This window comes from Genypterus blacodes, unplaced genomic scaffold (genome assembly GCF_046128005.1).
Source record: "Genypterus blacodes isolate CSIRO-AG114 ecotype Tasmania unplaced genomic scaffold, CSIRO-AGI_Gbla_v1 ptg000139l_1, whole genome shotgun sequence".
In the NCBI taxonomy this organism is placed as follows: Eukaryota; Metazoa; Chordata; class Actinopteri; order Ophidiiformes; family Ophidiidae; genus Genypterus; species Genypterus blacodes.
Genome location: NW_027466941.1, coordinates 524,927 through 595,449, shown reverse-complemented (window position 1 = coordinate 595,449; position 70,523 = coordinate 524,927). Strand labels below are relative to the sequence as shown.

The following is a 70,523-nucleotide window of genomic DNA, read 5'->3' as shown; positions in this document are numbered from 1 at the left end:
TGTGCGCGTGTGCATGTGCGTGTGCATGCGCGTGTGCATGCGCGTGTGCGTGCGTGTGTGCGTGCGTGTGTGCGTGTGTGTGTGTGTGAGCACTTTAAAGTTAGGGTGCTCCATTACTGTCATACCTTTTTTTTAGCAGACTGATGGAAAAGCCTCATATCACTCTACCTGTCTCCTCTGCATGCTAATGTGTACACTAACACACACACACGCACACACACACACACACACACACACACACACACACACACACACACACACACACACACACAATCACCCTAAGGTATTCGGTGTCATCAAATATAAAATTACCTTGTCTTTGACCTTGATTAATGTTTTAAATTTACAAGCTCTCTCTCTCTCTCTCTCAGTCTCTCTCTCTCTCTCTCTCTCTCTCTCTCTCTCTTTCCTCTCTATCTCCCTCTGTCTTTCTCTCTCTCTCTTTCCCCTCTGCTCTATCTCTCTCCATCTCTATTTCTCTCTCCTCTCTCTTCTCTCTCTCTTACCCACAGTCTCAAACATCCCTATATGTTCTTCAGTAAGCTTATAGGCTGGCTGTGTAAATTCTGCTCTGTTTGCTTTGTCATGTGCTAATGTGCAACTGAGAACATTTGAAACCATTAGGGTCAATGCAAACTATGACCATTATTAATCTTATTAGTTACATCTGTTCTATTACTGCCCTGACAGATATTTGGATTGAACACTTCAGACATGGTGATCAAATCCAGACAGGTTTTTTTCCTTGTGACCCGTTTGTCCTCATTATCTCTTTTTTCTCAGTCGTTGCATTCTGCTGCATTATTATTATTATTATCATCATCACAAGAGTCGCCCTCCTTTATTTGTCTCAGTCCTTTGTCCCCCCCGTCTGTCTCAGTCACTTTCTGAAATCCTTCAGAACTCCAAACTGAAAGGCATCACCGATCCAACCTCGCGTTCTGCTGTGTGAAATGAACGGAAGTGCTCATTAAATGATAGTTGCGCGAAACACTTACATCTCATCCCCGAGTGTCGCGCCGCATTATAAATGTGTCGAGCTCCAAAGCAGAAAATGTGGCGTGTACTCAAATGAAAATCTGAAGTATTTTCACGCTCTATTAACTTTTCAGTATACTGCATGTACGTGATTGCCATTTGATAGAATATTATAGGAGACTACTTTACTCCTAAACCACCAGATTTATTTGGCAGGTTTTTTACAAGTCGGTGGTGTCGTCTCCTCCTTTGCCGCTATGCTGGGACTCTGCTCTGCTGTTTCATGGTCATTTCATGAACTTTTGCCACACACACACACACACACACACACACACACACACACACACACACACACACACACACACACACACACACACACACACACACACACACCTTTGAGGGAACTTTCACTTTATACTATTGTGGAATAAAGGAGGCAAAAGTTCAAGGAGTCTAACCTGATGTTTAGTTTGTTTACCTTTGAGGTTTGTATGCAAAAGCAACAAACTTGTGCGATTTGTTTGAATGAATTCTGCAGAGAAAATTACAGGGGAAAACAAATAACCATCTAAAAGTCAAGATGCCAAGAGTCTGATGTGCAGTTTAACCTGTACAGTATTTATTTATAGTGTAATAATACACATCAAAGCCTTTAGAAATAGCTTTGGCGTTTTTGAAATGACATCTTCTGTGAAACCCGTTTGGAAATTTCGCCGATATATCTCAGGAACCATGGACAGCTCAATGGCACAGCACTGCAGAATACAGATGTACAGATCGCTGTGGCATACTGATTGGTGTGTATGTGTGTGTGTGTGTGTGTGTCTGAGAGAGTGAGTGTGTGCAAGTGTATTGCTTCAGCTTGACTGATCGGGTGGTCGCCATGGTAAAAGACAGGCTGAATAGAAAACAGGACGTACAGTCAATGAGTTCAGTGATATCGATGAAGTCAAGGCCCCCCCTCCCCACACACACATACACACACATACCCACATATACACACATACTGCATACAGTAGAGAGATCACCGTATTGATCGGCTATACTCTCCCACACCTGCAGCAGACGGTTTGATTCCCTCCTCCTGTTCCATACGTGTGTCAGGGAGAAGCCATCATTTAAAGGTCAATTACGCCTAAATCAGCGACTCCACGGGGAGACATTATGTAAACTTTGCATAAATATATACGTGTGCAGTCTAATTAATTTCAAGGACATTACTGAGTGGAGAGACGTTGCTCCATTCCACATGCAAGGAATTATTTATAAGCTGCTGTGTCAGAGCACTGCTGTCTCTCCTGTAGCCAGTCTCTACATGGATGGTGTATCTCATAATGTGTATTGGCGCTGTGTGGTTGTGTGTGTGTGGTTGTGGTTGTGTGTGTCTATGTGGGTTGGAAGTGTAGTTGCTCTGCAGTGGTATTAATTCACAAGCTCCATCATAATGTAGTGCACCGACACAGACACAGATGAGATGAGATGATGATGGATTCAGACTGAGGAGAACTGATCCACAAAACCGGGATGTGAGGTTTGTGTACAAATCAGATCATTACGACTGAATGCATGAGGATATGCCTGGTTTAGTTCAGTTAAGAGGGTGTGATGATGCTCTTGCAGTGTGTGAGTTAAGGTGTGTGTGTGTGTGCGTGTCTGTGTCTGTGTCTGTGTGTGGGCGTTTGACTGTTTAGCTGGTAGAACATAATAGATTGGGATCGAAACATTTCTCCCTTTTAAGAAGAGACTGCAGATTTAAAATATCTGACACTGCAGAGAGAGGGAGGGAGTGTGAGAGAGAGAGGGACAGAGCGAGAGAGCGGGAGTGTGAGAGAGAGAAAGGGAGGGAAGGAGGTTTGGAGGAAGGGAGAGAGAGAGAAAGAGAGGGAGTGTGAGAGAGAGAGATATTTCCCCTTCACGACTTTCTTAAGTAATAACCGCATTTGAAAAAGTATTTCCATGTTGTTTTTTAAAGATAAGGGCATTTAAATACATAAATGAAATATTCTTAGTATCTGAGTCATGTGACTGTGTCCAGTGTGTTGGTTTGTTCTTGGACGTGTCTGTGCAGACAGATTGTGAAGAGGGCCTGAGGCTTATTGTGATGCTTTGGACTCTCATTGGATCCAGCAATTAAGGCGCTCTGAGTTACAGTTGATCAATACTGTTTTGTTTTGTGCATAAAGTGTGTGTGTTTGCATAAAGGAGTGTAGTGTTTGTGGGCTCCCCTGCAGTCTGTAGGGTAAACGTTCCACTTTCTGTGGCAGAGCAGATCCATCACTCCATCGTCATGGCTACAGGGTCACCTAGTCGACAGTGCTCTTAGCGCCATCACTGTCATCCCGCGTTCTCCCGGAAAGCTGGCTGCTGCTTTGATTGATGGACAGCAGCAGCCAATCCCTGAGTTGTTGGCATCCGGCAGATTGATGAACACCGTAGTTCATTTTTGGCAAGGACACACATAACAATTTTTGTTTGCTAAATGGACTGGACCATGTGTTTTCTGGGCTCAGTGAATGATGTTTTATGGATCAAATGAAAAAGCTGAGATGTGTGAGAGGCTCATTTGGGATTCTGCTTGAACACTTTGCCTCATGTTTGTTATTCATGATACACTTTTATATTTTTTATGTGTGTCTCTACACAGCAAAGGTCAGCCCGCCCGGTCCAATCTCACAGAAGAGCTACCATACCAGAAATAGATGAAAAAATGATTGCTGGCAGTGATAGACAGGCGTCAGAACACACAGCACAGCCGGGTCAGAGTTCCCGTGCTCAACCCTGTCCACCGCTGAAGGCACCAACAATGGGAGTGTCAGAACTGGACCAAGGAGCAATGGGAGAAGGCGGCCTGGGCTGCGGAATTAAGTTTTCCTTTGCGTCACGTGGAAGGCCAGGTGTGTGTGCGTGGTTTACCTGGAGAAGCCATGACATCAGGATACTTTGACACAGACCACCTACCTAAACATTGACGCAGTTCTACGCAATATGAGGCAGGTGGGTTTAATGTTGTGTGACTGATCTGAGTTTACCTCACACTCACACACAGTTAGGTCTTATACTGTTTTTAAGTGTTGCAACCTATGATAAGAGTGCACCCCCAAAACATTACGATGACATCATCAATTGGTAATATAAGTTGTATTTTATACATTCATGAGTCAAAACAAGTTTCCAAAGTTGATGATTATTATTTAATGTCATGATAAACTTTCAAATAGGTAAATATATAACATAAATACGTCCCATGAGGTCATTTTATTGTCCATAATGACCTTCCCATGATGTCATTTCAAGAGTTTATGAGCGTTCTCTCTAAGCTCAAGTATCAAATTAATGTCATTAGTATGTAAACGTAACTAACTTGATGGAAAAGAAAAGGCAAACAGTTATTGACAGAGCGAAAGCATCCAACGTATCCATACAGCAGCAACCACCAAAGGTTAGTTTATTATAAAATAATTCTTTTAGAGGTGCAAGTATCAGACATGTGTGAATCTTTTTTTTTTTGCACAGGTATTTATTATTCATCAATTTTTGTCTTCCACCTTAAATGCTCATAAAGTACTTCTGTGGCCCAAACGGTGCGACATGACTTGAGCAGGGCCGATATAGGAAGGGTCGGTATAGCAGCAGGAGACCAAGACACAAAGTGTGACACATGTCCACCAGAGGGGGGCGCTATAATAAAGCCAACATTGCACATTAAAAAAAAACCCAACATATTTGATTTTTGTTCTCCACCTAGGATACTGTCAGAAATAAAGGCTCCCAGCCCATGCAGGAGATAATGGAAGATGCCATGAAGGTTCTGAAGAAACGGCAGCAGGCTGTGATCTCACCTGGCAGAAAGACTGTCCCGGAAGCATCTGCCACTGAGAAGCTTCCCAAATGTCCTCAAAAGGTTGGTCTCCCATCCATTCCAAAGATCCTGAAGAAAACCCCCCAGCCAGCAACTTCCCCTGAGAAGGCTCCCAAAGTTGCTGGGATAGTCAGCCTACCACCACTTCAGAAGATGGTGAGGAAAACCACCGAGCCAGAGCCTGACGATGAGAAGATCCCCAAATGTTGCTTCAGCCAGCAGCCAGATGGAACCCAGGTCAGTCAACAACCAAACACCAAGAACAAGCAGAAGGGGATCAAATTCAAACGAATTCCACAGGATCATATACGTAAGTTCTTCTTTGTTTGTTGTTTAATCGATGCAGAATGTTTGTTTGAGGCCTTTTTTCTGTTGACGAACATACGCTTGTCCCCGAACAGTTTTCTTGCAGCAGTGGGGTCAATATCTGACAGATTTTGAGAAGGAGGAAATCACACAGTATACTGAGGTCTGGTTCTTTGGGAACAAGACATGCAAGAAAATTCACGGATCCACTGATGTTTCTTTCAACAATGGATACGATTCAAATTTGGGATACTTTAACATTGTAAGTAGCGACCCATTACTGAGTACTGATTGGTTGCCACTGTTGTCCTACACATGATAACTTGACAATGAATGTAGGGTTAATTTAGTGTTCTCGCTATGCTGACTGAATTGAGTCAACTCATAAATATATATTGCTTTAACGTGGGCAGGTCAGATGGAAAGTATACCTTTCTTCACAGTGTGTAATATATGTATGTCTAGGAAGAGAAACTAGACGGTCTGAGATTTGCTGTAACATATTATTGAAAAATGAAATGTCTTACTACTGTTTTGCCACAGTTGTAAAGTTAAAATGAATGTCGCAGTGCATTTTAACTCCTGTGGAAAACTTTTCTTCCCCAGGTTCTCCGGGACCATTTGGCGTACCGTTATGAAGTACTGAAGGAGCTCGGGAGACACACGGGTGGTACGGTCCTTAAATGCAGGGACCACAAAACTAAGGAGAAGGTCGCCATCAAGGTTATTCGAAACGTGAAAAGGTAAAACACAACCTAAAACCAACTTATATCACACTCATGTAAAGCAAATAGCAGAATCAATAGCTTCATGTATTCATGGATTTAATTCTTTATAAGTCAGTTTGAAGTGCACACACTCGCTTCTCTCTCTCTCTCTTGGTTTTCAGGTCCATTGAAGAAGCTCAGTGTGAGCTTGAAATGTTAGAGCTTCTGCAAAGGATCGACCCCTCGGACCAAGCAAACATCGTCCACATGAAAGATTCATTCATGTTCCGTAATCACATCTGCATCATATTTGAGCTGTTTGAGTAAGTTCAGAAAATATGGTTTCTTTTGGTCGATGGCTTGAGTTAGTTTGTTGAGATTTTTCTGTACTCAAGACGTCGGAATTTAGAAGGCATTCCTCACATTTATTCTTCTAGGAAAAACTTTGAGATGGTTATAGGCTGCCGTCCGTCTTGTAAGTTAAGCATGGAGGAGACCAGACACTACGCCATCGACCTCCTGAAGTGCCTCCTGCTGCTCAGAGGGGCAGGCATCGTCCATGGTGACCTAAAACCAGTAAGTACCCTGACTGGACTCAAAAGCCTGTATCAATTCTGTATGGGATGCAGGGGAAGTAGACATTTTATGGTAGCTGGTGAGATTTCATGGCCAAGTAATATATAATGCGCCTGCAAAAATAATACCCTTGATAGTATAGCGTCAGTTTTAAAAGCACCAACAGTGATTGATGTGTATGTTTCTGTTTCAGGGCAACATGTTACTCTCCAGAAAAAGTCATACTAAGCATGCCAAGGTGATTGACTTTGGAGGGAGCTACATGGTGTCCCCTAATTGTGAGTCTCTCGTAAAGTTTTTCAGTGCAGATCGTTAAAATTTTAAGATCAATTATATGACTGTTTAAACCCTCACTTCTTTCCTCCACAGGTTCTCCCAAAGTGGTGACGTATGCGTATGCGGCTCCTGAGGTCCTGCTGGATGAGCCCTGTGACGCGTCCACAGACATGTGGAGCCTGGGCTGCATCCTGATCGAGATGTTCACTGGAGGTTTGATCTTTGGTGAAAATGACAATAACACATTTAAGGAAATAATGAAGGTAACTAACTTTTAAAGTGTTTTATCTTTTCGATTGGCTTAAATGTTTATGAGCCTAGAATGAACATTTACGTGTTTGTGTGTGTATGACAGGTACTGCATTTCTCAGTGAAAGACCTCATTCAGTTATATCCTCGTCAGGAAAGATACTTTGGTGAGCAAAACATTTAAATATTTTTACCGATGATGTCATTTCAACATTTCACCATGAAGTACTGTAATGTTGTCATGTGTATGGCGAGTTATTTGGAAGAACCTATCATGTTTCATCACAATTTCACAATTGAATCACAACTATTGCGATATGAAATGTAAATAGTAACACATTAATGTCCCATAATATAAAAAAAAAGGAATCACAATGTTTTGAGAAATGTATATATATGTGCTCTCTTACTTGTCTATAGGTTATCGTTGTGAAGAGCCTGAAGTTGAGCCCGAAAGCCAATCTTGGAATCCTGCTGACTTCTTGGAGACTAAAGATGTAAATTTTCTCCACTTCATTCAGCGCTGCCTTGAGTACGTCCACTTAAAAGAAATCACATTTCATTAATATGAATTGTGTCAAGTACAACCTTTTATCCACAAACACACTAGGTAACCTGATGATCCATCTCTCTTTTCTTATTTAGGTTTGACCCCAAGAAGCGCATGACCCCAAAGGAAGCTCTTAGGCATCCATGGATAAAGAAACAAAGAAAAATACGAGCAGCTTAGAGGGATATTGGTTATCAATGTGTAGTTGTGCAGTCAATGAAGGCCGTCAGCACAGTGGCTGCAGTCTGCATCTTCTACCTTGGGTGATCCAGGTTCCTTCCACAAAACAATAGAGAAAAAAAAGTGATCTAAGCTATTTTACTACATAAGTTCCCCTGCGTCTCAGGTGTGTCCTCTGTCACAGAGCAGGTGGCAGCACGGGCAATGTGAGACAAAGCCCCCTCTTCACTGTGTGGCTATTGGCTCCAAACCACGACTCCCACCTGAGCGGGGCAGAAACATGGCCATCCAGCTGTAAAACAATGAGATGACAGGTTCATGTTAACAAGAGGCTGCAAAAACACTCATATCACATTTTATATCCAGACAAGCAATATTCCACTAAACTGGAAATGTTCGATGAATGCAACACTTTTTGCTTTGCTGGCTCATATTTGATACATGGTTTCCAACAGTGTTTGTGGATCTAATGTAACAACACAACACAACAGTGTGAAAAGTCTCTACATGTTTGTTCGTGCATAAAGTGTGTGTGTTTGCATAAAGAAGTGTAGTGTTTGTGGGCTCCCCTGCAGTCTGTAGGGTAAACGTTCCACTTTTTGTGGCAGCGCAGATCCATCACTCCATCGTCATGGCTACAGGGTCACCTAGTGGACAGTGCTCTTAGCGCCATCACTGTCATCCCGCGTTCTCCCGGACAGCTGGCTGCTGCTTTGATTGATGGACAGCAGCGGCCAATCCCTGAGTTGTTGGCATCCGGCAGATTGATGAACACCGTACTTCATTTTTGGCAAGGACACACATAACAATTTTTGTTTGCTAAATGGACTGGGCCATGTGTTCTCTGGGCTCAGTGAATGATGTTTTATGGATCAAATGAAAAAGCTGAGACACATGTTGAGGCTCATTTGGGATTCTGCTTGAACACTTTACCTCATGTCTGTTATTCATGATTCAGTTTTATTTGCTGTCTATTTATATATATATAGATATATAGAGAGAGACAGAGACAGAGAGAGAGTGTGTACGTGTGTGTATGTGTTGGTGAAGTTGGGAACATAGAGTCAAAATTAAAATTATAAATACAGAATTAAACCTCTTTCAACACATTAGCGCCATCTGGTGATTATTTGTTCATTTAGATCCGTCGCATTTGTGTACAAGAACGTTTACATTCAAATTGAGATCGCCGGCTAGAACAGATGTGAGTACGGCATTTTAAGTCTGTATGAGTCTGTATTCTAGTATTGTACATTTTGTTCAGCATTTGACTTTAGCCGTCTTATCTAGGAATCCTAGACGAGGCTCTGCCTGCCTGTGCTTGCCTCCAATTATTATTGCTGTGATGTAATTTATTGGAATATTGGTTTGTTATAATTGATTGATCAAAGGAATCATGCAAAATGACTATCCTCTCGGTGTAATCTCGCCCAAAGTCTGTGCTCATAAAGAGCCACTCAGACGGTTAATGCATCATTTTTATGAGGTCAGCCAGTCGCCAGAGAATTCTAGACAGTAAAAACTTGACAGCTTTTGTGGAAAACTCTCAGCAAAGTTATTGTGGCTTTACAGAACAATGATCCTCCTTGTAAAATCTGCAACAGAAAAAGCTCACGGTCACATTGGAGTAGTGGATTCAACATTGCTGAATCATGTGTTAGGAATGGAATGCAGATCGATACATGCATGGAGGAGGTTTGTTGAGTATCTTTGAGTATTGACATGCAGAATGTGTCATTGTTTATGTCATAGCAACCCAGAATCAGACAATCCAAGGACGCCAAACTCAAGAAAAACCTCTGCAATTACCCGATGAAAACAAATGCAGTGTTAACATCAAACATGAGTACTCAGACAATGTGACAAGAATCTGAACTAGCATTTGATAAGAAAGAACCCAGAATAGAGACAAACTCTAATGATGCAACACCTTGTAGTTTGAAAGACTTTGTGTATGTTTATGCGTTGTTAGACAGCTTCATTATTATACACTACAGGTGAAATCATGCCCACAAACAGTGTTTCCATTAAGCGCCTCAAATAATGTTTTGCAAGGAATGTTAATTAAACTATAAGGAGAAAATGGAGACGCGTCTTTGCTCTGCCCACGGCGTCTCGCTGCGTCGTTATGATTCAGTTAATTACATTTTCGCATAGAGCAAACCTGTCTCTCCATCCTGGCCCTGTTAACCTCTATACGTTCTCTGCGCTGTATGTTGTCTTGAATGGCAGACGGCTGATAAGCAGGATGCAGCTGCTTATTAGCTGTTTGGCCTCCAGTCGGAATGTCACTGCCAGCTTTCTAGGCTATGTTATGTTTTTAATGCATTTATTTCAGACATTTGTCTTTGAATGGAACGCTTGTGTGTATGTGTGTGAGTTGTGAATCTACTGAATAATTTCTCCCTCATAAAGCTCCATTATTATTCCACCTTTCATGTTTTCACAGTCTCTACCTGCTGAATGAGTTTGTCTTAGGTGTGGTGAACTTGGAAGCTAATCTTCTCATATTCTCCAAATTTGAAGTGTGTTTGGAATCTCAGACCACAATGAGGTGAGCTGGAAACTCTAAGGTGATCAATATAGATAGTATTAACTGAGGGTCTGGTGTGATTTAACTCCAGCATCTGTGGTTGTTAGTCCATTACCTCTGGGTCACACATTCATTTCACTCAAACGTAAAGATCAAATCCTAAATCCAAAAGCATTTCTGGTTTCCGCTCCATGAATCCTTCCATCGCAATGTTAATTCTGTCAAACCTTGTGCTTTAATAGTCTGCCAATGAGAAAAGATGAAGAAAAAGTACATATTCACATGAAACTAGTGTCCGTAGATGAGCTCCTTTTCCTGAAATGTGTGGAATTTGGGATGGCTCTTCAGCTTTAGTCGCCCATTCTTATCACAGGGAAGCGTACGATTCAGTCGATTGCCCCGGCAGACCAAGACCTCACAGCCCAGCCGTCGCCATCTTCTTCTGACATCCATTCTACTCCATTCGCATACGGGCAGTTAGTTTATTGAAAACATCCATCACTGGTGCCTGCTGGTGCCTGAGGAGGCCGGATACGGCTGAGGGGAGCATCGATTTCCCCTCCCTGCTCACAAAGTCCTTAAATTTCTTTTAATTGCAGCGGGACCTCTGATTGTTTTGGTGTGGTTGATATATCCATGCTTGTGTGAGTGTGTTGATGTTTGACAGGAGGATGAGACGGGATAGAGACTGGAATCAATGCCATTTAAGGACTCGTCTAATGTTTCTTCTTTCCCCCCTCAATCGGCGTCACTGCTTTGGGGCCATTTTTTAATTTCATGCTTTACATATTTTACCGCTGTTCTCATTACCCACTGCAGAGAGAGAGAGAGGGAGAGAGAGAGAGAGAGAGAGAGAGAGAGAGAGAGAGAGAGAAGGGGAAAACAGTAGGAAAGGCCTGGGGAGAGAAGAGAAAGTCTGAGGAAACAATGTGAACAATTTGACTGTCGTGTAGTCAATTAGATGTGGTGGTGGTGTGTGTGTGTGTGTGTGTGTGCAAGTGTGCAAGTGTGTAAGACCTTTAGGAGGATTTACATGGGAAATGGAACATCCAGTATTCTGAGCATTCTTGTCACTTTGGCTGCAGTATTTTCTTTGTATTGTTTGTTTTTCTAAGGTGAATTACTTCATTTGTGTGTGTGTTTCCAGTCGGCCCGGCTTCTTTCAGATAAATGGAGGTTTCACATTATACCGTACATTATTCAAATTGATACTGCTTCTTTTTTTAAACAAAGTGGAACGCTTCTATAAATTGCACAAGCATTTGTCATATTGCCTGAGAATCCTGGAGATAAGGGCTCATTATTCACTGCAGCTCTTTGTGTTAAACATCTCCGAGTTCAACCAAAACAAATCTGCATTTACCGCCCTGAGTCGCTGTGGTAACGGAGATACAGGACAAGAGTGTGAGCGGCGTGATGATTTCACATTAATCCTGAAGTGCTGAATTTTGACAGATTTTCATCAGATCGCTCGGAGCGCCGACTTTAGATGTGTGTCAACATCCAGTGAGTCATCCTCAGAGGAGGAAGAATGTTATAAGACTTGATAACTCTAGACTCGGCGCTGGGTCGTGTCCTTCTGAGCTGTAAATGCTTTATGATCCGTTTGACGCCTCGGTAATCAGTGTTTCAGGCTTTCCGTGACTTTCATTTTGTCTTTCCTCGTGTCCTCCGGCAGTCGCTAGGAAGTTGAAACGGAGGTTTGAGGAGTTACTGATCCTAGTGACAGTGTGAGCAAATAGGCAACATCAGGGTTTGGTTGATTACTAATGAGTTTAACTGAGTCCATTCATACTGTGCAATCAGTTTGGATTATTACTATTTTTGAAACAAGACTTATTTGGTTACCGGCTCATTTGGCCTTGGTGGAGGTATGTGCTCTAACGGCGCCCCCTTCAGTTGGGTCTGTAGCAGTGAGCATTTGCTGAGATCTCTCTTCATGAAGGAGCAAAGTTCTTTTCCCTGGCCAGATAAATTCACAGTATCAGTCTTGTGTCAGTGGTCAGTTCAGACTTCTCTTCTTCCTCTTCATCTTCATCATTTCTCTCTTGTGCTCTTCATATCCGAGCACAATGAAATGAAAATAACCAACTCTTTTTGTGGTTGTTGTTGTTGTTATGTAATTATGAGCTCATACTGGCTTATTGATCCTGAAATGCACCGCAGGCCTCAGCAAACGACGCCCAGAGGAAATGAAATATCGGTTAGCTCAGCATTTACTGCAAATATAATTTCCTGGCCCATCAGAAAAGACAACAAAAGTAGAAAATACAGTGGATTTTTTTTGTTTGTTCTCCGCAGTATTTTTGTAGTGACGCTCTGCTGTGGCCTGGAATAAAAAAACATTCAGGAAGAATGCAGGAATAAGCAGGAGGCACCTCGTCCACACTAAAACTGCACGTGGCGTCTGCTTAAAGAAGGAGACGGATCGAGGAAATGTCAGAATGAGCTGCTGAGTTTTTCCAGGAACGCCTAAAAAAAGAAGGAAACGCTATATTTTCACACCCTAGAGAGGCAAAGGAAAGATCAGAGCTTCCAGAGGAGGACGCAGGAAGTGCGAGAGCTGGGAAGCCGTTAGCAACAGCAGCAGCAGTAGCAGAAGCAGAAGCAGCAATAGCAGCAGCAGCAGCAGGCTCCATTCATCATCATCTATAGCTTATGGCTGCACGTATACTGAGATCAAGCTGTTTCACCAGCACCAGCTTTATGTTTTGTGGGCTTGTTTACTCATTTATTTCTTAGGTGACCTGGTTGTACCTGTGCCAGAGCCAGACTGCACAGTAAACATTACAGATGTGTCAAATAAATCTATACTTTGTTAAAGAGATGACAACTTTAGACCCTTGGTCATTGTGTTTACCTTTAACCTACATAATACATATGTGACTTCGATCCATCTAACCAACCAAATCCATTGTTGTCACATATCCAAACCGCAATCCTCCTAATAGCCCCCCTTCCCTCCCCTCCCCTCCCCCTCCCTATCCATCTATATCCCAGGTCACCCCGTCCAACTGATGCAGCAGCTGTTGCCAGAATGCAAAGGATGCATATCACCTGGGCGACGTGTCATCCGTGCCATCTGGACGGTGCAGATCTAGAGCCCCGATTCAGGCTGGCTGGACCGGGTACACGATGACTTTTAGGAGCATTATCAAATTGCTTTAAATACAATTACCGTCACTCAGAAGTCGGCGTCCGTGCCAATCTGGAATTATGTTCCATGATTCCGTGGGGCATGGCTGAGAGAGGGAGAGAGAGAGAGAGAGAGAGAGAGAGAGAGAGAGAGAGAGAGAGAGAGAGAGAGAGAGAGAGAGAGAGATCTGATTACATCCTTCACAGTCAACTTAAGAGTTTAAAAATCATTTTGACTCGATGCTAATCTACATGATTCCTTCAATCATACAGTGCCTGTCTGGTTTAAAGCTCCAGCCTGCCGACTCCGCCACAGGGAGATGCACATTAGCCTCTCATTTGTCGGGGAAATCTCACTCCTTCACCGCCCAGAGAGGGATGAAATACACCCCCACCCCCACCCCTCACACCCCCCTGCTAAAGCATTTTATTCCCCTTATAGATTGACTCTGCTATTTATTAGTTGTGAGATGGAAACCAGAAAGGGGTAATAAAATGAAAATGATCACACACGACAGATTTATCTCCTTGTAATCATTTTGAAGGGGTTGAATGACATTGGGGGCAGAGGCACGGTGGGCGAAATAGCCACTTAATGCTTTTGAGATGAGCACGCTCAAATATTAATGGGGGTCCCGGGGGAAAAAAAAGGTCATTTCTCAGACTGAGGTGGCATAATAAGAAGGTTAGTGGCAACCGAGATGGTCGTAACATCCAATAGTTGAAAACGGAGGAGATTTCTCTCTGCTCAGCTTCAATGGATGTAGTCATGATGGGAAAAGTCTCCAACCAAACTCGATCTGATCTTTGCGCGTGTCTTATCTTGAAGGTTTGTCATTTAAGCCAATCAGGTGCACTGATCTGACTGAGAGGAGACACACACACAGTGGAGGAATGGGAGCAAGAAAGAAGCTAATTAGGCTTAATTATCTGGTGTCAGGCAGAGGAGGAAGAAGCAGCAGCTCAAAGCAGAAGGACTGAGCAGCGAGCTGTGAAACGGAGCAAGCTGGAGACTGACCGAGCTGTTTTCTCCGGCTCTCAGCGGGGGGGCAGGAGCTCGCTTTTTCACCACAGCTTCACACTCGCTGAGCCATTTTGATGAGCCAGGGGGGCCTTTCACTGCGGGTAATGATTTGGATCCAGCTGTGGGTGATGAAGCAGTTTCTCTGCCCAACGACATGCCAGGATGTGTCGTCAAGAGCGAAAAAAAACACACACGCACACACAAAAACACACACAAACAAACAGGGTTTCTATTTCACAAGTGTCTCCCGAGCCAAGTGTCACATTGCCAGACTGAACCCCCTGGTTTAGGAGCCTCCTGTGTACAAAACGCCTGCATCATATCAGCATCACAAGGGTCCAGGTCCAAATTGTGCCGCTGGGTTTTGTACACTAGGGTGTGTGTGTGTGTGTGTGTGTGTGTGTGTATGAGAAGCTACAGGAAATAAAGGAAGGAAAGAAGTGATTCGGGCGACCAACAAGAACTGAATACATCTACCGTATACTTTAATTATTATGTAGGATTAAATTTGATTTTGAGAACATTTTTATTTCAAAGTTTATTTACATGAATTGTAATCTCAGTTTTATAAAGTTAACAATATCGCAGTGTGACTTTTTTGTTCCAGTTTCCAGCGATCTAATCTTCATCTTCCTGCTCTTCTCGGAGTTCTTTTCTGATTTTTCCTCTAAGCCGCTGGGATCAGTTTGCTCCCGACAGCAATTCCTTCATTTTTATTGAAGCAAATATGATTTCTCCCCTTTTGCTTCTGCCTGTTCCGCTGGAGAAGCATTGCAGTACACACAGCCGCCACACGGGGCTGTACATTTCCCCTGATTTGCCCTTTGTGAGGACAGAGGGCCGGAGGACAAACCCGAGCATGATGAGATCAAATCCAAAATGGAGTCGACCCGAACTGACTCCGACCGCCAATTAACAAACACCTCTCAGATTCTTCCTGGTGTGGGCAAAGACCTCCTTCATCTCTCCAGTTCTGTCTCACCTTCAGAAGCACTTCTCCTCCTGCAGCGTTGATGCATTATGTGATCAGAGGTGATATAAGACATAACGGACGCACACACACACCCGAGGCTACAGAGCAGCAACAGGCCGGACGCCATCAGAATACAGAACAGAATCTGCAGAGTCGGACTCACATCCAGCTGCTCCAGCCAAATATATAAGATATCATCATCTGTCGTCTACTGCGTCCGACCGTAATGTCAGAGCGGATTAGGAGTTGTTTCCGTGGGGATTTCATAGCGTACAGAGTCTTACGCATCATCGGTTGAATATTTTGGCTTGATGAGGGATTAATTACCCCATTTGCGTTTCTCTACACGCTTCAAATTCAAATTACAAGTTATTTTCCTCCAACTTCAACTGGGAACATTGTTATTATTAGGATGCATTTAGATTAAATGTCTCTATAACTTATTTTGTAGTTGTTTACGTTGCTTCAGCCCCTGGCAACCCTCTGTCCTGTACCTATACCTCCATCCTAAAATGTTCTAAGCTCGCTCCTGCCGCTCTGACCTCTGCCCTCTCATTTTAAGCTGCAGCAATAACACTGCGCTCCGTATCCCGTATCCGTAGCGATGCGTCACTCTCATTTCACACTGACTGACCGAGCTCTGACACGCAACCTTGATTAATTAAAAGTGTTTGATTGTAATTACGCCAACGCGGCGCCATCGGAGGAAAACCGGCGAGTGCGACGTCGCCAGGTCGGCCTCATTTTCAGAGTACGGCCCTTTAATCAGCGTCTTGCTTCAAAAGTTTGCTCCTGCGGCTAATGTAGGATGATGAGGATGAAGAGCGACTCACACTGCTTCATCATGGCACTGAGGCTCCTGAAATATTTGCCTTTCAGGAGTCGAGAGAGAGAGAAAGCTGTTCTCGTCTCGTCTTTACTGGCTGACGTTCCTTTCCTCATGCGTGCACATGTTTGAACATGCTGACACGCTCGGTCTCTCGGTAGATTCTCCATGCCTGCCAACGTTGCTTTCTTGATGCTTCTTCACGTTCTCGCAGCTTCGAGATACACCAAGTCCCCAGACCGAGGGACGTGTCTCTGCGGCTTCAGCTGCTGAAACGGCTCACAGGATGAAGAAAGGGAAAGAAAGATAAAGACCATATAAGTCATTCACACAGTATATAGACCTACTTGGAGAGTTTGTGTTAGAGTTGAGCTAGAAACCAGAGATTTCGCATCTTTGCCAGGAATTCTTCCAAATGTGATGGAAAATGTATTTGAAATTCTAACATGCATCAAAACTACACATGGATGTTCTCCTGTTTAGATCCTTTATGAGGATTTGGTAGGTAAAGGAACACAATATTCACATTTACAGTATCTGCTGAAGTGTGTGCAGGGGGACACAAATAAGCTGGAGATGAGAGAGGATCAAGGGAAGATGATGAGCGGTCCAATTAAGGATCAAACCTTTTCCTCCAACAAATACAAATCCCCCTTAGAAGTCAAAGTTAAAGTGCTTTGATGCAAGAGAGCAAGCGAACACACACACACACACACACACGAGCAACACTAATCACCAGCAAAGGGCCTTGTGCACCTGAGTGTGATCCCTTCACTTCCCGAGGAAAATGCGATGACTCACATTTTGGTACCTTCCCTCTCTGGCCGTCAGGTGTGACTGATTGCTGCAATTTCTATTTGGGGAAGCAGCTGCCATGTAGTCATTAAAAATGTCAGCCAGGTCCTGACATTTGCTTGATTCCCGCTGCTCAGGAACGAGGAGAACAGGTGCGTCATGCGAACGGACACATTAAGACTCATTCACAGCATTTATCCTGTATCCACTGATGTCCACCGGCCAGGTCGACCCCCATCCAGCTTCAAACCTGAACAAACAAGTGGGGAATTCTGGGGGCAGAAGCAGAGAGATGTTGTTCATATTGCGGGGTTGTGGTGTGCGACCGCAGCCCGACAGATTTCCGAGGTTGTGATTGTAACGTATTATCTGCTGAAGGGGAGTCAAAGAGAGGATTACAAATTGCAGGCGATGCTCCATTATCACAGTCGGTGCAGGGGAGCGCCGGAGCCAAACTGGCACCGGGAGGCGAACAAAGGAGTGCAGAGCCACAAAGAATACAATGAGAGAGAGAGGAGCAAAGAAACAACACACCCCAATGAGTGTGGGCTGTGGTGTGTGTGTGTGTGTGTGTGTGTGAGTGGAATTGAATAGCTGCATTTGAACACACAGTTTTGCAGTATTTTCTACAGGGGAGGTGTTTTTATTACGCAGCATTGTTGATCATTTTTTGTCACTCTGGCTCCAATAATAGTAATGATAATAACAAGTGTTGTTTTGATGTTTTTGTTTCTTGTTTTGACCTTTTTAAACTGTCTATGCAAAGCCGAAAAAGTGGATTTAAAGCCGTGACTTTAGAATTAGAGTGAGATTATGAAGGAGAGGCTGTTTAGGAAGGAAACAAAGATAGGACGAGGCCGTTTCTCTTCACTTGTTGTTTCCTGTCCTGATTTTACGGCTGGTATAAAGTGACTCCATATCAACAGAGCTCATCTGTCTGCTTCACAGAGGCGAGCGTGGCCAGTGATGTACAACTACAACATTAATCTGAATCCATATCGCATTACTCGCTCAGACATATAATTATTGATATGGAGTCTGTTGATACACACACACACACTCACACACACACACACAAACACATACACACACACACACACACACACACACACACACACACACACACACACACACACACACACACTTGCTCACACTAATACCAAAGTATTAAGGTGGTAGTTCTACCTTAAGTCACCATATGAGTAAGAAGCGTAATGTTTTTGGTGTTAGTTCTGATGTTCCAAAGTCTCCATGTTTGTGTACCTGTGGGGTCCAGGAGCTTCTGATCTGTTTGCCAGGCAGCATGAAGGCATCAGAGGAGGTGGAGACTTAAGAAAATACAACAACACGTCTGACACTCTCGGGGGAAGACGAGAGAGCAAAGAGAGAGAGATGGGAAACGGGAATATGAAATGTTTTGATGATGGATTTCACACTGGGAGGGGAAACTCAAAGAGAAGGCGTTCCAGAAGGAGAACACGTGTGGAATCTTAAAGGAATAAAGAGGAAGCAGGAATAATAAAGATGAAAAATAACAACAAGCGCTGACCCGGATAAATCTGTGGGATCCTCATTCCTCATCTCAGCCACTTTAATCAATGGTTTGTTTGACTCCGTCCCACGGGGGGACGAGTACAGAATTAAGATGAAGGATCTGTTCACTGTATTGATATCTGCCTGCTGTAAATGAAGGAAAAGAATGAATAAATCATCACACAAAGTCTTTTTTTAGGCCAAATCATCGAGTTCTAATCACAACACTGAGATGTGGATGTGGATACTGGATATATTACACATTATTCTATTATGTGTACTGCCACAAATATGAGATTATACGATTAAATACAGAAGAAATAAGCAGATTTACCACTGATGATACTTGTGTTCTGTTGTATTTGTAAAAAAAACACGGCTAAAAGTTGGTGCCATTAAAATCTATTAGTCATTTTACGAGTGTGAACTTACAGATGAGTGACTGCAGCAGATGGACGTTAAGAGGAGAGGAGAGGAAGTGCCAAATTTAGTCGTAAAATGCATCAAAACATTTTATTATACACTGATAGCGTTGATGTAGAGTGCTGATGGGTTTAATCTCCTCTTTATTATTCTCCTCTGGCTGTTGGGGAAAACGTAAATATTTTGTTCTTTTTAAAATCAAATTTTATTTTACATCATCATGGTGTGTAACAGAAGCTATGCATTATATTTCCCTATTAATCATGTGGATTTGTGACAATAAACATGGGCTGGTTGTTGGTTTTGGCTACAAAATATGTTGTTTTAAAGGAGTGGATTGATTACAGTTTTTTATAGTGTGTTTTTAGTGTTTTAGCTGTTCAGAGTGGATAATTCAGAATATTTGACTTGTCTTTGTGTTTTATTATAATTGAGAAATTCACAAAGGGGAGGGACAGGGTTAAAATGTTAATAGAGTTTTTGAAAATACCACCTGTTCCCCTTTTATTTTGTTCTAAAAAATGCTGCACATTAGCGCTGCACTCTATCCGCCCTAATCACAGTTATTACAGTCACAGAAACACATTGGGTGAGGTTGAGGCGGATACACTCTCTCTCTCACATTTCGACACACACAGTAGCAGGAAAATCCCCAGGCTGGGCTGTTTGCTGTGATGGCTCAGCAGCATATAGCAAAATGGAACACAGCCTCATTAATGTTATTAGTTACACCTCCGCTTCCCCGGCTAAGACGTCAGCTCTTTAAAAAAAAAAAAAAGGCTTGTGGAAGCGTCACTGTATCACTGCCAGGTTTAACCTCTGCATAATTATGAGAAAGGTGAGAAGATAATAAAGAGAGGGAACAGATTTAAATTGAAAATTGCAAGACAACAAAAGTGCAAAATAGTTAATTAAGGCCAGACTTTAGGAACGGGGTGAAGAAAAGGTCAAATATTGCAGGGACTATGTGCATTAAGCAGTGAGTTTGCTGTGCTATCACATTGCCCCGTGTTATCTCTGAAGAAATGACAGTCTGGAGCCCTGTCTGGCTTCTCCGTTTACACCGCTGTGCCTTAATTAACACAGCGCTGAATGGAGGCGCTGCGCCTGGATGTGCTGGACTCCAGCAGGGAGAAGAGACTTTAAACGCGTGCCAACAAAATTTGTCTTCCCGACCGCTGGCGTTGCATTGAGTGTGCTGCTGACCGCCATTATGCTTTTCCAGGAGACAGTGCAGAGAGGCTGGACCACAGAGAGACACAACACAGACAGCAGTGGGGTGTTTACTGCACTGTGGCCAAATGCCCCAAAACAAATTATTGTACTACGGCTCCAGAAATACCATTTTTCACAGCAAACTGTTCCCCCTTAACAGCAAGCAGCAGGCGACAGGAGACACTATGGACCTCAGTGTTTAAGCAAAGAGGTTACAGGTGTGTTCAGGTGACCATTCGAGTTGGTAAATACAGTCGCAGAGTTCCTAACTCATCCTTAAGACACATTTGAGCCTTTCTTCTTGTTTATACCCTGTGGCTCAGTTCATGTACAGCAGCATCTGGACATTGCAGAAGTGGCAAAACTCAACCAGGATCACAAAATAAGGTATAGAATCGATTGTTATTGTAGTTATCTGTGAAGTTGTCATCGTTTGGCCTTGAGCGGCTTCATCACGATCGAGCAGTTTGTGACACGCGCTGTCATTCTGTCATTCTGTCACTCAATTTTGTCCTGTTGAACTAAAGGTCAAGCTCAGAGCAAAACCTCTGGCAGCAGCTAAACAGTGTGTTGTTCCTCTCAGGAGTGGGCGTGCTTCCTCTCAGGGGTCTGCTCAGAGTGTTGCTGACATCAAAGCCGACAGTGTAAGATTAAAAATGTAACCTTTCTCCCCGCACGCAGAGAGACAGATGCACACAAAGACGAGTCTGCCGCTGGCATCCCTTGTTTCGGCTCGCATCACACACTGCTGTACGCACGTCGGGTTATAAATCTTTCAAATGGCTCGATCAATCAACAGATCACCAGGAAGTTGAGCAGCCCCTGCACATAGGTGTGTGTGTGCGTGTGTGTGTGTGTGTGTATAGAAACAGCGGTATCCTACCTACCCTCTTTGACATGAGAAATATAGGCTGCTGAAGTGTTTCCCTGGTTGAAGATGATGAAAATCCATGCTTTGTGTTCCATCCATCCTCCCTTTGACTGCTGGAGGGTGTGTGATTGATTTCTTTGTATGACCTGTCAAACTTATGCGCACCAACATATTGACTTGATTGGTGATTCAATAATGAATCCCTGCTCAGGTATATTTTGTATTATGTCAGAATAATTAGGCTCCAAAACTCAAATATCAGAGCTGCGTAACATCCACTGATGAAGATTACAGTGACCTGGTGCTTTTGGCTGGTGTTTGATTCCATGTGAAGCCATACATGAAAGAGTCGTCAAGCAGCATCAGACCGATCAGTACCTGCTTTCCATCAGTAGATGTCAGGCTTCACACTATTTTGGACTTGACTGCCGATCACAAATTGCATCTGATGAATGGACAGTACATGCTTACTACATGGGTGAGTATTGGTGTTGGTAGGAAGCAGATCCACTCAATTTCTGCCCTATCGTGGCTCAGACACTGGACAGTTTACATTACATATTCCCATTCTGAGAGATTATTGCAGTCCGCTTTTCCAAATTTGATCTGCAGGATCTCTACAGAAACTATGGAGAACTGTGTGAATGACATTTGATCACTCCACAATTCGCAAGACTCCTAGGGAAGGCAGTAGCTCAGTCGGTAGAGCTTCCGCTTGGGAACCGGAGGGTCGCCGGTTTGAGTCCCTGCCGAGGTGCCCCTGAGCAAGGCACTGAACCCTCAATTGCTCCCCCCTCTGCGAAGGGTGGTAGTGTAATGCAATGTAAGTCTCTTTGGATAAAAGCGTCTGCCAAATGATCGTAATGTGAATGTAATGTCCTAGCTAGTTAGGTTATGTTTGTAAGAAACCACCTGTTGTGACGTGTGCTGGCTGATTCCCTGCTTCCATTATGAAAGATCCCAGACGTTGATTATACACTAGTTGGTTACTGGCATATTGATAGTTCATCCAAAGTAGTTCTCTCTTCATTTGCACCTATAATAGGTTGAAAGCTGTTTGATTTTTCCAGCGTACACGGTGAGCTGATCACTGAAGTAACTGACTGAGTGAGTTAATTAAACAATTAAACGAGCCGCCGACCTCAAATCTTGGAGGACAGATTATCAATAAATCCTTTGGCTCAGAGTCAGATGGGTATATTTTGTTGTTGGATATCTGAAAGAATCTATTGATTATGGAATCCAGCTCCGGAACACCAATTTGTGAGGCTCTAGAGACTAACAATTTGCCATTCAGCTAAATCAGCAGTGTATGTCCCTCTACTACATACTGTGTGATGGCGAACACAACAGAGAACGTGGACAGCAACCTTTTGGTGCCTCTGCATGACCAGACTGACATTATGCCATTCCATATATCTGAAATAAGAGGATCTATATGTCATATCCTGTATGTGCGCCTGTATGAAGCCCTTCCTCTGACCACAGCTCACCTCCCTAATATCTCACCTGACAACTTGTGCCTGAGAATGTTAGTGGTGGATTTAGATAGCAAAATGTCCTCAACTAAAAATAGTTCCCAGAAGGACACAAGACCACGCGCACACACAAATACACACAAACACACACAAACACACGCTAATCGTGAACAAAAACACCCCTCTGACCCGTGTCCAGCTCAGCAGCAATTAATTGGAGGTCACCCTCCTCTGTGACACGGCTTGTTGGAAAAGTGCCCTTTTCTTTTGGGCTCCGACCATCTTATTATCCAATTACTGCTCTCTATTCTGCTTCTGCTGGGAATCATAGGATACAGGATGAGCGTTTCATCTCGCCCTCCCCTGTTTTCAGCCTTTCCCTTTTCTATGAGAGACCATTAGGGGTGAAGTAAATGAAGAAATACATGACGGCAGTTTCCAGGGAGAGAGTCGGTTTTCACACGTAACCTTTTCGGTAATGATAGGTTGAAGCTCGGCTCGGTGATGTGTTTGTGTGACACAAGTCACTGTTGGAAGTGTTCCATCAATTAAATGGTAACAGAGAAGCTTGGATCATCCTGGACATGCCTGCAATTATTGGTTGTGACACCTTCAATGGCAAACTGGAGTATTTGAAGGGGAAACGTACTACAGCAGTCAAACACATCTACCTCTAATGCCAAAAACTACGTAACCATTAATATTCTGTGCTTCTAACCAGAAACAGGGACAGAATCCATGGTTTTAAGATAAATAACCGTCTCCCATATTGTTCAAATTACGATTTAATAGCTGTTTGTAGAGCTCTTGTCATCGTTGACATAAGACACGAGTTTAGCCGGGGCTCCAAAATTGTGCATTGTAGGTTATCTATCACATCCACACACATCCTTACAATCATCATCTTGAGAATCTGGAAAGACAAGAAAAGTGCTCCTCTTTCTGCAAAATGCAAGGCCAAGTGGGGGGAAAGTACTGTAAAACAGCTTTCAGGCGAACACAATGGATTAAAAACAGAACATTGTATGTGTTATGGAGAGACAGTCCTTCCTCAAACATACTTCCCCAACAAAGGGTTGCCAGTTCTGAAGGATTGCCTGGGAAACTTCCAGAGATGGCAGAAATCTTTGTGGCATTGGTTTGGTATGTTGCTGTTGTTGTTGTTAAAATGCATGTTTGTCTCTCACAACAAAGATTATAGACAAGATTACGGCTGAAACCAATCCAGTATGTTGTGTAAATTGTGACTCGCTCAGTGAACTGTGAAGCATTAAAGGATCATTACAGAATCCAATGGAAGATAAATGAGGGACAGCATGGAGACAGAAGAAAAGCCAAAGCACTTATTCATTTGCTTGTTGGAAGCGATTTCAGACTTAGATTTGTTAAGTCTCAGTCAAATTTTACAAGAGGGGGGAAAAAGAACAAAAGGAAAAAATGGGCAGAATGAATCACAGAGGTTTGTCAGTGCTGTTCTTGTTTTAAATCATGAAGCCACTGTTTTCAGGACGTGTCACTGAAATATACACATCCTCCCTCTTCCTAAACATAATGGTGGCAGGAGTGAATCCAATTCTGGAATATCGTTCACATCTTTCAGAGGCCACATGTTAGACGTTGGGGTTATAAATTGAAGCTCTGTGGGGTTCTGTCCATTCTCCAACGAGCCTGGCTACTGCACAGACTCGGGCCTCTGTCCAGCATCTCTGGCCGAGCGAGCGCCGCTGTGAATGGAGGCTTCAGACGGCGTTTGCAGCTGGCTGTTCCATACGGATGGTATGAACCAGACTGACTCCAACTTTCTCGTCGCTCTCCTCCAGCTGGCTCTGCGCGCTGAACAAAAAAGAGAGAGAGAGAGAGAGACCCAGCGATTGTGTTGGAAATGTAATAGGTGGATCCTGAGGCTGAAAGATTGGGGGAAAATGTGTGTTAGTGAGTTCTGTGTTTTGTTTGTTACTGTGGTTTAAATACTGATTGTTCTCTATTTATTCCAGCTTTAAGGTTTACTTGCATGAAAGCGGACCAATGTACCGTATAAAGATGTGACTATAGCACTCTGGTATATTTAGAATAACTCTTTAATTTTCAAACTGAAGTGTCATGAAGTCCAACACGAGATTTCCTCTTATGCTGCTTGAAGCCAAACCTTTGAAGCCAAACTCCATTCAGGAATTTTTTTGCTTTTGAAGAAAGAACAAAAACAATGCTCAAATGTTTTCTTAACCAATAGGGGCCAAGCTTTAATGAGGCATAGGTAACGTCCATCAAGCAAGTATTTTGTCATTGCTTGAATGCATCAGCAATTCATTTCTTGTAATACCTACATTTGATGCCACAAAGTTTGAAACCAAGTTCACCGAAGTTGAGGTTGACATGATATCATTCTGCACTTGAGTGAATCTGCCAAATACTGTGACCCCACTGAACTATACTCAATATTGGTGCAAAATAGTCCTCCTACATTCCTGAATCTTATATCTGTTTACTTGTATGTTGGATGTGCTTATTGTGTCTGCCAAGCTTCCAGATAGAGTTTTGTAGTTCTAAAATAGTCCAATACGGTGAAACTCCAACCCTGCTTTGGCATCGTTGCCTTTTTCAAAGCCCGTTTGCTGTCACCTTCTTCTCCTTTACTGTTTATTTATTTTCCCTGGCTTCCTTTTATTCGTGCATTGTGGAGCTTTTCCATTCACAACAGAACTGAATCTCATGATTATCTGACCATATGTGGGTATGTGTCTGTGTATCACTGTGCAGTGTGAGGTGCGTACACTCAGTGTGTTTCAGTGTGTGTCAGAGGATGGATCCCTAACAGCACGTATTCATCTTCAGCTGCTTTGGCCGCCTCTCGCTTTCATCCTATTTATCCTCCCTTTTCATTTACCTTGGGTGGAAATGTCGTTTTGAAGTGAAGAGAAATCGCCGAAAGTTTCCCTCCGGCGCTGATAGATGGAGTTGAGACGACGCCCAAATGAACAAACCGCAAAGCAGAACAGGAGGAATGCTGACATATCATCCTGCCACACTCACACATGCTTGTCACAGTGTTTTGCCCGTGTGCAGGTTGTGAGTTTGACTCTCTGTTCATATACGGTGTGTCACAGATAGGAAGTACGTTCCTCCCCACTGAATCTCTTCCTCTCAGTGCATAAATAAGCTTTGACATCTTTATTGCCTGTACGTGGGCCCCATTTTCCTTCTGTCACTTCTGAATGTTTTTTGTATCTTCATTCTACTGTGTGAATCTGTTTTGCTTAAAGTCCCTGTGTGAAGAAAAATAGTGGCTAGAACTAGTCACTCTGCATTCAGATTCAGAAGTGATGCCAACCTGTGATGTACAGGAGGAAAAGTGCAACTAGATTCACTGAGACTTTTCTGAGAGTTGTCTTGTCTAACAACAGGCCCTTTACCATCAAAAGCTCTACTAACCTTGGAACTATCAGGAGTAGGACCTGTGTGGTTCCTTCAGCAAGTTGGACGTACATTCCAGCAAATCGCTGAACTAACTCAACTACTTTATATTTGTACAGCGCAAAGATAAGTTGGTAAGAAATCAACTAAAACCTACAGAATCTACCACAGCCCTTGCTCAATTGTTTATCATATGCTTTATATGCTTCACAAGCTGCCACACTGCGGGACTTTGCGCTATAGCCCGAGGCATCACCTGAAGTGTGTGTGTGTGTGTGTGTGTGTGTGTGTGTGTGTGTGTGTGTGTGTGTGTGTGTGTGTGTGTGTGTGTGTGTGTGTGTGTGTGTGTGTGTGTGTGTGTGTGTGTGTGTGTTTAGAATTTGACTTTTTTAGTCCTTTGTGGTAAAAGTAAAAGGTGTGTGTATAGAGTGTGTCCGTACCTGGACGAAAAGGAAGATACAAGCTTTTGTCTTTGTCCACTGTCTGATTTTGGCTCATATCCCAACAGCCTCTTCATTTGAACAAAAACACTTTTATTTTATTTTGTTCTGTCCGCCGGTGTGTGAGTCGGTGTTGTTAGACCGGAGTGAATTTATCACCTTGAACGGCAGCCAGCTGTGCCTGGCCGCCATGGCGATAACGCCACCACCGACATAGATGTAGAAGACGATGGGGTGAGAGTTCAGATGAAAGCTGTACTCATTAAGTTGTTCACAATGCAGAGAGCATTGTGTATGTTTCTATTCTTATCCAATGCCTCCACTCTATGCAGTTTTGAGTGATACCTCATGTTCTGCTGTGCTTTGTGGGGATGTGCCAGTTTAGAAACATATGGCTTCACTTCAAAAGGCTTCAAGCTAGATTCACTCCTCCATCTCAACACTTCTCCTTGGCCGTTTAAAGCTTCACTTAATCACCGGACAGGCCCCCATCCTTAATATGGCAAGGCAAAGATGGATGCACGGAGCCAAGTCGTGGAGTCAGTCAGTCAAACGTCAGCGTGTAGTGGAAACAGACAGGAAACTGCAGAAGACTCCACATGCAGTCGGTGGATATTGATGGTTGCCACGGTTTCACATAATGTGTAAATTATAGCCTATTGTAAATTAGACATGTTACATAAAATTCTTATCTATAAATCTGTCAAAAAGTATCAATGATGTAAGCACAAACACACTCACACACACCATCTCCTCCTCCCTCTCCTCAACACAATTAATTTGTATCTCTCCTTTACCTCCTCTTTCCCCTCCTGTCTTTCAACGCTTTCAAATATAGAGACGTGTAAACAGCATTTTATTAAATACCATGTCAACCTTCTTCTAGATGTTCTCAGTGTTGTGAGAGTGACTCTGCCTCTCTCCTAGAAGCTAATTCAGTATGTGGAGAAGGAGACAAGATGGCGTGCAACATATTTTTAACTGCATGTATGGATGTTTATGCGCGGTCACGGCCTGGCGCTTGTGAAACCTTGTCAGCAGCCACACAGAGGAACCATTCCCATAACCTATTTCAGACTTTATTATTCCCCTTAGAGGAATTGTATAAATTACCTTTTTCTAACTGGTCCAAACAATTTCTGCCCCCTCGGTCACTTACGATAAGGTTTAGTCTGTTCAATTACATCATTTCATTCAAATTATCTATAGTTGCTGTCCAAGTGTAGCACAGAATGTTTCATATAAGACATGAGCTTTGTGCCATGAAATGTATATATTCATGATGAACTCCCCTTGATGCCTTTTGTACTGTGAAAACTTGGCACCGGTGGAATCCATTGTCACCGTCTGACACGATTGAAACAGCAATACAGTGTTTGATGCCCATTTTAGCTGGAGTATGAAAGTCTTTTCATTATAATGTATCATGTAATATATGTGTCTGTATGTGTGTGTGTGTGTGTGTCTGTGTGTCTGTGTGCGTATGTGTGTGTACGTGCCTGTGAGGGAGAGACTGTATGTTCATTTCATCAATATTGGATTTTCTTTGCTTTTTCTCTTTGCCAACCCCGTATTGATCTGAGTTACCAAACAAAGAGTGGAGGAACAGAGGAGGAAGGAGGGAGTGTTGGAGACGGAGGGAAAGAGGAAGAGAGGACAAGAAAGGAAGACAGTACCTAGCCAAGACTGCTGTTTCATATGAGGGTTCATGGCTCAGATCAATAGAGTGTCTGTGTCTGTGTGTGTGTCTGTTGTGTGTGTGAGATAAGACACAAACAGGCTTTCCTCTGACTGTTTGTTCCACCATCTTCCCCCCTCTGGAGTTCACACAGAGCTCAGACGTCGGCCTCCTGCTCGATCCATGGATCAGCTTTCCTCGTCTGCTTCCTTCTCACTTCTCCTCCTCATGTTGTCAATTTAGTCCCCCATTAGTAAATCTTCCTCTTCCTCTCCTTTATTCTCTATTCCACTTAAATCTCATTTTCCATATCTTCTCCTCTCTCTGCCTCCGTCCCATTCTCTCTCCTGTTCTTTCCCGCTGTTCCATTCTTAATTTCCATAGCGACATCACCTCCAAACTCTTTGCATGATATGAGGCCTATTTGAGCTCAGTATTATCTACTGTCATGTTCATATGTTTGAAGATCCATTAGAGGAACGTGTTTCAGTAATCTGTCCTCGTTGTGTATGACTTGTCGCCTACTTTGGCTTTGACGTCCTTCCCTCCCTCCGAGCTAAATTGCCGTCTTCTCCCAGGTCATTGTGCTTTGCGTAAAGTGCAATTTATTTGCTCGCAGCCATTCTGCACCTGCACACAAAGTGGCATCAATTTCCACCCGGTGAAAAATTCACACAGGGCCGTTCTCTCTCTCCTCCATCATGACATTTTCCGAGCTCCGCCGCACAAAGCAGGCAGCTCTTAAAGGGAAACAAAGGAGGTCAAGGTGCCAGGCCTACAACGGTGACTCACAAAATGTGTATGAGTGTTTCTGTTTTTTATGGCAGAGGTCCTTGCAGCTGCTCAAGGAATTGGTAAAAAATAGATTCTTTGTCCTTCAGGCCAACAATATTATCCACTGGACCTGCTGCTAAAATCCCTTTCATGGCCGTTTCCATTGTTTGATAGATTTGTGTGATTTAGTTCACTGCTAGTACATTTAAACCGTAACGGTAATCTTGTTTTTACTTCTATATATTTTTCATTGGCCTCTGTTTTTTACCCTCCTACTGATTTGCACAGTATGAACAGCTATTGCACATCTCCTTTTACTTAGGTACAATTCAATTTGAAAAAGGCACACAAAGAGAGAAACACCTGCTTTCATCAAAACGACAATATCTCCATGAAGTGCTTGGGTTTTTGTGAACACCAGGTGTGTGTTCTTGACCTACTTCAGCTAAACAAAAAGGCTTTACACCAATATTTATAGTTACAGTATTTAATAGGGGTGATTGGCTGAGAGTACAGCCACAAGAATTGAAAACAGATCTGTGTTTATGTCCTTGACATGGAAATGAAAGTCATAAACAGCTGTGAGAAACTCTCTCTTAGCCAGTAAGGTTCTACACACATAATGTCTTTAACAAGATGCTACACTGCTGTTGACTTTCTGTTGAATTTCACTCTTTATCTCTCTCCTTCCTCTTTATCCTCCTCTCTCCTCTTCCTCTCCATCTCTATCTCTAACAAGGAGTACTCTGACTCTGACTGAGCTCTATTCCTTTGCTGCCTTGTTCTTCTAACTCACCTCCACTGAGTTCTCGTCTCTAAATATAGAACGTTGACCTGCTTATTTCAGAGACAGACGGTGAAACTCTGACTTTAACAACCTAAAGTGTATCTAAGGTCATTTCAGTCCAGGTTTGTCTGTTCCCTCTTTCCCCCTATGATGTCATCAGTGGCCAGACAGCTGTGGACACATTCACAGCTGTATGCATGTTGATGTATACAAACACAGAGAAATGAAACAGATCCCTTTCAACAAACACAAACAGATTCTTATTTTCTACCTTGATCTCATACTTTAATTTAACATAATGTGCTGCATGTGGTTGTTCAGATGCTTTTGAACAGCCGGAGTTTTGTTCCCTGTTTTGAAATTGTAATGGAATGGTGATGTTTAGAGCTTATAATGTGTTGGACTCGCCACAATGTTTGTCTAAATACATTTTAGTCCATCTGTCCCTCGCTGTTTTTTCCAATGTCCTCATTTTACCAACTCTGATCCGGCAGCAGTGTGTGTGTGTGCCAGCAGCAGACACACATGTGCACCTGACACTTTTCCGAACATTCCTGCGGAAAAACGTCAAAGCACAGCTGCAGGGCAGATTGTACTCACACACACATGCATTGATTTCAAGGGTGATGAATGTGAGTAATGTGTTTTTTGGGGGGAGTTTTTACAAATGTACATATTATTTCACTCCGGGATGGAAAGTGTACTCCTCTACCAAATGACTTGATAAGTCCCATCATCATTTCTCAAAGGAAGCACGCCTCATTGGACACAAGTGTTTCTTCATTTAATAAGCTGTGTCAGATCCATTGATATGATAATTCTCTTTTTTGTAGGAGAAAACTTTTCACTCCCTCTCTCCTGTGTTATCTCTTCTTCCCTTATTCGTCCATCATGCTGTCTGTTTGTGTGTCTGTGTTGCAGTGTTCGCTCTGTTATCATGCTTTTTAGACTGTCTGCACTGCACAGCACTGCATTGTATGGACTCAGATCAATGTACTCACAACACTCACCTCCAGGCTTTATCGGTTAGATGTGTTCACTGCAACACAGCTCCATCCTTCAGGTTAACGTGGACTGGAGGCACATTGTTTACCCTAGAAGTTATTGTGCTGTTCTGTTTTGTCACGGTTATCAGGTCCATATTACCTTTGACTTTACTCTCTTTCAGTTCCTTTATCATCCCTTTCACTTCCCTCATTACACTGTGTGTCCTGCCCTCTAAATTTAAGTTGTTTGTCCAAGTCCACTGCTTGATGAACTTCCAGTAATCTACACGGTGTGGACATGGGGCATGTCTCACCCCGCGCCTCAAAAGACCTCATTTATATTTATGACAACCTCGACTCCCTGTTCCTGATTAATCCACTTAATATTAGGAGGCACATCCATAAATCTCCCTCTGCCTCTGAGGAGAGTGGTGATGTGTCAAGAATGCCAACTCCCGGACTCCAAGAGGAAGCTACACCGATCCCAATGCCCCTGATTGTGACAACCCACACCATGCATAGTTGTACGCTTTCACAAACATAAAGTTTATAGTAAAAAGAAAAGTTTGGTTTAACAAGACAGCTATTGATATTCCGAAGATGAATTATCCTCTCTTTCTTTGGGCAGACAGAGGAAGAGATCTTGAAAGAGACACATGCTGAGCTACAGATTAGCCAGTTGGCAGAGATTGCACTGTTTGAGCCCCTCTAAGGACTTCAAATCAGAGGATAAACATCAAGTTTGAATACGTCCGTGACAGAAACAGGTGGCGCACAGCTTTGATCATTACAATTTATTTTGTTTTCAAGACTTCTCATTCTTTGGTCATTGATTAACTTTGAACAAACCAGGGCTTTGGGCTGCATCTGTGTATGCATCCAAGAACATGGATTTGTGTGTTTGTTTGCCTGTCTGTTACACAAACCTTCTGATTCGGTGCATCTCAAGTCTCTCTGTGCCACACACAAACTTGTAATGCAAACCAAGACTATGTCCTTGAATACCCCAGAGGATCCCTCCTTCCACTACTTCATTCATCCCTCCCTGCCTTCAGCTCTACTTAAGCAGATGGCCACAGATGGGAAAATGGAGCCCAGTGAACCTGATGGCATCTGTTTTGGGTCACACTCTCCATAACCCTCCCACATGCACCGAGTCATACCATGCACACAGAGCGCCTTATTACTCACAGCCTGGCCACTATGGCATATGCAGATGCCACAATGACAACACAGTGCATTAGTCTCTCCAGCTATGACAGCATAACCTGGATAAGGTATCAAAGGCCTGTGTCGATACAATACAGGGCACTGTGTGACATTCTGGGAAACACAGCCAAGTTTAATAAATAAGCACTGCCTACGACTTAATCATATATACAGTATATAGTATGAACATGTTGAGTGCAAACAGACACCTAAAATATATGTTTAATTAGCTATAATGTGACTTTAAAATAAGGCTTTTAACATAGGTCACTGCTGTCCTCCTTAATCAAGCACCCCAGTATCCCAAGGGCTGCGTTCTTGATCATTTTGGACTTAAATCTTGTCCAAAGGCCAGGGAAAGTCTAAAGCCTCTGTGTATTAGATATATTCCTTCCTTTAGTGATAATTGCAAAACTTTTCTTTCACCACTTTAGCCTGTTTCAGCAAAAATGCTGATGATTCAACAACCTTTCCACCTTCTCCTCCCACCTGAATGCTCATGTGTGAGGAGCAGGTGAAATGAGGTATAGCGGCCCTGGCCAGGACAGCTGCCATCCACCGTTCAGCAAGTCCCATCCATTTCCAAGCACAGATCATTACGGCTCTGATGGTGGACAGATGGTGATGAATTGGTGCCGATACTGTTGCAGGACGATTTTGGAACCATTCGCTTGCAGAAATTGCTATATCACCTTTTCTTCATCAACAGAAGGGCCAGATACCAAAAGAAACTCCACCCTCCTCTTCCCATGAGCTCAGTTTACTAATGGTGGGTAATGCCATAGAGTGGTGGGTAATGCCATAGAGATGATGCTTGCTTGATGCATTCACAGATGTTAATTCTGAGTGAAACAATCAGGATTTGCAACCGACAACAACAGACATTCAGCATCTGGTAGCCCAATAAACTCTAGCAATCTGTGTGGTGTCGTTAGGGGAGCAAATATAGAAAGACTCAACTTCTGACTCTCATGTTGAGCAACATAGCAAAACAGAAACTCCAGGGAAATGATGTTCTTTCGAAGGATTTAACGCCAGACTGTAAAATGTGTTTATTTGTCCATTAGCCAATGCTGTCATCTAGTGGTGTGAATCTGTGTAGACTCCAATCCGCTTGTTCCATGTGAAAAAAGAGAAAATGTTTTGGACTTGTGGCTTCTGTGTGGGATTTCCTTCGGGAATGGCAAACACTCCAGACCTTGACTGCTATTTTTGTGTCCTGTGCCAGTGTAGTTTGTTGGCCTTTTTTGCTGCTGAGTCATTGCTGCCACGCTCCTCCAGTAAATTGGCAAATGTTACTTTAAGAGGCCTGTTGAGTGAATGTCAAATATAATCACACATTGGCCAAGCTGTATTATTAAGATGGTATTGCAACATTCATCTTTTTGGTTGTGTTGGATGTCCTGATATAAATGCGAATTAATTACAGCTTTTACTTTGGGGGTTTTTGTAGTGTTTTCTCATAAAAAGACCAACATCACTGAAAAATAATGTACAAAAGGGAGATAATATAACCCACCATTGGAGCAGAAGGTTCAGCAGTTAATTATTGGGTGGCAAAACTACTTCTACCCAATAAGAACCACACTATACATACATACATGACAATCTTTGGCTTACATGAAGCTCTTCCAGCATCTCACTGAGTCATTTTCACAAACATCATCGACCTCAACAACGTTAGAGAATGCCTCCATCTGGTTTAAATCAGCAAAATCCTACCACATAATTATTCAGTTACTTATTTCAAAGAAAGGGTTTCTCTGCCAATGATCAGACTAAATGGACAAGTGACCATTGAGAACCAAAATAGCCCACTCAGCAGTTTGTAAGCCACTGTCCAAACACTCAGACAAAAGAGATGGCTGAACCCTCCTGGCTTGACTATACAAAGAAGTTCAAACATTTGTGTCATGTTTAAGACACCTGTCGAATCACTGAATCTGACAGCTAAACTTGGTGGACCAGCTTCTGCAATGGATGTTTAGTTACCACGTACAAAATAGCGTAGTGTAAATTTAAAATCCTTTTATGGGACACCTACCTGCGTCATCATCAACTGGCATCCCACTTCTGATATTGATCGACTCTGCTTTTGATGTTGGAAGCAGTTGCAGTTGCATCAGCCAACATTTTGGCTATTCTGGATATCTGGTCCTTGGCAGGGATGATTGGCGAGATACGTCCGTGATTACTATCTAGACAGAGGGAACTTAACTCAGAGAGAACTCTAACCTTAATAAATAATAAAGTAGTACATTGTAGCAATAGTCTTTACATTTGTAATAGCATAACAATCTTTCAGGAAGGCTGTACTGTCTCACAAAGAATGCTGCATTCTGCTCCAAATTTGGTAAATAGATTCTCATGGTTTTAGGCAGCTTATCGAAATACAAATCAAGATATGAAGATAAACACAAAAATCTTAGATAGCTGTTTTCATGTTAGGTTTCCATTTGTAATCCTTATTACAGTCGGAGGAAGCCAAAGCCTTTAAATATACTAAATGCCTAACCATTTGTTTGTGGGATCTTTTCAGTGTTGCTTCTGTATTTCAGCTGTTTATGGAAACTGCATCTCATATGTGTGCAACATATCATTATGGTAAAACCTGGCAAGAACAAACCAACTAACAAACTTCTTTTCAATCATTTTATGTTCATTGCATTAGTGCCCCCTCGTGGTTATCTGGGGGTCGAATAGCAAGCGCTGCAAAATGAACTATTTTCGAGCAATGTTCTGTCTATAAATGGCACAATGTCAGTTTAATCTTTTTAAAAAAATGTATCCCGTTCAATGAATTATACACAAAAGACGTTCTTTTAAATCAACGATTTGACTCCAATAAACAGGAAATTCAGAGACACCAACATTTACCACCGCATGCACCAACGACGCTATTTTTTGTTAATAATCAAAACCACAAATGTCTACAAAATCTAACATGATGTTTCTTAAGTAACATTTTGGTCTGGTCAGATCTTGTTTGTCTTCATTTATATTCCGATAAGCCAGACTCCATTTATTAAACTTGGAACAGACAGTATGCGGGCAACAGGTTTAATGAAAAAGAGTAGAAACTAATCAAGTTTTAAAACAAAAAAAACAAAACTATGCAACTGTACCATTATCGCTCAGCCACTCAGCTCGCCGGCAGTCCTTAACTACAAATCCCATGAAGTGGAGTGACGTACGCCCAACGTCTGCGTCAACGTTACTTTGCGCTGGACCAATGGTTGTTCAGTATTTGGTGAGCGACGTACCGGTAGAACCATGTCATTGGTTACTATGTGGTTTCCAGGAAGTGAATGCCACAATTGTAACCGCCTCACACATGTGAGCACAGTCGATAGCACCACGCGCACCGTGTGGAAGGGAGAGATACCGGCTGGGAAGGCAACGTCATTCCTCCGACCACCAACTCGACGTAGCGCTGAAGACAGACCGGAGCGGAGCGGCGTTGTCCGACGCAGGTACGGTACCGGTAACGGTGAATTTTCGATACATTTCCCGTTTAAAAGGCTAACGGTTTTTTTTCGCGTGGTTTCCCGGGTAGCTTGGTGAATGTAGGTCGTCTTAGATAATGAATTGGGTGGGCACTAGGGCCTGGAAGACGTTAGGCCTGAGATTTGTCCGCGCACTGTACTGACAAACACAGCCCGGCTAGGGTCGCTCCCTATCGGTCAGTCCCGCTACCAGCACTGGTCAGGTGCCCGGCGGACACCGCGCCATTGTTTGGAGAGGTACTGAGCCGGCTAGTCATGACCTATAGTTTGTCCGCCTACTTGGACACGGGCCTGTGGTCAGTCGTGTTGCTGAGCAGTTTACCGCATATGTTTTGTTCATCTTTATCACGTCTTTTCAGGTGCTGAAGCGATTACAGCAGAAAGATGGCGGACGACCCAAGCGCGGCGGACAGGAACGTGGAGATATGGAAAATCAAGAAGCTGATCAAAAGTTTGGAAGCCGCCCGTGGGTAAGGAATCATTTTGACCTGCTTGACCATCTAGTGACCGGCCTGGCTGCACTGGCGTGTATGGCTTTCGGGGATAGTGTGTGTGAGGACCGCCGCAACAGCTGGAGATCAGTTGAGTGGGGTCGAATTTGGGAGTGGTTAGCATAGCTAGCTCATTTTAGCTTTGTCTGAAGCATGCTAATGCAGATACCCGCTGTCGCACCGAGCCTATCTAGACGTTTGAAACCAGTGTTGTTTAGAAGGTTGTGCTGTTATGATTGTTTACATTTGTTTTCATTCATGTACGAAGATTGTTGGCTCAATGTGTTACTTTCTTGTAAGGCACATAGCTAGTCACGTTAGCCACGAGGCTAATGCTTGTGGCTAACCGACGTCATCTCTGAAAGAGGCCGCCATGGGTGTCTTTACCAAGAGAGCACGTTGATCGGAATGGGGGGCCGGCTAGCTTAGAGCTTGAACTTCCACATGAGCCGAAACTCATTTCACAAGTCCACGCGATGTTCGCCTGACCTCCGTAGAAGTAGATGATAACATTAACTCTCAGAATTCCCCCCAGACTCGTGCCGTTTGTTTATGGCAATGTTAGTGCTAACGGTGAAGCTAAGCCGGCTACAAACACCCAACGTGTTGTTCGTCGTCAGGGACACTGTGGCCTCCCTAAAGGATCAAACACGCCTCGTTAATAAAGGTGTGAGTAAGCTTCACCAGCTAGCGGCTTTCAATGCGACATCCATCAAGCGGTGAGCCGAATGTGCTCCGTGTCCCACCGCCTGCCATGTCACACACACACGCCGGTGACCATTTGCCCTACATTCAACTAGCTGCCGCTACCTGCATGTGTGTGCCGAGTCAGCGTGTGCGCTTTGTCTTTAGGAAGGCGCTGAATGTAAAGACAGCAGCGTGGGTGCGCGGACCTGAAGTTCAGTCCTTCACCAAGGGCAGACGTTCTATTGTGTCGACTTGAAAAGCGGCGCTGTTTGCCGCTCACCTTTTAGACCTTGTCGGGGTGATACATTTCCTTATGAATGTGTTTTAATAATTGCGGTAGAACAATAAGTTGAAGTAGAGACACCAATGCCAACGGTCATGTTGAAATAAGAGTGGATCAGTTTTATATTTTATGTTGTGTTTTAATGAGATATGGCACAAATCCTTATAGGGCATTGCTGGATAGAATGCAGTTTGTATACTAAGTTGTTGTTTATTTAAAGTATTAAGTATAAGTTCCCTTTGTCTCCATAGTAATGGCACCAGTATGATCTCGCTGATCATCCCTCCCAAGGACCAGATATCCAGAGTGGCCAAGATGTTGGCTGATGAGTTCGGCACTGCCTCCAACATCAAGAGCAGAGTCAACAGGCTCTCTGTTCTCGGGGCCATCACCTCTGTACAGCAAAGACTAAAACTATACAACAAGGGTACGTGTTAACATCAACCGATCGGATAAACACTACATGAAGAGCCACTGAGTTGTTTTTTTAACTTCAGAAGGCAGCGGTAGGAAATTATTGACAAAATAAATCTCAGCGCAGTAGCTCTAACTTTCTGTCAAGTTAGAGCAGTGTTACAGTTGGAACATGGTTAATGTAATAAGGTTTGGAGATTAATATTAATGTAAATGGATTAGAATTCACAGTATATGCTACATTTATATATTTTATATTTCAAAGTTTACCAAAGCTGAAATAGTGTGCCTGAATAGCAACACGTGCTTTTTGAATTCAATAAGCTCGATAAAACCTCAGGACTTTCCCTTTGAATTCGTACATTAAGCAAATTCTGGTCTCCCTTAAATGAACCATACATAAACTCATGCCTCCTGCCAATGACTTTGTCTGCCTTGTCTAATGTCCTTCTGACTTTTCTCCCCCGTTAGTGCCACCTAATGGATTGGTTGTGTACTGTGGCACCATTGTGACTGAAGAAGGCAAGGAGAAGAAAGTCAACATTGACTTTGAACCTTTTAAACCAATCAACACCTCTCTGTACCTCTGTGACAACAAATTCCACACTGAGGTGAGGGCTGATGCTTTTGGTGGTGTGTGCTTATGTGAGATTGATTGTCTGAGAAGGGAGCAGGGGTTTAATTTTCTCTGCGTTTATCCATGTTTTTGCTTGGCTTTCTGTCACAATCTCCTCACCGCACCTCTCTTTCTGTCACTCTCCTAACAAAGGCATTGACAGCCCTGCTCTCTGACGACAGTAAATTTGGCTTTATTGTGATCGACGGTAGTGGGGCGCTCTTTGGCACACTGCAGGGAAACACCAGGGAGGTGCTGCACAAGTTCACTGTGGACCTACCCAAGAAGCATGGTACTGATCCACATCACACACACACACACTGAACCTGTGCAGTTTTCATCCACGCATCAGGGATAATGAGACAATTCAATATGGCTTTGCTTTTTTTGCCCTTCATTTTGCCTGTTTGGAAACACTATGGTCATTGCTTGTTGTCGTTGTCTATCTTTCAGGCAGAGGAGGTCAGTCTGCTCTGCGTTTTGCCCGTCTGAGAATGGAGAAGAGACACAACTATGTGCGTAAAGTGGCTGAGACGGCTGTCCAGCTCTTTGTTTCCAATGACAAAGTGAATGTGGCAGGAATGGTCTTAGCTGGCTCGGCTGACTTCAAGACTGAGCTCAGCCAGTCCGACATGTTTGATCCGGTAAGTCTGTGTCTGTATGTGATACACTAACATAACGTTTTATTATGTCCAGTGTGTAAATATACATTATCACACCATTAGCAAGTGCCACCAAATTTTGACAGTTAAATGAAAATATAGTTAAATAGTTGGTGATGTAGCTCAAACTTTAGTGTCGGCATTTTAAAATGTGATGTTTGTTATTGAAAGTAGACCGATACAGAAAAATACTTTATTTCCTGTTGTCCTGAATCATTATTGTGCTCGATTATGTTTTGCCAAGCCAACTGGGTTACTTTTAGTCTGAATCATAGGTGTGGTCCAGTGTGACTAATTCACACTTATGGTGCCAAATTGTTATGAAAAGCGGATGAGTTAACAGGTTTATTGAAGCTGTGTGTGTGTCTCTGTCTGTGTTTGTGTGCAGAGGTTACAAGCCAAGGTTCTGAAACTAGTGGACATCTCCTATGGAGGAGAGAATGGCTTCAACCAGGCTATAGAGCTCTCAGCAGAGGTTCTCTCTAATGTCAAGTTCATTCAGGAGAAGAAGCTCATAGGTGGGTATTTTTTCTATCTCTAATCCACATGTAATCTCTCCATCCCACTAGTTGTGTTTTGATATAACTTGACAATTTCTTCCTTTTCTATGCCAATTGTCTACAGGGCGATACTTTGATGAGATCAGCCAGGACACTGGGAAGTACTGTTTTGGTGTGGAGGACACACTCAAAGCCCTGGAGATGGGAGCAGTGGAGATCCTAATAGTCTATGAGAACTTAGACACCATGCGTTACATTCTGCGTGTGCATGGGGCCGAGAGCAACGGAGCAGAGAATGGTACCATTCCACAAAACCAGTAAACACAATATCATCATTGCTATCTTGTTGCTATTCTATAACCTTAGTGCCTCTTCTGATTTTTAGATGAAAAGACTTTGTATTTAACGCCGGAACAGGAGAAGGACAAGTCCCACTTCACAGACAAGGAGGTGAGTTCATGCGCACAAAGACGGACCCCCCGACATGAACAGAGTCAAAGTGTTTAGCACTGATTAAAACTGTATCTGCATTGTTCCTGACTTTTTGTAGACGGGGCAGGAGCACGAGCTGATCGAGAGCATGCCCTTGTTGGAATGGTTTGCTAATAACTACAAGAAGTTTGGAGCCACGCTGGAGATTGTCACAGACAAGAGCCAGGAAGGGTCTCAGTTTGTCAAGGGCTTCGGTGGTATTGGAGGTGAGTGCGCTCTGTGTGGCAGGCTTTGTGATTTGTAGTAATGGCTAGTGCCTCTCTCATGCAATATCAAGTTAGAAAAGAGTGGGAAATATATATTACTCAGTGCCAGTTTGACTGTCTGAGAGTAGGTTTCTACTGCCACCCGACCAGCACTTTGGATGAAGCATGGTGAGGCCTTTAACTGAAGGGCAGCCATAGATCAGCTACAAGACTGGGCATTTGTCAAATTCCTATTTTGTAGTTTCATAGTTTTTATTGAAGAAGGCATCGGGTGACATAACAAAAATGCAGTTATTGAAAAAAAAATTGAAGGAGACGAAAATGTATAGATATAAGAACACAATTTCATGTGATTGACACGGCTTTTCAATAGGGTATGGTAAACTGTGCTGATTTGATCATCTTCCATTCTGTATTCACCCTGTTATTTTTCAGGAGGAGATGAGTGGCGGAGGGTAAATTGGAATGTTTGGCATTAAAATGTCCCGATGTTGACCAATGATTGTTACATTTTCCTTATTGGTAGCAATGTTTGAAAACTTAATTTCTTCATTTGTGTGCATATATTCATCTCAAGGTGCGCTATTCCAAATATAACAGGTTAAATATGTATATGAAGTGTTTCTTACTGAATTATTAGTGTCATAGGGACATAAGTAGTTCCATTTACACATTCTTACTCCATTTGAACAAAACATGGCATAGCTGGGCAGCCATTGCATTATCCTTAATCTGTTGTCTGTGTTCTCCAGGTATCTTGCGGTACAGGGTGGACTTCCAGGGCATGGAGTACCAAGGAGAGGACGATGAGTTCTTTGATTTGAATGACTACTAGGTAGTCTGGGACTGATAATTGGGAGAAAAAAGAAAAGCAAAGGATTGAATGAAGAAATAAGGAAAGAAAAATGCCACCTCTGGCAGCAAGTGAGAGGGGCGACCTTGTTGACCATATGTATGACAGTCACACCTTCCAATTTACTGGTTGCATACACAAACCTGCACATAAATTTCATGTGTACACACAACAAATTTACATCACGCAGGCTGAAGAGAAGTGAGATTTCTTTCATCCAGAGAGGGAGAAAGCCCTTCCTGAATAAATCCCTGCCTTAGAGTGCTGGTTCCTTCCCCAAGTTGGATTGGACTCGACTCATTTTTTTTTTCTTCCCCTCCCCTCCATTTTGAATGAACACAACAGCAAGTTCCCAGATTCCCTGCTGTCCCCGACCCAGTCTGAAGATGAACTTTGGACTCACTACTCATATATAGAAAATATATTTTCCTTTCTTGCCTCATCATGCCCTTACCCAGTCTCCCTTCTATGCTTTCTCTTTTTTTGCATTTCATTTTTTTACTGGTAACTGCTGCTGTTGTATTTTATGAGAGTGGGGGATTTTTTTTACCTGGGTTTCTGTAGAGAAAGGGGGACAAAGTATTAAATTTGAACTGCTGAAAACGATTGCTACCTGCTCGCGTGCTGTTGTCTCAATCCTATGTCACCTTTTTTCCCCCCTGTAAATGTTTACTTTTAACTGCTCCTCGCCATCAAATTGAAGAATATCATCAAAGGCCCCCGTGGACTGACGAATGTGATCGTTCAAAGAGGTTATGTCATTTGAGAAACTATATTTGGCCGATTGCCTACCTGTTATACAGTGATTAAGAAAGTTAGAGGGGTAATTCATGAAGCATTGAAAAGAAATGAAGAAAACGTATACTTGAGCTGTTGAATATGTGCAGACCACACATACTTTTAAACTATTGCAAGATGAGCAAAGAAAATCACTGAAGTGCTTTATTTTGAAATTTCCAAAGTGGACAACTTTTTTAAAGAAGATCTCTGTTGAGACTATTGCAGTATGAGGCAAATGTCCTGCTGAGGTTTTTTTGTGGTAATGTATTCAATCAAGTAGAATTAACAAGCTGTCGGACATAAAACCAATCCTCTGGAGTTGCAATGATTGGCAGTGACTGAAAGTGCCTGTGTATTGTCTGTTTTGATTATCATTCATGATTGTCATTTTCATTTAAATTGTATAAAATTGGTGTGGATTTACCAAATTAGTTTTCTCAAAATTATAAGAAAAGTCACCAAATTAGGCAACATGTATTTACTTCAGAGCTCTGGCAATGGAATCTTACAATACATAACTTGTATTGTTTTATGGATTATGTTCAACTACTTTCCCTTTGTATCATCCTTCATATTAAAATACCCAACATCCTGCCGCATCTCAAAGCAAAGCTATGCGGATGATTGATTTTGCCTTGGTGTATCCTCTTCAGGATAGCAACAGCATCTTCATCCATTTGCCCTTTTGTTTGGGGGAGTCACCGGGGAAGCCTTGGTAGCACGGTAAGCCAATCAATAAAAGGCACAGAAGTAAAACCACACCTCTTTTGACAAATTCTGCCCAATCAGCTTGTTTCTCATAATGTGGGCGTTCCCTTCCCCCCACCCACCCCTTTGACACTGCCCTACCAAAGCTGTGTGGCTGAGCGAAGTGAATGACGTCTCTGCATTTGCGGGCCGCCGACGCAGGGCTGGGTTTCCATTTTCAGAGCGAGTTTCGGGGGGGATCATCAACATGGAGCCGGAGATGGAGGACAAAACGTTGGATTTGATGGTAAGACCCGTTCGCAGATGAGATCCCGATCACCCAAAATGTTCGGTGTGAATTTTACTGTTCGAGGAAGTGTCGCGGCTTTATTCGACGGCAGGAATGGACCGAAGCGGCTTCTCGGGAGCGGCGGAGGAGAAAGGAGGGGGACCAGAAATCAGAGGGAGGGCCTGAAATTATCGATACATTTTACTAAGATTGCTACGCGTTTGTTCGGATTGACAAACAAGACTCGAACATCAACATCGGATGATTATAAGACGCCGTTTTGCTTTGGATAATATGGGGTTGCCAGCTGGGAAAATAAAAGGTTATTGAAAAGTCGTCGGCCGAACAAAGCTGAGGATACTCGGGGTAGCATTCACTGCGGTGACGCTGCGCCACTCTAACTGGGCCCTGTCTGTGGCTGAACATGTAGCTAACGGCTAGCTAGTAGGCGATGAACTACGTACATTTTACGGGTATGTTATTTTCTATTGTTATGCTTAAGATACATTTCCTCTAATTGGTGTGGCGAACAGTCAATTGATATTCAGCCTAAGGAACGCTGCTTATGGCGAAACTAACGACTGTTTATCTGTTTATAATTTTGAACTGCGTAGAAGGAAGTATGTTGGTTTTTCATTCACATAGCGCTAGCATTACCACGATTAGCGAGGTAGCAATTAGCTTAATAGCAACCGTGCTAAATGCTAGGCTCACCCGAAGAAGCATTTCCTTACCAAAACAACACACTTGAGTTCACCAATAATAAGCAGTTGTCACAATACCTATCGGTTTACTCTGTCCGTCATCGGGATTTGTGGAAGCGGTTCAGCTATTGACCTTAACACGGATTCTATCTTGATACCTGGATAGCAAATGGCTAACGCTAGCGTCACTTAGTGCTAACATTTAGGCTCAAAATGATGGTAAAGAGGCGATGAGTAAGGTATTGTTTTTTAATTTTGCTTGGAAATATACTTGGGGTTCTATTTGCAGTTTACGAATAGCTTGCCAAGACTTCATTCTAGAACAAGTTCAGGTCAAACAGTCAGTCAGTTCTCACTTGCTCCAATAAACAAATCGAGAATGGCGTTGTACCGTAGTTGTACATCATCTTCCATTGTTTCTTTAGTAAATCAGACCTATAAACTCTTAGTCACACTTGGTAACAGTGAGTCTGGACAGTGAGTGCCTATTCCTGCTTTGTTGTCATGTTTATAGATCGTGAATGACCGTGACTGACAGAATTTAAAGGAGATATTGAATATCCTGGTAAACCGAGCTCACTAAGCCATTTCATATCTGTGTTTCCAGCAAGTATGTGGAGTCTATATGCTCAAACAGATGGATATTGAGTTCTGTTTTTCTATATTTATTATTTATACATCAGATCCAAAGTCACTGTCCCGGTTGAAGTGCCCGGCCTATTTGATGGATTCCATTCTACGCATCATTTGGTAGTTGACAGAGTTCATGTTGTGCCCCGTGGAGTTCTGAATCCCAACATTGCCTCTGTTCCTTTATGGTGCAATTACATCATTCTAAACAACTACACAGTGCTGGTGTGTGCAGTCACACGGTTAAAAGGCCTACATCAAATTCAATCAAAAGTTTTGTGTGTGTGTGTGTTTGTTTGTTTGTTTTTGGGTCTCAGTGTTCTTCACTAACCACTCATAATGGATGGCAGGACAGTGGGCGGGGTATCTGTCAAAACAAAAGTGACAGTGATTTGCCAAATGATCCCACTGCCCCTCCCTCTCCTCTACCTATCCCCCCTTCCCCGATTCATGTCTAATAATGCTTCTGTGTGTATGTTTGTATCTTGTGTGTGAAGGAGTGTGTGCTCCTGCGCTCACTGTACCAATGTGTGTGTAGCTCTAATACTGGTTTTTCCCCTCACTATCCCCCCCACCTCCCCCCCTCCCCTCCTCTCCTTACCTTTGATGGTTACACACCCACCTCCTCAATTTCGGTTGCAAAACGTCCCCATTTATTTCTTCATTCCTTTTTTATTTTTTTGGACTTTTCTTTTGTACTATTCCACACACCATATGCCCCCCCGTTCCTCTAACTGCTCACCACTTCCATCCATCTGTCCACTCATCCATCCATTCACTCGTCTGCTTTGGTTTCCTCCTCCCAACTTCCCTCATCAACCCCCCCGCCCCCCTCCCCTCCTCTGTTCCTTTACTCCTCATATCTGGTCTCTCGCTCTCCTCCCTTTCTCCTCTCCCTCACCCTCTCCACTTGGTTCTCCTCCTCCTCCTCCCTTCCTCCCTTCCTCTCTCTCTTTCACACAGTGCTCTGTGCCTCGCTCTCTCTGGCTGGGCTGCTCCTCGGTGGCTGAGAGTTTGTGTGCACTCAGGTGCCTGCAGAGCATCCCCTCCACCCGGGCTCACAACCAGGTTCTGCCTCTCTCCTCTTAATTCTGCTGCCCTTTCTCTCCTCCCCTCCCTCCCCATCCCCTCACCCTTTTTTACTTTTCTTCGCCCACTGCTCATAACTCTTCATACCACCCCGGTGTGGGAAACACCCCCTTCACCCCCCTCAGCATCCTACCGCCTCACCTTCCGTTGTCCTTTCCTCCCTGTTGGAAGCACACTGCTCTCAGGTTGTCTCTGGTGCCTCCTCAGGCTCTCTCTGCTTCTAATGGGAGTGTAACTTGTAACAGAAAATAGGGTCACGTAAAGAATTTAGCATTGTATCATCGAATGGACGTCGGAAGATTCAATGTATTCTATTTTTAATATGAAAGTAATCCTTTAATATGATACTATCGGTTCTGGGGAGACCAGAGAGCAACCTGGCATGTGCTTTCCCCTTCTACCTGGAGGTGTGAGGGCTGAGGTGAGGGGTCTTCCTTCAGGCTCTGAGAGGCTAGGTGCTTGTTTGCCTGTCTGCTTGGCCTTACCCGGCCTGTGTGTTTTATAATCTCTTTCTGCTCTGCATGATCATCAACACCAGCAAGTTCATTCTGGCTTCTTGTTATGTCTGCTCTGGTCTTGGTACTGACCTTTTTGTTTTGTTTGTTGTGGTTGTTTTACTGGCAACCACGACTTTTTATGTTGGTTTTGCTCAGCCTCCGCGGGGGCTTGTTTCATTAAGCTGGGATTAGCTTTTTTTGCTGGATTTCTGCGCTGAGCAAAACCCAGAACAGCTGTTTTTACTTCAGTCCGTATTCCAGATTTGATGTGGTTCTGGGTTTTACGCAGCAACATTAACCAGATAACTCTAATCCTGTTTTTTTGAGACAAGCCCCCAGGTAGAGGCTGCCAATGGCAACTCTTTGGCCTCTGGGAAAGCACTATTACAGCATATTGATAGACAGGATTCTGTTCTAGCCTTTGTACCTACACAGCTATTTTCACAGCCTGTGACCTTGGCTCAGTCATCACCTACACACACACACACACACACACACACACACTCACAGACACTCTATGGGACAGCACTGACCCTATTTCAGGTAAATGCTGTGTGTTCAGTTTTTTCCAAATTAGATTTTCTTTCAGCACATATGGGACCAGTTGTAAGATAAATGTTAACCACCAAAGCTCATTGGTAACATCAGACGCACTGTGAGCACAAATGACAATTATTCGTTTGTCCTTTTTCAGTGTGTCTCACAGATAAGTGTCATCCGAATGGAGTGGAATAGACTTTAAAGAATCTTAAAAATCTGAAGTTGTGTGGTTTTGGTTCCAGTTGGCCTCTTGTCACCGATCACCCTGGTTATCCTCAGACAACTTTATTACATTCCAAGTATTTTTATTGAAGGTGGTATCAGTTAATGCAACAATAAGCATGCGGTTATACAACATCTAAACAAAGAAAAGATAATATTGTAATAATGGGTAACAGGTCGTACACATGAAGGGGAATCAAAGACGTTTGTTTGCATTGAATGATTAGACATTAAAATATGGATGCCTCACTGTTCATGACTTAAAAAAAGGGTCCTTATACTGTAACCAAGTGCATAATAATGCTTCATATATATTTGCCAGTACACTTGTAATTACCATGTTGTTAAATTAATGTAGGAATTGGTGCATAAAGCCTAAAAGGTCGGTTTGCGCCTCCACCAATAAGAGATCTGTGCTTCTCATCCCTGTTCTTATAAGAATGATAGAATGACTCAAAGTAGCTTGTTTGCAGTGAACGCCGTAAAAGAATCCAATTATTTTATAGCAAAACATGTTTGGGATCCAGTTCCATCTTCTGCTCCCCGTACACGCTGGAAGGCCACTATCTGATTTGAGTTTCATTACCGTCATGTCTGAGCCGCTTCCAACGACATACCCAAGATGTTTCATTTTAATTTCCTGTCCAGACTACTTGGCCCACATCACAGACGAGCAGATAGCTCCCCTTTTATTGCAGCGCTCAGTGCGTTTCCCTCCATGTGTGTGTGTGTACAGGTGCTTTATCGTGCACGCCTCAGAAGTCATGATGGTTCCCCCCTTCTCTGGCTGTGTTTGTGCCACTCTCGTGTCCGGCGCTCTCCACACCGCTGCCCCCGGCTCTTACAGTAGCTTTGACTCGCACACACAAGTGATGAATGCAACACTAACCCCGCCTGTCCTTTTTTTCTGTTCTGTCCCTTTTTCTGCAGCACACATCGGGGATGGAGTCACAGAACCTCGTAGATGATCTTTCGCCAAAGAAGAACACAGTTGTCAAGGTGACTGCATTTGTATTTAGTTGAACCGCAAGCTACATTTCAGTATTTATGCTATTTCCCCACCTGTGTTTGTGAAAGATTCTAGCCAAGGTAACCTGTATAAATACTGTTGCTTGTTCAGTCTTAGTTCCAGAGCTCTCACAGGTCGGCCAAAACGTTCAGAAAAAAATCGGATCTGAGAGTCTTTTGGATTTATAGCATAAAGTTATGGCAGCGATTCAAGTTAAAACCACAAAAGGGTTTTGGAAAATGTGTCTTACACGAGCCTTCAGTCTTTTGTAGTATAGTATTTTGTCCTGTTCCACTCTATAGGTTTTGTGTAGATGAAATATTTAACCTTACTTGTGAAAATGAGCCCAGGCTGGTCCGGCCTGGCCTAACGGTAACCTTCATCATGTGCTTGGACGAGCGTCGGGCCCAGGCCGGTAACTTAAAGTGTTGAAACAGTTTAACTCTCTTACACGTACGTCAGTAATGGAAAATGAATTGAGAGTCACATTCGTAGTGGGACGTCTTGCTTCCTCTCCATAGATGTGTGTGTGTTTCTGGCACACACAACGAGACAAGTTAACTTGACTTTTTTTAATTGATTAATTAGAATACAAGAAATTAGATTGTGTTTGATTGTGAAGCTACTCAAATAAACAAAAGTGATGTCAGGTGAACAAAGTTACGCCGGTGAAGTCATCCGAACTAACGATGATGTCGTCCATACTAACGAGGTTGAAACAATAGTTATACACGAGTAAGTTGTCCATCTGAGACTAAATGAAACACCAAGCACAGAATTCATCTCTGGCTCTTATAGCACTGGTTCTGGTTTGTTACTTTGTAGTGAGTCAGCAAATTTCAAATATATGCACCCGTCATACCGACGGTGCCAACGTCTAACTATACCCTCCTTTATTTATGGAAGTACGGCACTGCTAAAAATGATCACAGCTGAAATGAATCTCGGTGTAACATCCAGAGGTAAAAGCTCACTGCTGGTTTGTCTTAATGGTTTTTTGGCGCACGCTCCATAAATCTTAACACGTTTTGCTCGCCGCTCTTTACAGATTACTAATGGTCCGCTGGTGGGGTCCCGCAAGCGTCCATCAGAGGGTAACTATGAGAAGGAGAAGGAGCACTGCATCGCCCTGTTTGACCAGTGGTCGGAGGCTGACCAGGTGGAGTTTGTGGAGCGCCTGATCTCCCGCATGTGCCACTACCAGCACGGCCACATCAACTCCTACCTCAAACCTATGCTGCAGAGGGACTTCATCACCGCGCTGCCAGGTACGCTCAGACCAAACCATTTTGTGAGACATTTATTCTCTGCGGGGAGAGGGGGGGGGGGGGGGGGGGGACGCTTTGAGTTTCACTGAATCACTGAATTTTCAGTCGCTCCGAAACTGCATTAGGCCAAAACGTACTGTAAGCAAGTTTACAGGGAACAACAGTCGATATGGAGAATCTGTGTTTCTGCAGGTTTGAATAAGTAATAATGCACAAGATGTCCTGAAATCTAAAGAATAGAGCACTAGACAGGTGGATATGCAAACCTCAGATCTCATGCTCATGGTTATAGCACAGCAATATGTCACTCAATCAAATAAGTGTGAATTGACTACTTTTTATTGGGTTTAAACAATTTTCTCACAAGGAAAATGTGTTTTATTAACTTCAGGCTTGTTATCGTACTGTTTGGGGGGAAAAAGAAATAAGCAGGTTGGTAAATGTTAAACCCCCAGCAGAGGCAGACTGTCCTCATTAGAGTGTGTGAGCTTATGTGCTTACCTGCAGTTTAATGCATCATTAGTAGTATCTCAGAACACGGATCATACAGGAGAGCACATCCAGCTGTCCGCCGCGTCCTCAGCTGTCCGCTCTGACACAGCTTGATAATGTCACCCACCTTTTTCCTCCGCTCGTAAAAAGCTCCGCCTGGATTTCTCTCCAGCCGAGGCGTTCGCGAAGAGCGGTACCACATGTGGGTGGAGGTTCAAAAAGTCCTGACGCATGTTACAGTTTAGTAGAGGCAGAGTGCAACAGATCCACAAGTTTCTTCAACACGCAGCATAAACAAAAGACTTGACTCTCTCCCTCCTCTTCCTCCCACCCTGCAGCCCAAGGCCTGGATCACATAGCAGAGAACATCCTGTCTTTTCTGGACGCACGCTCGCTGTGCTCAGCAGAGCTGGTGTGTAAGGAGTGGCAGCGGGTCATCTCAGAGGGCATGCTGTGGAAGAAGCTGATCGAACGCATGGTCCGCACCGACCCGCTCTGGAAGGGCTTGTCTGAGAGACACCAGTGGTGAGAACCAACACACCACCTCTGTTCCCCTGCGCGCTCGCTAGCTCCTGTGAATAGAGAGACGGTTGCACTATGTTGTTCTTCTTCAGCGTCTACGGGGAAAAAACCCTGAGTGGATATAAAGCATGAGTCACCGTTTACATTTTTGTTTTTTTCCCCTCCTACCCGTAGGGAGAAATATCTATTCAAGAACCGCACCTCTGAAGTCCCACCCAACTCCTACTATCACTCCCTTTATCCCAAGATTATCCAAGACATAGAGGTAAGAATGTTCACTCTTCATCGATCGTCATTATTATTACACCAGACTTTATGTTCAGCTTTGTTTAAAAATAAATAAATCTACTTCAAAAGACTTGTGGTGTAGTTTCTTTCCTTAACAGTCCCATCATCATTTCTCTGCTTCACTGATATCACATCTTAGTCCCATGGATAAACAGCTTACTTACCTTCTGTGGTGTTTCTCACCCCCAGACTATTGAGGCCAACTGGCGGTGTGGCAGACACAACTTGCAGAGGATTCAGTGTCGCTCCGAGAATAGTAAAGGGGTTTACTGTCTCCAGTATGACGATGACAAGATCATCAGCGGCCTTAGGGACAACTCCATCAAGGTATGTCCACAGAGTCTGAATGTTCGCCGTCTCGCACCACACTCACGGTACCTTCCACTTGTTTCTGTTCCCCTTTTTATTTCGTAATGTTGTTGTCTACATTTCTACACTTTTAAGGGGAACAGGATGTTAGAAACCTTTCATTGTGATGTAATCCGATGCAACGTGATTTCTACAGTACAGCGTGAAACCTCAGCATCAGCAGTCGAGTCAGCAGCACCTCAGTGACGATCTAAACGTCTCCCGGGTGTGATTTATATTCTTGACTCGCTTTAACTTCTACCGGCGCTCCTAGTTTTCTTGTCACTGGGTTGCATCAGTAAAATAATGATATCACTCCAGATTCATCACTAACATTGTTGACGCTGTGGAGCAACCACCGCCTGATGCAAACTCCACCATTAAAACTTTAACACCGAGGTAAAATAGTGACGACTTGCCGTACTAAAGAACCCTGGACGGTGGAGGAAGAGATCCTACGTCTACTTGCAAAGCAACTGGATGACGTTGGAAGATAACAGCCTCGTGATTTAAGCTAAACAAGGTTAAGCAGATAGTAAATTTAAACGGCTCATTCAGTAAAGTTATGGTAGGAAAATGAATCGTCACTGTAGCTCCACCCCACCCCCCCTCTCCACACACACACACACACACACTTAAACCTCAACAATATTTATACAAATTTGTGAGATCTTCTGCCCCCTGTTGCCTGTCTGCGTGTGTGTCTGCGTGCGTGTGTGTGTGTGTGTGTGTGTGTGTCTGCTTGACTGTTGACTTAGAGGAGGAAACGGATTTGGCAGAAGAACAAAGGACAGTCGGCTGTAAAGTGTGTGTGTGTGTGTGTATGCGTGTATGAAAACATGCTGACAGTGAAATTCATGTTGAAATACAAATGTCAATATATACATTGGTGTAATTGTCTGGCTCGGTGTAAAGCAGAAGTGAGTTATAGGACCGACAGGCTCATGTTCACAGCCGGTGTGTGTGTGTGTGTGTTCCCGTTGTCTGCCTGGCCTGGGAGGAGAAGATGAAGAGCATAGGAGGACAGAAGAAGAGATGATTTGTCTTTTTTAATGTTCTGAGGCTGACGTACAACCAGGGGGAAGAGCTGAATGGCCGGACTCGTACACACACACACTCATACACGGCGTGACCCAAATGCCTTTTTCTTTACCTCCACATCCCCTCACCTGACTGTATTTATGTTCTTCTATTCACACCCTCACCGTGTTCTCCCTCCCTCTGCCTCCTCCTCATCTCCTCCCGTCTCTCCTCTCACACACAGATCTGGGATAAGCATTCTCTGGAGTGTCTGAAGATACTGACGGGCCACACGGGCTCTGTGTTGTGTCTGCAGTACGACGAGAGGGTCATCGTCACCGGCTCCTCCGACTCCACAGTCAGGTACAACAACCCGCCCACATCATCAACTTCACATTTCCCTATTTCTGTCCTTGTCCAGGCCGATTGACCGTAAAGCCAACAAGATGGGAGGATAAAGGTCCAGTTTGTAGTCTAACTGACGTGCGTTTGTTCAGCTCCTAGTTTGGGCCGCCTCAGGCTCCCAGACGTACAGCAGAGCCTGAAGAAGTCTGGCATTAACGTCTCTCTTTGTCAGCTCCCGTAATAATAGTGAAGTTTATTATTTCATAGTTACTTGGATTTCCTCTCATTTGGAGAGATAGTGGATGTGTTTTATTGCCACAATTAAAGACCTGGCCGGCCCGTGTGTGTGTGTTGGCGCCCCGCTCGGCTCCTCCGCACAGAAGCTCAACATTTGTTCTCTTATTACTTCACACTTCGGGCCGGACCCGCTGGGCCGTATCCAAGGAAAATGTGACTTCACTTCCTTAGCAACAGCTTGACAGGCACTTTGTTTGTAGGCTGGGGTGTCAGCTTTTCCAGTGTGTGTGTGTGTGTGTGTGTGTTCACAGCGTTTGATCCCCTGCTGCCCAGCGGTTGGAGTTCAGTAACATGTTCTCTCTGCGCACATACGTGTGAACCGGCTTTTACTCTCCCTTGTAAAGCTAATAAACACGATTCACTGTCATGTCTCTATTGTTTTTCTTTTCCTTTGTTCCCATTACATATCCTTTCCACTCTCCGTCTTCGAGCGTCGTCTGTTCTGTTCTGATCCCTCTCCCCGCTGCCCGCCGCCCCGCTCTGCTTTCCCGCTCACCTCCTTTGTCTCTCTGTTTCCACTTATCTCACCCCTTTGTCATTTCTTCCCCTCAGACTCTCTCACCCCTCCCTTCCCCTCTCATTCCAGTTTTCCTTACTGCCCTCTTGATTCCATCTTTTCTCCTCTTCCTCCAACATCTCCACCGGTCATCTTCCCACACTCTCGTCACCGCCTCTTTTTAACCCTCCGCTCGCCCGTCTGTTTCTCCGCAGGGTATGGGAAGTCACAACGGGCGAGGTGCTGAACACTCTGATCCATCACAACGAGGCCGTGCTCCACTTGCGCTTCGCCAACGGCCTGATGGTCACATGCTCCAAGGACCGATCGATCGCCGTCTGGGACATGGCGTCGCCCACCGACATCAGCCTACGCCGCGTTCTCGTAGGACACCGCGCCGCCGTCAACGTGGTCGACTTTGATGACAAGTACATTGTGTCTGCCTCAGGGGACCGCACCATCAAGGTAGATGTTTGGGAGGGATGTTTGTTTGTTACACAAAGGCGAGGAGCTTAGGTGTCATCCTCCAGCTATTGTTTCCAGCTTTAGCCTCACAGATATCTATTTCCTAAGCTGTATTTGTTTGTGTAGCTGTTTGGTGACGCGTCCTCTCACATTGACCCCTGTAGGTATGGAGCACCAGCACCTGTGAGTTTGTTCGCACTCTAAATGGGCACAAGCGCGGCATCGCCTGTCTGCAGTACCGGGATCGCCTGGTGGTCAGCGGCTCGTCCGACAACACAATTCGGTGCGTTTCACACCCAGATTATTATTCACAAGAGCTCAAGTTGTTCTTAGCTGTTAACTGGGGTTCAGCCTTTATTATATAGAGACTGTTTCTGTGAGGGTGATCTAATATTTCAAATGAAATGAAGCAGGTGTTGTAAGGCTTCTTCCCTCCTCCCCTCAGGTTATGGGACATCGAGTGCGGCGCATGTTTGCGGGTGCTGGAGGGACACGAGGAGCTGGTTCGCTGCATTCGCTTCGACAACAAAAGGATCGTCAGCGGCGCCTATGACGGGTGAGCGTCGCCAACCACACACACTTTTCAGTTTCAGATATGTGTTGTTTCTGACCCTTGTGTCATGTCTTGATTCTCCTCCGCAGTAAGATCAAGGTATGGGACCTGCAGGCAGCCCTGGACCCTCGAGCCCCGGCAAGCACATTATGCCTGCGCACTCTAGTGGTGAGTACATACGTGACCCAAGCATGTAGGAACCGTCTCCTTAGAAACGCAGCGCTGTGACAGATGTTCTACACCCCTTGGTTGTTGTTGTTGTTTGTTTCCTAACCCGCGGTGTCGTTTCAGGAGCACTCAGGCCGCGTGTTCCGGCTCCAGTTTGATGAGTTTCAAATCATCAGCAGTTCCCACGATGACACCATTCTGATCTGGGACTTCCTGAACGTCTCAACCAATGGCCAGTCAGAGGGACGGTCTCCCTCCCGCACCTACACCTACATTTCTAGATAGCAGGTATATTTGAGCTAAGAAACGCAACATTCTGTTTGAAGAAGTCACACAAGGACAGACTGGTTTAAACGTACCGCCTCCCTTCTGTTCCCAGGTGGCGCCACCCACCGAACCCTTTACTGGAGGAGCCCAAAGCTGATAGGCTGATGGGTGCAACCATCATGGAAAGGAGCTCATCTCCTCCTCTCCTTCCTCCTCGTCATCCCTCTGTCCACCACCTGTTCTGCCCCCCCACTCCAACGCGACCACCTCCACCTCCACGCCCCGCCCCCCCGACCACCACCCCCCTCATCTTGACAGACTCTTAAGCTTTCGCCCATCGCCTGCCAGTTCCTCCACACGCACACACACATGAACAGGTCAAAAACCGACAACGATGCCCGACTACAAAACCAATGCAACTCTCCCCAACAAGTTCACACATTCTACTACTAATTTATGTTTTGTAAAGTACACTAATGACAGTATTAATGTAGACCTTATATATAAAGTCACACGCTCCCTCCTGTCCCTTCTTATACACACTTGAAGCAGCTTCTGCTCCTAAGTTTCAGCCCCTGCCAAAACAAGGTTTCCACAAATAGGGAATCACTGATAAAGATATATATTTATATATATATATATGTATATATATATATATATTACACAAACACACACGCACACACACACTGGCACAGTCGGACAGAGGATGACCCGAGCTGCGATGTGGGAGACAGAGACTCTTTAACTCGGCTCTTAAGAAAGAAAGGAAGGACGGATGGGAGACGGAGGGTGTGAAAGTGTGAGAAGCGTGTTCTCCGTTTCACTCCTCCTCGCTCCTCCCCGGTCTGGTCCCGCCCCGCCCCCGCCACCCCCTGCTGCCCCCTCCCTCGCCCCTCCTCACCTCCCCTCGCTCTCTCCCCTCCACCCCCAGAGATACGCACTCAGTTGGAATTCGGGGGGCGCACACACTCGAGGTTTGCGCGAGTGTGTGTTTGTGTATGTGGACTTGTGAAACACGGCAGAACAGAGCAGAAGCGTCAGACAGACAAAAACGGACATGCATGTGAGGTCGCCACGGATACGGCATCCCAGGCGCACCTCAGCTTTATTTCTCTTTAACTCTTACTTTCTTACTGTTTTTTTATTACTGTTTTTTCTAATTTTATTTGAGTTTTTTGGTTCTTAGTACAAAAATCATACTAAGCGTAGTCCTCTTTCTCCTTCCCTCTTTCTCTCACCGTCTCACTCATGGTTTCCTCTTAACTTTGACTCTTCCATCTGTCCCTTTCTCTCCATCTCTCTCTCTCTCTCTCTCTTTCTTTCTCTCTCTCTCTCTCTGTCCCTCTTCCTCAACATGTACGTGCTTGCTTTGGTTATGAGAGAAGCTGGAACTGAAGAGCTCAAATTTAGCTGTAAACAGAGTTGTCTTGTCAAAAATTGTGTTGTATATTAAAAATGATTTTTTAAAGAAGAAAAATGACCTTATTGTGAATAAAGTACTTGACAGTGGTGGAGTGTTGAGCCAACTGTAACATGAATGAGTGTCTGTTTGTTCTCATCCGTGTGTGTGTGTGTGTGTGTGTGTGTGTGTGTGTGTAGCTATGACGTGTCATTATGCTGTCTTGACCTTTGGTACGGCCCGTTGTGCTTCATGTTGCAGGTCAGTGCCTGGAAGCCCTAATGAACACAAACACTACAGAACGGTAAAAGCTGCTGAAACCTAAGTCTCAATAAGCAGAAAGGTGTGAATGAGCTGAAGTGGATGAACGCTGGATGTGAGCCTGTCTGATCATGTTTAAGTGTGTGTGTAAGTTTAAAAACCCTATTCTACACACACACTTCTAACATCTATCAGTTTGTCATTTCAAAAAATATTGTGCAATGAACTCACCCCTGTATTTCTCCAAACAGATGTTGACCATTTTACAACCCGTCTGCATGAAGAGCCTTTACCTTTTGTGTACCAACGTTGTGGGTGTATTACAGATGGCCACCAGGTGGGAGTATAAACTCAGCTGTTAACCTATAGTGTGATCTGTTTATGAGGCTTTGACTCCTTCTGGCAGCCAAGTTTAGAATCTAAACAACCTGTTACAATGGATCGCACAGGCGGTCTTATACGACTGAAGCTGCGAGGGAGGAATGCACGCTGGAAAAAGTTAAAAACACACCGTGAGGCTCTGCCCAGTGTGGTTGAGATCATTAAGGTGAGTCTTCTTATTGTATGTACAGTGTGTGATCTCCGGACTAGGAGGAGAAGAAGAAGAAGCTTGGGGGGGAGAGGTTGGTTTTTAGTCATTTCTGGTTTTGTTTCAGCATAGTAGAATGTTTTGGATTCTGAGAAGAGAAGTTGTGTGGGTTGTGCTTGGTGGAGCGCCGTTAGTATATGATGTGTGTATGTGTTGGATATGGGTGTGTGTGCTTCCTCTGGGTCTGTGGGATTTTTGGCCCATAATTCCTGCAGCTCTCAGGTCACCGCTCCGTTCTCACGCACATATTTGGCATTCCTTCCCCGACGTGATTACCATACACCTTCCACTCTGGCTTTTTTGGCTACGCAGGATATTTCCATCATTCCAGAGTGGAACTGGAGTAACGTTCCAGAACTGAACAACCCCACGACCACCACCCCCTTTTTCTTTTTACTCTCTCTCTCTCTCCTTTATCCCACCCCCACACACCCCAATATCCCTCCCACCCTGCTCCTCTCCTTATACACCCCCCACCCCCCTTCTAGCCCTCTGCACAGATTCCTGCTGCCCTGGAATCAGAATCCTCCGGTACAACCCTTTTTTTTTTTTTTCCCTCTGAGTCAGCTGTTTGTGTCCACCGGTGTGATTGGGTCATTTGGCAGCGACATCTCCTCACTGACCTCCCGCCAGGATGGGGAAGAAGGAAGGGGATGGACAGGGGGGGACGGGACTGTGAAAGCAGGATAGATGAGAAGGCCCCAATGAAACTCTCACCATTCCTTCCACTTCTCTCACCTTTCCTGCGTTCATATTTCAACAGAACATCTTTATAACTTGGAGGCGATCGTTAATTATGAGCCTATTGGGTTGCGGAACGAGCGTACACTTCATTTTTACTCTACTTCTCTCGCAATTTAATATCCGAGAGCTGCTTTAACTCACGCCCGAAAGCGCTGGAATCTGCTCTCTAAATCTGCTCCCGGCTTTGTTTTTCCTTAAATCACTGAACGCTGCACAGGAGTGGAAGAAGCTGTTCCTCACTTTCACACCTGGCCCGGGGAAAAGAGAGTAAAGGTCTTAATATCACACCAGGGTCTCTGCAAATATTTTCAATTATGTAATGTATTTTTTTAGTATTGCGACGCCGCCCCATACACACCAGCTCTCGAGACGCCGGTGAACTTTGACCCCTTTTCTCTGCACATGAAAGAAGCTGTTGTAAAAAAGAGAGAAACTGCCAGACACGGGATTTTTTTTTTTTTTTTTTTTTTCTGTAAGGTTTACTGAGTCGAGAAAGACTGCTGCACACAGAGCTGAAATAAATAAATGAAATAATTTTCTCATAATTATTGTAACCATCATAGTAAGAATGCTTATTTAGGGTTTTCTGTCTTCTTTTTATATTTATAATATATATAACTTTCAATAAATTGTTCCCTTTAATATTTTCTTCTCCTGTGTGTATGCATGAGACTTTGGTGTGTTCCACTGAATGTCCTGCTAGCAGCATTCTGTATCCACGGCGTCGCACGGGAGCATCATCGTCATCATCATCATCGTCATCCCCTGGGTCGTTTCTATAGCGATGCTTATAGAGAAGGCACCCTCCCCGCCGCGCTCTTCCCCCGCCCCGCCCCTGAGCTTGTCACCCTCTGGACCTATAAGCTGAGGGTGTTGTGTCCTTGGGGATGGGGTCGGGGGGGGCCAGAGGGGGGCCGGGGGCCAGGGGGGGGTAAGTCACGGGGAGGAGTGGCGTAGAAGGTTCTCCAGTTGTCTTTGGCTGGTTTGTCGGTTTGGTTTTTCGGCGTCGTTTGCTGGCTGTTTTTTGTTTTTTTCTCGTTTGTTTGTTTGTTTTTGGTGCAGCTTGGTTTCATACATTCCAGTTGTTAAAGCTTCAGTCCCTGCGGTGAGTTGTCACGGTCGCTTTCCAGAGTCCCTCGTGATGCAGCTTCACACATGGTTGTTGGTGCACACACACACACACACTAACACGCACGCTCACTCACACACACACACGTCTACTTCCTCTAACAAACATGCATTTATTCAGTAACGTCGTTCGCTCAGTCGCTCCCTCATCCGTCCTTTCATCATCCACTCATTCCAGGTCTCACAGGTTCCCACCAGTCTAGCGGTGAGACAGATAAGTGCGTCACATGTCAACAATCCATTAATGTTCCTTTTCTGGTTTGTGCAGATCGCTCCATCCCTCCGTCCGCTCTGCCAGTTTCCGCCCTCCTCCTCCTCCTCCTCCTCCTTTGTGTTTTCCCTCCACATTTCCCTTTTTACGCTCAGGCTCGGCGCCCACTTCCGTGTTCAGTCAGCCTTTCCCCTCTCATGGTCCAGTTGTAATCCCATTCTTCTCTCGCACCGTCTCGCCGGTCCAGAATAGGAGACGTGAAGGCCTTGTGGTTTCTGTGGTTGTGGAGGAAAGGCCTTCATAGATCCACACGCCCAGATCTCACATTGGCTGCCCTTCAGGGGCCCTGTCGAAATTAGTGGGCTATGAAGGGAAGCTGACCAGGCCTGCATAGCTACCATGAATGGACCGGGTGTTGTAGCAGTTAGCATTGTCCAATAAGGCGATGAGAACTGGGATGGATGATCACTGACTGGGGGCTGTAGTGGTAAATTATTAAGTGTAAGCTAAACCCCGTGAATGATTCATCAAGTTTCTGGTCAATGTTTGTTCTCCCAGCAGAGGGAGGCGTTCTGATGAGAGAGATGAGCGCCAGGCTGTTTGGATGACGGGACGGTGGGCGCCAGCGTCGGGGGTCGCTACTAGCGGGGACCAGTAGCGCGCACCCTCTTGCTCCGCTTGCTGATGGTGGTGAAGCGGAAGGGCGTGGTCAAGTCGGGCTGCTCCCCCGGCGGGAATCGCTTCATGAAGTGCACGTCCTGCTGGTTGGGGAGCGTGTGAGGGCCGCGGCGAGGTCGCCCTCGTTTGGTGAAGCCCACGTACCAGCCAGTGTAGCGCGCCGACATCAATGCCGTGTAGTGGTTTTCCAGAACCTTCTCCACGAAGACGCAGTCGGCGCTGCGGTTACTGGCCTTCTGAGGAGGAGAAACCACGGGTATCCACACAAACACAGGGAGAGACAAAGAGGCCAGGTCAGGAAAGTTTGATTGCAGAATTTTCGATGACTAATATCAATGTTTAAACCCCGTCTTACCTTTCCCACCAGCTTGCCCCGGCGGTTCATGCACAGGTAGAAGTTGGTCTCCTTGCCCCGGATTCTCACCTGGCTACCAAAGGTGTCGGCCTCCACTACGAGCTGGGCTTGTGAAGGGACAGACAGAAGGACAGACCGACATTAGAGCCGCAGGTAACAAAAACAAAAGAGGGAAACATGTCGGAATATTTCCAAAACAATCCGCATAACGTTTAAGCACTCGGGTTCTTGGGTTTTCGGTGTGTGAGATCTCCGGCTGCAAACGAAACAAATCCGGGCTGCCGCTGCCACGCCCGCAGACTAATCAGGCAGATTACCAGCCTCTGTTGAATTACATGTGGCTTTTTTTTTTGTCTTTATCCAGATCAGCGCATACAGTATTCGTAGTCGTAGCGGCTATTAAACACGGCGTTAAATCACGGGCAGATGTAAACGTCTTGGCTTGACAGATGGTTGTCAGATAAGCCTGGTCGCACACATGGATATGAGGCCCGCTGACCACAAATGGGCCTCGTAAAACAGATAACGGCCGGGGGAACGGAGGGAGCGCGGAGTGCCGGGAAGGAGGGAGGGAGACGTGAGACGCTTCGACGCGAGCTTGTGCGCGTGAAGGTACACGTATGTGTGTAATCTCGCACACACACACACACATCTGAGAGCGCTTGTGCCTGTTTAAAAATAAATCCTAAAATGGTTCCTACGTGACCTCAGTCAACAAAGGGGTCAACAGAAATCAATACCTCCCTCCCTTTGCCCTCTTCCTCTCACTCACTCTCTCTCTCTCCCCCTCTCCCCCCCTCTCCCCCCCCTGCAACTCTTCTTTCATCTCCCTTATGCTCTCTCACGTCGTGTTTATACCTTCATGCATCCTCCCCTTTCTTTGCTTTGTTTCGTCTTTTTCTCCCCGCTCTCTCGCTTTCCCTTTAGAGTGACTCATAGCGTCGGTTGGTCAGTGTTGGATGTGTTGGATTGTTTCATCGCGCCGTTGCCAAAAACAGCCATGCTTCTGCTAGTATGGTGGCTTGAAATGGCATGTTAGCACATTGTGAATGGTAGTGATGTGTAATATGAGCCCCCGCTGGAGAAACGTGAACTCTTGAGCTTTATGGCTTGGCTTCCTTCTGCCCATTGATTCCGTGTGGTTTAAGAATGGGTTAGACATCATTACAGACAGAGGAGGAGGATGAGGAGGAGGAGGAGGGGGGGAGGGCGCTGGGGGGAGGGACAGAGGGAGTGTTAGAGGATGCAGGGAAGGAGAGGAATCCTGCTGTTTTAAATCCAGAGGAGACAACAGGGAGGGATGAGAAATCAATGGAGGGATCGATGGAGGAGATGAGTTTCTAACGCTCGGCCCGACGCTTTACCTGCCAGGCTTCAACCTCTAACTCACACTTCTTTTTTTTCACCACAATCATTGAGTCAGCAGCCAGTCGATGAGGTCTTTGTACTCCCAGGACGAGCTTCACTGCCGGGGGAGACGTGCGCGCGTTCGTGCATGTGTGCATTTGTAAGCATCTTCCACATACTGCAGTTGCGTACATGCGTGTACAGAAGTCTACCTGTGTGTGGGTGGGTGGGAGGGAGAGAGAAAGAGAGTGTGTCTTACCATATTTGTCTCCGTCCTCTCCACGGGCACTGATTCGGCGCCACAGCACTTGTACGTGTTTGCCGCTAGTGCGACTGTAGAGCTGGTAGACCCGGTGGTGTCGCCGACTCATGGTGTCTCGCACCTGCGTCTGGTTCTCCACATGCACGCTGAAGTTGACCCCGTCCACACCGAGTACTTGCTGGGAGGGTGAGACAGACGTTAACATCTGTACTGTACTTACTACCATCATACAAGACAACAATACCACACAGGTAGAGCAGCCTGACCTCTACACGGCACATGTCTTCATTCCTATGCATGCTCGTCCTCACCTGCAACGGATTGCACATCACCACCATCATCTGGATACATCTGGAAAAAGTAAAAACAGAAAAGTGTAAAAATATGTAAGCAAAATTGAATGTTGGAAGAGTGGAGCGTGACACCATCATTTCCATCCCTTTTTTCTCTGCCTTTCTTTCTGTTCAACATCTCTTTTCTTCATTGGGTGATTACTCACACTACTGGGTGTGCAGCTGCCACAGCAATATGACATACAGGCCGGCACATGTCCAAGGATAGGCAGACGGACAACACCCATAGCAGTGTTTATCGTTATGCTACCAGCCTGCTGTCCAAACCCAATTTCTGACCCGTCCATGACTTTCACCACACCAAAATCTGGCCTCCAAATGACCCGATTGGACCGTGTCTAAATGGCAAACATGCCGAGACAACTAGAACATGTTTTGGTTTGGACATCTGAGGGAACGGGGCAGGCTTAGTTGGCTGCTGTGTGTATGTAGACAGCTGGCCTGGACTACAGGTGTACGCTGGGCTGTGATGTGGCTTTGGAAAGAGTTGGACTGTGCGGTCACATTCAGAGATGCTTTGAATAAGTGAGAACACGGGCCGTAGCAAACTGTGTGAAAGCACCGATGGGTCGTAACGTTAGTGTTCAGCACACGTGGAAATGTTTGCAGTGTCGTTTATGTTAAACTCATTTGTCCTTCTGACTCTCCAGGCTATCAAAGGTGCTGCTTACAGACACACCGGCCATGTTTTCCTCTTTATAACGCCGCTTAATTGTATTTTAGACCTTGAGCGTGATGTATTACATGTTATTTACAGCTTTAGCAAGGGAGTGACTGTGTTATGTACGCTCTTCCCCGGCAGGCCTTGAACTGCGCTGAATCGTGGCAGAAGACTTGATGAAGTTCATAACCAAACGTGTGGGCTGAAAAGCAATTCTATGAATTTTGTCTTTCCCCACCTTATCTTTCGATATCTCCCCACATGCCTCTCCCTCTCCCTGCCTCTCCCTCTCTCCCTCTCTCTGCCTCTCTCCCTCTCCCTCTCTCTGCCCTGCTGTCCTTGCTATCTCACCTCTACCTTATCTCTTCCTCCGTGTCTCTCTGCCTACTCTACCTTTTGCCTATCATTCCTGCCTCCCAATCTCCCTTTATGTTTGGGGTTAGCAGGACAACTCCTCCACACTGTCATGGGCACATACACACAGATGTGCAGATGTGTGCAGGGTGTATGATTGTGTACAGGAGGAGCAGGCAGCTGACAGCTGGGCCAAAGCAAAGACTTATGCACTGCTGAGAGAGGGAGATAGCGAGAGGTAGAATAAGGGGTACACAAAGGGATCCTGTAGACGGCGATGTGAATAGAGGGGAGAGGCAGACGGAGAAGGCTGAGGAATAAAAGAACCAGGCGAGAGAGAGAGAGAGGGAGGATGTTAGAAGGAATGGGGGAACGTGCGCTGTGATCGAAGGAGGAAATATGGATCTAAGGTTGCATCTTTAAAGAAGGAGAGAGAGAGGAGAAACATAAACAGGACGAGACAGGGCTGGAACCACACAGTCTGGCTTGGTCTGGCGTGAGAAGTAGACAAAAGGATAAATAATGGGAAAGAGAAAGGAAGGGGGTTGAAATCATGCACATCCTAACACATGTCATTCCCTCCTGACTCACACACACACACACACACACATGTCTCTCTCTTCCCTCTGTCTTTCCCTCCCCTCTACCTTTCTGCTCGCTGGGGTATTGGCCCCATACTTTCTCTAATAGATGCAGGCACCCTAGGCAGTGCAGTAGTGTGTTGGCCCTAACATTTTGCCTGCGCAGCTGAAAAAGGCCCGAGTGTTGCCTGTGCATTGTGAGGACTCTCAGCTGTTAAAACACCACGGTCTGCGCTGCTGCCGAGGACACTGCGAGAAAAGTGCCTCGGCACTGGATTCTCCCGCTCCCACAAAAACCACAGACACTCCATCGTGTTGCCAGCCACAGAGAAAAAGAGACGGAGAAAGGAAAGAGAGAGACGGGATCAGTCGGAGTGGGGGAGGGATGAGAAAATGAGAGAATAAGAGAGCACCGAAGTAAAGTCAGGGGGAGTAAAGACAGAGAGAGGTATGGAGAGAGAGAGGGAAAGCCCGGTGCGCTTTGGAGGACTGCCAAAACAAGCAAGAGTCTGACATCATAAACCTGCGTCCCAGCAGATCGACCATATGGAGGCTGCGGTTAGACTAGCGGGCCTCAGCACGGAGGACTGGGCACCGGCGCCGAGCGAGAGCGGTCGCTCTGGTGGGACTCAGCACAGAGTCGTGGTTTCTGCACTGTGTAGCGGCGGTTAGCGTGGTAGGCCCACAACGGAGCGACGGGGCTGGGGCAAAGTGCGAGGCGTTCAGATGTTCAGGCAGTAGGCCCTCGGTTAAAGAATAGCGGTTAGGCCGGCGGGCGTGTGAGTGCGGCGTAGTGGTATCAGCAATAATAGGCCCTTTGGTGGAGCGACGCTTACAGAAGCCACGACACGGAGCTGCGGCTTTAGGACAACAACACTGCATCCTGCGGTGGAGACACGAGTGAGAGTGCAGTAACAGGTTCATGCTGCAGAACTCCCTTTGACTTCACTTCACTTTGCTGAAAACACACCAGCACGTTTGTGAAATGGCATGTTTGCGAGCATAACTGTAGATTTGATGAAGTGAAATGTCTGTGGTTAAAACTGATGGGCAAGAAGGAAATGGATGAAAAGATGATTGGCTCTCGCAGAGCTAAACTAAACCCAGCAGACTAAACAGTCAGGCTCTCCTCCTCAAATACTGCCAGGGGCGCCATCATTCATCAGTTATTAATTCATACTTTTATCTGAGCGACTATCTGTGGAGAAGGGCGTATGTGAGGCAGGGAGACAGATGTATGCAGTTAGGTAGGTAAGTGAAGACAGTGTGAGGGGAGACAGAGATGAAGAGGGGAAAGTCAGGCAGACACCAGCGGCACACACCCTGTCCAGGTTGTGCGAGGAATGAGAAGTATCTGGAGATGACTGCCATCTGGGAGAAGTACAGCCGACACAAAGAAAGAAAAATAAATCCCCTGGCTTTTGGCTTTTAACAAGACACACCTCGAATGGGCAAACTCAAACCCCCCGAGTCTGTTTCCTCCTCCCTTAGATTTGCTCTTGGCACTTTATCATTTTCCTATCCCACTAGATAAAGCCGGTGTTATTTGACTCAACTTCTGAAATATTTTCAATAGGAAAAAAAGCATTTTCTTGGCGATGGGAAAATGTCCTTCTCTAAGCCAGCTTGGCCATCCCTGAAGTAAGTGCAGATGGTGATGGAGATGTTTATGGCAGGTTTTATGAGTAACATGGCCCTGACTGTGACCCAGTGACCCTGAACTGTCAGCCAATCAAAACAGGCCCTTCCATGGCATGTTTTCTATGGGGACTGATGAGGAGTGATGTAATTGTTAGACACCGCAACCTTAGCCTTCATCGTCTTCATCTGTAGCTATATGGCCTGTCACAGATACGTTGAACAGCAGAGGAAAGACATAGAAAAACAGAGAGCCTAAGTGGAGACATGCGATTTACACACTAAGACAAATACACAATGAAGTTTTTTGTTTTTTTTAAAGTGACTTACAGAACAGTCAGCGTGGAAAGAAGGGACCACATTGCTTCCCCCCTCCACTATGGAACTTGGCCCAGAGACAGTCTCCTCGTTCGGTCTGAGCCAGTCCGACAGTCCGGAGATTTCCCGTCTGTGGTTGGAATCCGCTGGATGTTGTGCAGAGTCAAAGAGTCAGCGAGCACTCCCGTTGGCATCGGCGGCGGCGTTCCCCGGTTCCCCCAGCGTGGGTAAATGTGCGGGCACGGGCAAAGTGGGGCGTGAGGCTGGGGTAACCGTGCCACTGTGACCGCCGGACAACCTCTAACAGCTGCTGAGGAGACGAATGGGCGGGGGACCAAAGGGGGGGAAGGTTAGGGCATCAAACAGCTGCGCGTCCCCGGCGAGGAAGAGGAACAGGTGAATGCGCGCTCACGCTTCACGCAGATAACAACTTGTGTCGACCTGGTTGACCCTCAGAATGATGCTCGACCCCGTAGACAGACGTAATCTGCGTAATCCCAATGCGTAACGGGTTCAGCGCAACGGCAAGGGCGCTCTCGGTCTCCAAAATGAATTCCGTGCCAGGTAGGATGATAGAGATGGATGAGGACAATGTGGCGGAGCGTCGTCGGTCCCCGCACAGACAGGAGCAGGAGGCAGGCTTAGTCCCCGCGGGGCAGGGGCAGGCGCTGTTGGAGGTGAGCTACCTGGGCGGGCTGATGGAGGAGGGAACGGCGAGCTGGAGACGGCTCTGCGGGCGCAGGGTAATGCAGGGCGGCCTCGGTCATGACTGCTGCGCCCCCACGCTGGCTCAACGGGTCTGTGGCTCTGGTGACGCCGACCAACAGTGTCCGACAAAGAGGGGGATAAGGTCCCGGAGCGGTCCAGCTCAAGAGTCGGTGTATGGAGAGTGTTGAATGAGAATGGGAGGAGATAATAAAGGGGGGAGAGAGAAGACGGGGGAGGGAGGGAGGGAGGGAGGGTTGGTTGCTGGAGAGGATGGGAACAGCTGTGACTGGGTGGCGGACTCAGCCACCCGCGACACGGCGAGGAGAGGAAATGACAGCCCGCACTTTGCACCTGATTTCCCGGACTTCCCTGCTCCGTTCAGCCGCTGGTTACCGCCTGGCTGCAGCGCTCCGTCCCTGCGCTCTCTCTCTCGACACAATACCAGCCAAAACACAGCACGATGACATCACCTCCGAAATGTTTGAAGGGGGAAAATGCAATCCGATCTTTTTATTTATTTTTTTAAAACGTAGAAAGTTTAAGCAGTTTCTCCGAGGAGGGGGGGAGGAAGAAAAGACGAAAAAGTCTCCAGCGGGTTCCGACAAAAGCTCCGCGGTGCACGGAGGAGGTGGAGGAGTCCAACTCGGCAGTTTTTTCTGCAGGAATAAAAGTTTAAATGCAGGGAAACGTGTTTACCTAAAAGCGCCCTGACAGATCCGCTCCTCGGTCTAGATCCTGCACCGTCCCTCTGCTCCCGGGGATCTGCCTCCGTGGTTCATTCAACACACCGCAGGAGAACACGCCGGAGAAAAGAGCCCCATGCAGCCGTGCGTGCGTGTGTGTCTGCGTGTGTGTCTGTGTGTGTGTGCGTTTATCCACTTCACTGGTGTTGTGTAGATCCCTTTTCCACGCCACAAAACGCCGAGATTCGCTTCCATAAAAAAAGAAGAAGGTGTTGTTGAGGGGGGCAGCAGGAGAGGCGCGTCGGCAGGCACAGACCTCCAAGACCTCCAAGAAAAACCAGAACAAGATTTTAACAGACGCGAATCAATCCTCCCTCCCTCCCTCCCTCTCCTCCCCTCCCCTCGCTCCCACCCCCTCGCTCTCTCGCCCTCTCTCTCTTTCTCTCTCTCTCTCTCTCCCCCTCTCACACACACACACACACACACGCACATACACACTTATTGGATCAAAATGGGATTAGTCAGTCGCTATGTGATCCCGAGCAGCTCACACTCTGACAATATTCCCTTTTTTTAGCAAGTGTTTGGATCTTTGTCCTGAAACATCTGCTAACGAGGTGCGACGGTTCCAGCTGTTCCATATGCAAATCAGTGTGTTTGTGTGTGTGTGTGTGTGTGTGTGTGTGTGTGTGTGTGTGTGTGTGTGTATGTGTATGTGTGATTCCCTCTTAAACAGGTAGAACGCGTCCCGCACCGCAGAGCACTGTGGGCTAACATGCCTTGTTTCAATAAACAGTTGTTTCTGGAAATTCCTGGAACAACTGGAAACAATTGAAGTGATGTCATGGCATCGGGAAGAATTTTCACTTGTTTCCACAAGTACGTTACAGAATAAATTACGTGTCGTGAGGGGTGTTTTTTTTTTTTTTTTGGTTTTTATTTTTATTTTTTTTGCAGCGTACAGTAGCGAGGAAGACACTTGGAAATGTCACTGACCACAGGAAGAGAGAGGGGGGGTGGAAGGGGGGAGAGTGAGAAAGGGGGTACAGTGGGGGGTGAGAGGAATAGAGGGGAGAGAGATAGAGGGGGGAGAGAAAGAGAGGGGGGTGAGAGGAAGAGAGGGAGGTGGAAGGGGGAGAGAGAGAGAGAGAGAGAGAGAGAGAGGGAGGGAAAGGGGGGCAGTCGGGGGTGAGTGGAATAGAGGGGAGAGAGAGGGAAAGGGAGAGAGGGGAGAGAAAGAGGGGGGGGGGGGGGGGGTGAGAATAAGAGAGAGGAGAGAGAGGGAGAGATAGAGAGGAGGGGGGGGGGGGGAGGGTACCTGTGGACATCTGTGTTCAAACCAAACCTCAGACTGGGATGAAAAGGTGCAGAACAACACACACACGCTAACACACACGCACACGCACGTTCACACACGCACACGCACACACGCACGCACTTAAGAATCGCCGCTTTCAAGTGCTGTTTTTTCGACTCTCCATTTCATAACTTTTAAGTTAAACCCTAAGAGGGAAAATGAAAGGCGGAGAGAGAGACAGTAGGGAGGGCGGTATGTAAGCACGGACACCGATCCAAAACGAACATTTCTCAGGGATTTCGGCAGCAACGCCCGCTCTGCGCTCCCAAAACTCCCTCTCACAACCGCCGCGGAACCGCAGACGGTCAGCCAAGCCAACACAACACTCCTGCAATACCTTTCATTCACACACACACACACACACACACACACACAAAGAAAGAAAGAAAGAAAGAAAGAAAAAGCGTGTGTGTGTGTGTGTGTGTGAAGGAGGGGGTTGGCCTCATACATTAGGGACAGTTATCTTGGCTCCGTATGTAGGCTTATTCTTTTCAACATTGTACTTTCAAATCTCTTTCTCTCTCTATTTTTCTCTTCCACACACACGCACACGCACACGCACACACACTCTCCATGAGCCTGGACAGAGTGGAGCAGGGCTGGGTAGGGGTACTGTGGTTGAATGCCTTTCCAGTCATGCTCCATAGACAAGCCTCTGGCCCTCTCTCCTACTACTGGCTCTCCGTCTCTGCACCTGTGTGTCTGGGTGCTTTTTTCGCCGCTCACCGCACTGCTGCAAGGGACAAGAGTGTAAATGTTGTGGAGAGGGATTTGAACCACACTCTGGTGATGAGGTATGGGCCTGTCTGGTACTCTTAAGCCCAGATGGAAGGGTTCAGAGCAGGGGTAGCTACAGCAACAGAACTACGCTCCAGGCAAATACTGCAGGAAAGCCCGATTTTAATCCCCGAGTCCACAAAGGGAGCCGAGATGATTTTATACTGCCGTTGTAAGGCGATACAATTATTTTCTCATGCTAAGATAAATGCAAAGCAGGCCGGCTCAGCACTGTTAACACTACAGAGACGCTACGGTGGACAAAAGGAGGACAGGACGGAAGATAAACTTAAAGCTTATCGGTGTAAAATATGTATGTTGTGTCGTGCTGCTAGGAGGCGACATTAAACATTTCCACATCGTCTTAAATAAGGATGCAGCGAGGAAGAGAACTGATTTAAAACAAAACGTTTCCCTTCCTTTTTTCCTCTTGTCTCTCCTTCTCCCATTCGTCTTCCTCTCATTCTCTTTCTGTCCTCCCTATCTGTCTCTTTAATCTCTCTGCTCCCTCTCTCTCTCTTTTTATCTCTCTGCTCTGTCCCTCCCTGTGTTTGCAGCCAGCTTATTGATTGCCCATGTCTTTGCCTCTGCAGCTCCTGCCTATTGATCTTCGGCGAAGATGTTTTAAATACACACACCCAATGCGCACGCACACACACACACACACACACACACACAAACACACACACATATACACACACATATACACGGACCGCCACGCTTGAAAACCTTGCACATATTGCTTTCACACAAACTGACTTTGCCGCACTCAAGTTTCATAAATGCACACAAACGCACACACACGCACACACACATTCAGGCGTGTACACGTGCACAAAGTCACACAAAGACACACACGCCATAGGAGCCATATTTTTTGCATATACCCTCTTTTATGTTGAATAGCCTTGGCATTGATGGACGTCGTGCCTTTGTGCTCCTCTCTCTACTCATTAAAGTGAATGAGAGCTGTGTGTGTTTGTGTTTGTGTGTATGTCAGGGGCCCTGTAGCTGGTGTAGGTCTGGGCCTAGCATCTCTCGCTCTCTCCCTCTCTCTTTCACGGGGGCCTGCAGGCTTCCTCATCCACAGCCTGGTCAATACGGCCATTCTGTCTAGCAATTAACATCGATCAGCTCTTGTCAATACTGCCAGCACCCAGACAAAGACCCAGGGTGCATTGCGTGTGCTTGCTCTTTCTCTATCACAGTCAAACAAATCCCCAAACAGCACTCTCATTATATGAGGGCATTCTGGCCTGACCCCAAGGTCATCTTAGAGGAGAGGCACGGTGCGGCCCACTCTGTGTTATGGGTGACTGGAGTGGAACCGAATGGAGAGCTTGAAATGGCCTTGGTTGTGTGTGTGTGTGCGTGCGTGCCGTTTGGATAAGGAGGCAAGCTTGGATATGTTTTGGTTTGAATGTAGTCAGAGACCTGTTGGCAGACAGGCGATATCATCCCCCTGCTGCGTCCTCTCAAGCGTTGGACACTTGAAAAACTTTGAGCAGTATAAATGTAATCCATCATCTCACTGACACGTTGTGCAGATTTTGAGTTTTCAGATGTGTCAAGTGCGGTGGGTTGTGTCCAATTAGCTTTGTGTCGAAGGTATGGGCTGTATACACTTAGATGGGAGGAGGGTGTGTGTGTGTGCGTGTGTGTGTGTGTGTGTGCGTGTGTGTGTGTGTGTGTGTGTGTGTGTGTGTGTGTGTGTGTGTGTGTGTGTGTGTGTGTGTGTGTGTGTGTGTGTGTGTGTGTGTGTGTGGGTCTCTGGAGAGAAACAGTCTTGTGGCTTTGATTAATACCTGCAGACATGGATCTTAAAGCTCGCGTCAGATGTTGAGATGTCAGCCTAACATTGGTTTCTGGGATAGATATTCCCACTCTGTTAATCACGGGCCAAGTTTAAACTGTTCCCCAATGTGTAAATGTATAAGACACTTAATAAAGGCCCTTTGATGACAGGGGGCCCAGGCGGAGAGAGCGCCGCGTACGCTCCAGTCCAGGAATGCGTACAGTGTGCCGGGCTTTGAAATGGGAACCTGTTTGCCACTTGTCCGTGTCTGGGAGATGAGAGAATCGACAGCTGCGACCGAGCCAGAGCAGGAATTAATTAGCAGCCAGAGAGCAGCAGTTGGAGATGAAGAGAAAAAGGCCAAATATTGTTTTTATTAGCGGCGATGTTGGTGGTGCCTCGGCCTCCTCTCACTTTTGCTAAGATTAATCCGGTGAATGCGAGCGTCGAACTTCTCTCTTCTCGGTCCCGGAATCCGTCGCAGCTGTTGTCTCTCTATACATAGAGCGGCTCGGGCGCTGGAATAACTTTGCTTTGAGGCTTTCAAGTTTGGAAGGGTTTTTGACGCCGCTCTGGGTTTGACGTCAGCGCGATTTATTCATGAGATGGAGCTCCAGACGAGAAACACGCTCAGGTGGTCGCGGCGACGTCATAGCAACAAATACGAGCGGCCAAGTGGTCTTGTGTGTTGTCTCGTTTGGTTTGGTGTCGTGACCTTCGAGCAAGTGTGTGGTGTTCTATGCAAAAAGGGTGTTTGCAGGCATGTGTGTGTGTGAGTGTGTGTGTGAGAGAGAGAGAGTCATCCTGTGCTCTCCACTCTCAGTGATGTGAATTGCAGCTGTGGTTTGTGTTGGACGTCGCTCCGG

General features: G+C 45.3%; 4 protein-coding genes and 1 long non-coding RNA gene across 7 annotated transcripts in view; 3 read left to right on the top strand and 2 right to left on the bottom strand.

Moving 5' to 3' along the window:
• The window catches only part of LOC143011783 (dual specificity tyrosine-phosphorylation-regulated kinase 4-like), a 10,821-nt gene extending 2,104 nt beyond the window's left edge, over positions 1-8,717 (top strand). Inside the window, exons 2-12 of one of the 2 annotated variants that reach the window (XM_076164773.1) lie at positions 3,623-3,972; positions 4,724-5,147; positions 5,239-5,405; positions 5,750-5,886; positions 6,033-6,173; positions 6,288-6,426; positions 6,620-6,704; positions 6,796-6,965; positions 7,058-7,118; positions 7,372-7,483; positions 7,597-8,717. In XM_076164773.1, coding sequence (XP_076020888.1) covers positions 3,964-3,972; positions 4,724-5,147; positions 5,239-5,405; positions 5,750-5,886; positions 6,033-6,173; positions 6,288-6,426; positions 6,620-6,704; positions 6,796-6,965; positions 7,058-7,118; positions 7,372-7,483; positions 7,597-7,681 — 1,530 coding nt within the window. In that variant the 5' untranslated portion in view covers positions 3,623-3,963 and the 3' untranslated portion in view covers positions 7,682-8,717. The remainder of the gene's footprint in view (positions 1-3,622; positions 3,973-4,723; positions 5,148-5,238; positions 5,406-5,749; positions 5,887-6,032; positions 6,174-6,287; positions 6,427-6,619; positions 6,705-6,795; positions 6,966-7,057; positions 7,119-7,371; positions 7,484-7,596) is intronic. The other variant, XM_076164774.1, reaches the window with a different exon arrangement.
• A 22,663-nt stretch (positions 8,718-31,380) lies between these two features.
• On the bottom strand, positions 31,381-34,933 carry LOC143011964 (uncharacterized). The gene is made up of 3 exons (XR_012964957.1): positions 34,898-34,933; positions 33,817-33,970; positions 31,381-33,081 (listed from the first exon to the last, which is right to left on the bottom strand). It is a non-coding gene; the product is annotated as an uncharacterized LOC143011964 (long non-coding RNA).
• A 158-nt stretch (positions 34,934-35,091) lies between these two features.
• On the top strand, positions 35,092-41,088 carry etf1a (eukaryotic translation termination factor 1a). 2 transcript variants are annotated; one of them, XM_076164939.1, is made up of 11 exons: positions 35,092-35,245; positions 35,638-35,748; positions 36,991-37,166; positions 37,625-37,764; positions 37,923-38,061; positions 38,223-38,413; positions 38,820-38,949; positions 39,056-39,229; positions 39,317-39,381; positions 39,482-39,629; positions 40,382-41,088. In XM_076164939.1, exons 2-11 carry the CDS (start codon positions 35,663-35,665, stop codon positions 40,462-40,464), a joined length of 1,332 nt encoding a protein of 443 aa, XP_076021054.1. In that variant the 5' UTR covers positions 35,092-35,245; positions 35,638-35,662; the 3' UTR covers positions 40,465-41,088. The 2 variants fall into 2 exon arrangements, with proteins under 2 accessions (XP_076021054.1, XP_076021055.1); XM_076164940.1 differs by lacking the exons at positions 35,092-35,245; positions 35,638-35,748 and adding an exon at positions 35,756-35,859.
• Positions 41,089-42,109: 1,021 nt separating this feature from the next.
• fbxw11a (F-box and WD repeat domain containing 11a) lies at positions 42,110-54,980 on the top strand. Its single transcript, XM_076164953.1, has 13 exons — positions 42,110-42,256; positions 46,851-46,919; positions 47,978-48,197; positions 49,028-49,214; positions 49,386-49,476; positions 49,689-49,826; positions 51,112-51,230; positions 52,221-52,470; positions 52,635-52,753; positions 52,916-53,026; positions 53,113-53,191; positions 53,315-53,479; positions 53,571-54,980. Exons 1-12 carry the CDS (start codon positions 42,218-42,220, stop codon positions 53,474-53,476), a joined length of 1,584 nt encoding a protein of 527 aa, XP_076021068.1. The 5' UTR covers positions 42,110-42,217; the 3' UTR covers positions 53,477-53,479; positions 53,571-54,980.
• A 2,035-nt stretch (positions 54,981-57,015) lies between these two features.
• Positions 57,016-65,024, bottom strand: fgf18a (fibroblast growth factor 18a). Its single transcript, XM_076164961.1, is given in 5 exon segments — positions 57,016-58,736; positions 58,739-58,930; positions 60,430-60,610; positions 60,744-60,783; positions 64,350-65,024. Coding segments are annotated over 5 exon segments (750 nt in total). The 5' UTR covers positions 64,382-65,024; the 3' UTR covers positions 57,016-58,431.
• Positions 65,025-70,523: the final 5,499 nt, after the last annotated feature.

Bases quoted from the DNA above. Each gene is read 5' to 3' on its own strand.
- fbxw11a (XM_076164953.1), top strand. From the start codon at position 42,218: ATGGAGCCGGAGATGGAGGACAAAACGTTGGATTTGATG. The intron at 46,920-47,977 runs GTGACTGCATTT...CGCTCTTTACAG, and splicing joins AGAAGAACACAGTTGTCAAG to ATTACTAATGGTCCGCTGGT. The intron at 53,192-53,314 runs GTGAGTACATAC...GTGTCGTTTCAG, and splicing joins TATGCCTGCGCACTCTAGTG to GAGCACTCAGGCCGCGTGTT.
- etf1a (XM_076164939.1), top strand. From the start codon at position 35,663: ATGGCGGACGACCCAAGCGCGGCGGACAGGAACGTGGAGATATGGAAA. The intron at 37,167-37,624 runs GTACGTGTTAAC...CTCCCCCGTTAG, and splicing joins ACTAAAACTATACAACAAGG to TGCCACCTAATGGATTGGTT. The intron at 38,414-38,819 runs GTAAGTCTGTGT...GTTTGTGTGCAG, and splicing joins AGTCCGACATGTTTGATCCG to AGGTTACAAGCCAAGGTTCT.